Raw genomic sequence first — 72,089 nt, 5'->3', positions numbered from 1 at the left:
CTTGTATTTTGAGGTGCTAAAAAAATCTGAAATCTTGAAATAATATATTAAGAAACTAAAATGCTTGAGTTGTACAAATACATTCATTTAAAATGCTCTTTTCGTAAAACCAGTTTAATAAAAGTTTCTTAAGGCTAAGCAGACAAAAAATTCAACATATATAATATAACACATTTTTTTTTGCCTTGAAAAGGTATTTTTGTTTCATTCAAAATCAGTGTTTTATCCTCAAACCTGCACGTTTAGAATTCCTAATAAAAAGAGCTACGTTATCACTCTAAACAAGTCAACATTTCTGAACTAAAATCTGAATTTACGAGTTCTAAAAAAGGTGATATTCCCCTCAAAATGTGCATTTTAATATTCAACTAGCTACACTTTAAGGCTCTCAAAAGGCGATATTTTCACATTAAAAATCTGCATTTTTTTAAAAACCATAAACCCTTATTTTTAGGTTGTTGAAAGCTGTGTTTTAAACACATAATTCATTGAGAACAAATTTGAAAATGGATACATTATACATTTTTAAAATTTTTTTAAAAAAGAAGTGGTTCTCTAGTTCTAATTTTTTTTTTGAAAAACAAAGTTATGCTTTCGTAAACTAAAAAAAAGCATGTTAAGTAATAAATAAAATGGAATTAGAAAGTATTGTTCTAAGCCAAATAACTATACTAAACATGATATCTAAAGAGATGGGGAGGTGAACGACTACGTCTTACTATCATTCTTAGTTGGTTTATACAAACCCAAATACAAATAAAAGCAAGCATAAATGTAAGTACGAAATACTAATATGTAAAACGTTAGTTAAAAGATAACAACATAAATGTATATAAAAAGAAATGTGAAGCTTAGAAGTAAGGAAGAAGTGTTGGACTGATCGCTCCTCCGATTTGGACAAAGATGGAGTCATATCATAACTCCAAACAAGCTCCCAAGTATACGTGTATAAAATAAAATAAAGAAAAGAGGAGTTAGAAGTATCCAAATATCTGATAAATAAATGAAGAAAATGACTCATTAATAAAGGTTGTAAACTTAAAAGTGATACATATGAGTAGGAATTGTTTTTCAGAAAAAGGAAAAAAAGAAGAAGGAAACTAGAATTTGATTATTCCATATAAGCCCAATTGACAAGAATTTGATTTCAATCTTACACATGGCTACTTGATTATCATAATAATGACCAAAAGCTTTAAATAACTTTCCATAGCATGACAAAAAATATTTTAAAAATAAAGTTACAGAAAAGAACTAAATGTAGAGTTGAATCTTGCATAAGTAAATGAGCCCGTAATGATTTCATGTCGACCAAAAGAAAGTGAGATATGAGTTGTACTCCAAATTGAGATGATGTATAGTGGCCTATTTTTAATGACTTGATGTCCATTTGAAGTCTCAAGATGAATGCAAAAGGCAGAGAATGTATTTAGAATATTTTATCTAATAGATACTCATTTGGTTTAACAAAAAGAAAGATTTTAAAAGGAGAGGAGATTTTTTTTTATGAACCCAAATAAGTAAACAAAATAAACTTCTAACCCTAAGATTAGTTTTTTTCCTTCAAAGTATATTTGTCGGTACTTCAAACTTATATTTACTTACGATTGTCCGTAACATGCAAAACAACATATTAAAATCTATGTATATATAATAGGAGAGGTTAAAATGCCTAAGTGTCAATACCATAAAAAAAATATTTACTTTTTACCTTTAAAAAAAATAAGTAAATTGAAAATTGATTGTCCAAAACGTATAAGATAATAAATGTAAAAAAGTGGATCCTTCGAGGGAAATGGGGGTAGTCTTTTTAGAATTTCTTCCTCTTTTTCTTATTAGTTGTTTTTACACATTTGTATGGAATATAGGATATGTTTTAAATTCATGTATAAATAGAAAATGCTTAAATCATCGTTTATTTGATTTAAGTTCATGTATTTGTAGGAATGTTTAAACTATTATTACAAATATTAGCAATTGCTTGAATTTATTATTATTTATATATAGATTTGATTAGTAATTATCTATTTTTTAAAATAAAAATATTATTTAAATTTTAATTAAGAGTGGTTAATTAGTTTTAAAAGATAAAGATTTAACATTTAAATTAATACTCAAGTTTTGGAGATGGTTATAACTTCCTCACTTTATCTCATTCTCATAAAATTTTGGATCCGCCACTGCTTCTATTGCATTCTTAGTTACTAATGAACTCTCACAGAGTAATTAGACAAGATGAAGGCACAATTCATGCTCTCACAAACCTTTAAAGACATCAAAGGATCCCAATAATTTTGACTTACTCAATAACTTTGGCAAATAAATGAAAACTCAAATTGCACCAAACTAAGCATTTTTCTTAATACAATCTATAATTTAAAATCATGGTTACTCACTTTATTTAATTAGTATTGCATCTTAATTGTGTAAAAAATAAAAAATAAAAATTAAAAAAATATGAATACAATTAGACTTGAGAGCATTCATCCTATTTTTTAATATAGTGAAGAAACAAACAGCTATGCTAGTTATTCTTTAAGAATGAGCCTTAGCCAATATTTGTCTCCTAAGAACATAAATAAAAGAAATACATGAAAAAACAAAAGCAATAACCCAAGAACATTAACCAAGCTTACATATTTCTTCTTATTACTATATTGATAGACAAAAAGAGGAAGAAAGTAAAATGAAAGGAAAGATTTTTAACTTGTGTTAAGCAACAAACTAGGGATTTGATGTCTAAAGATCCCAATAAAGAACTCAAAATTGAACTTGAACTCACAATTTGAAAATAAGAGAAACAAGAAAGGAAGGAGATTAAATCTAAAACTTGCTATCTGTTTTTTTTAATCAAGTTCCGGAATGAATTCTTGGATGTGGATCCCGGGGTCCTTTTGGAGGTGAAAAACTTTGTTATTTATAAGCAAATTCGGACTTGAAAATTTAAATTTGAACTGAAATCGAATTCATTTATGAGGCCAATAGGGAGAAGGTGAGAAAAGATTTCACAAATCTTACCTTTATCTTTGTCTTTGACCAATAGCTTGAGCTGAAATTTTGTGATGATGGTAGGCGAATTTTCTGAGAAGTGAAAGGAGAGGACAAAGGGGAAGGGGTATGAATTCTTCTGATCTTTACTAGAAAAATAGGAGAATAGCCATGGAAGATTAGGGGTATGGTTCTTTTGGGGAAGAGAGAGGAAGAGTGTGTGTTTTGGGAAAGAGGAAAAGTTTTCTGATTTATTTTGAGTTGTCCAATCATTTGATCGGACGATTAATATAAATCAAATGTTAAAATAAATAAATAAATTATAGTGTGTGTATATATATAAAGTTAAAAAGGCTGAATTATGAGGGTCATTAGATCAAATTGAAGGGATGAGATTAAACTAAAGAAACACACAATCCATGTGCATCCTATGTGGTATACACAAATTGGCTAATTTAAGGGAACTTGGATTGCCAAGTTTTTTTTTTTTTGCTCAAATTAGCCTATTTAAATTATAAACAACTTCTTTATTAAATAGCCATAATTATTTAAATTAAAAATAATTACTTTGCAAGACTAATTTCTATGATAAATTAGTCATGTTTTAATAATAAAATTGATTTGAATTAGTAACTAATTAATTAATTAAGCTTCCTAATTTCGAATAATATACGAAAAATATTTATTTTTAATAATAGAAAAATGTATTTGATCGAAAATGAGTTAACCCTTAAGAACGATATACTTGGTATGAATTTCTCAAATGATAAAACATGTAGCAAATATTTATATATTTATATTTTTTAGTAATATCTATGAAATAAATTTGCCGAAGGGAATGAGAAAGTTTATCCAAAAAAAAGATATTTTCATATTTTTATAAAAGTTTTATTATTATTATTATTATTACCATTATTATTATTATTATTATATTATTATTATTATTATTATTATTATTATTTATGGAAGCATAATTAAATATGGAAAGCCAAAATTGGGAGTCAACACTGAGAGTCACATGTACAGAGCTACTACAATAGAGTATAAGCCCCAAAAGTGTTCAAAATATAATATACTTCTCTCAAAATATAAAAGACTAGTCAAATCTACAATAGAAAGAGGCAGACTGATCTAGAATGCCAAAGCTCACCCTCGCCTCTGAAGACCACTGCAATTGGCTCGATTTTCAATGTTGGTGACTGGTGCTCGGACTTACATCACGAAAATAGATGTAGAGTATAGTATGAGTACCAAAACAATATGTACCCAGTAGGTATCATAGGCTGACTGAGCTTGAAAAGTGAACATAATTTGAAAAGCGGAAATTGACACTACGAGGTCAAATGAATAGAATTCTAATAAGGAATGCACATGAATCTAGGAAAGAATGGAAATGAAAGCTAATAACTAAGTATAATCTCACTATACCCCATAAGTTCAGAAGGTACACTCATGCGCAATTTTAAGTAAATAACTCAAATAGACCCTCATAAACCCGACAAGACTACTGAGAATGAAATACGCTGAGATCCTGAACCAAAGATTGCATAGCCTAGACCTTTAACCGCAGATAGGACTCCTAAAAGAACTAATAGAACCATGCCAATAAATATCATCTTCGTAGAGGATAAAGTGCCCAAATATCGAACTGCGGCTAAAGATCAAGTGTCCATACCTTGACACTACCACTATAATAATGATAGGTCCAGACCTTAAATCTGCAATGAGAATAATAGGTCCAGACCTTGAATTTGTGATCAGAATAATGATAGGTCTATCCCTTGAATCTATGACGAGAATAATGATAGGTCTAGACCTTGAATTTGCGACGAGAATAATGATAGGTCCATACCTTGAATCTGCGATGATAGAAGTAGCCGGGGAAGAATTCCATATCGAATGCAATTAATTAATCACTCCAAGCTTGAAACTCATTCAATTCAGATAAGTCAAACGATGCCCAAATTTACAATCGAACAATCAACGGCTGAAAGCATTGAGGGAATTATGGATAATAGGTCATGAGAGTTGTGTTACCACCTAGATAAGGCTCAACTATCTGGCCCTAGTTTGCCATATCAGTCAATCAGGAGCTAAGTCGTCCGAAGCAACTCAGATCAAACCTAAGGACTATCAAATCCAAAACGTGAGTCTAAGGCAATCACTAGCCTACACCTAGGCTAAGACCAATAACAAGCTTCCAACAATCATAAAAAGTATAAGGAAGACCACAAGGTAAGTATGATCACAATAAGGTAATTAAATCTACTAACCCTTCCAAAAACCCAAAGATACAACCTAAAACATAAAGTAACATGAATCAACGACTAAACCAACCAATATTTCAACTAATCAAACATGAATTCAAAATTTCAAGCTCAATCTAAAGATCGAAAAGGCAAAGTCTACCTCAATACAGAACACGCGCTCTCCAAAATAACAATTCTAGAGCTTTACCCTTTCAAACGACCTCCAAACACTATCACTCTATTAGAAAAAGAATCACAACGTTAAAATGAAAGTTTTGACACCAAAACACAATGATTGGAGATGGAACCAAGATTGAGTCAAAAAAATATGGGACCTATATCAAAAATCCTAAAATTGACTCGGTCAAAAGATCCTAAATGATATATTGAGCTTATTTCTAAAAATAGAAAATAATTCAAGGCTAGGAAGGCAGCAAACAAAAACATGCATCCAAAACACATGAATTTAATGACAACAATAGCCCATTCAGAACAAAATTTACCTCAAATATATGCTCCCCACCCTTTCGCAAACACTCTTGTCATAATCCAACCCCGTAGGCCATGACTGGTATCCAAAATGGACACTCACGTATATCCCTATTAACTATCAGTAAACCACGCATAGTTTATAACTTAAGAAAGCAGAATGTTCTTTCCAACGGTCACATGTACACATATTAACACAACCCGTCTCATGAGAAGTCACAACTTATCAATAGGGAACAGAGTACATAAGCCGATGAGGTTGTCATAGAATGTGGGGTTATCCCCTTATATACATATACGCGAGCCGACAAGGCTTCCATCATCAAAAGGAACGTCCCCAAATATAAGTCATATGGAAACAACTAGACACATATACACACAACCCACACATATGTCTACAGACCTCTAAAAGTGTTAATGGTATCATATGGCAAAACAAGGCCCCCACCGTACCCCTGAATAAATGAATATATACATCAAAATATCAGAACCAAAAATCTAGGCTCCGACACAATAGAGCACTTTTGAATTCGTTGAGTAGAAATCCTAAGCTGGCGGATCCCCAAAATGTGTGTCTGTACCTGCGGACATGAAATGCAGCCCTTCGAACAAAGGGGGTCAGTACGATATATGTACTGAGTATATAAAGCATAACATATCATAAATGAGATCACATCAGAAGTAGAGATTCAGGAGACAAGTAAGATACTCAAGAAATCACTGTACCTTTGCCTTATGAAATAAAATCATGCATGACCATATCATATATCGTATCCGGCCCATTATGGACTCAGTGAATCACATGTATCATATTTGGCCCATCATGGGGCCCGACGCCATCATCATGTCATTATATATATATATATGCCATACTTGGCCCTCTAGTAAGGGACTCGGTGAACAATACAGTGAAACTGAGCACGATAACATACCCGGCCCGGGACTCGGTGAAAGATGTGTCACAGTATGCACGAGCAGAGTAGTGCGTAACCATATGCAAATTAAATCATCATCTGAGACTCAATAGAATAGTCAAGTGAACCATCACTTGAAGATCAGGGTAGTAATCATCTCAAGTACCCTCTATATGTCTTTAGGGATCATATCAAATGGAGCCTCAGGATTCATAGACATGTATCAAGACAATGCTAAAATGCTTATGGAATCAGAGACATTTATCATTGTAGAGTCCTTAGGAATAAGAGCTTATACATTCAATTACTATTCAACATATAGAAGGCTCGAGGGCAATAGCTCAACTACTTTAAGAGTTTTAACATCTAGAAGTGAATAAGAATCATGAGTCATACTCGGAACTTATGAATGAAATTATCCCTAAAGCTCATATCACACATCACTTATATCTAAGACATACCAAAACAAAAGAAGGTATAGGCTTTATATACCATTTATGGATCAACCGTAACCAAGCTTTCTTCGTACCCGTTGAACCTATTTAACACGAAAATAATACTATTATTAATAAACTATAACTTTCTAACTTATAAATCGACAACCAACTACCCATAGGAATCATTTTCTCATTCATATTTCTCGATTAGTATTTTGGTTAGTTAAGAACTTAACGGAAATCGGGCAGCATGTTCCCTATATAACTCGCCTATCTGAACTTCCAATCAACCTCCCATTTAGCACATTCATATCAACAACAACAACCACCATCCATATACAACAAAACTACTTCAAAATTATTCAAAAGAAATTCCAAACAACCCACCCAAAACTACGATATCAAAATACGATTTTCGATCTTTATTTCATAAAATCACAACCACACGAATAGAGGCATAACATGGCCGCAAATAGAAGCACCTACACTCATCCATAGATATATTTTCATCCCTTCCATACATGAATTACCTTCAAATACAATACCATTAACTCCAATTCAAAAAGAAGAAACCCTACCATAGCAACTTAGCTTCTTAACGCGACTCAAAGTTGACGGCTTCACGTTGGACCTTCTTGCTGCCCCAATAAGTAATTTACGTTGTTAATAACCTTCACTTAATCGAGGAATACCTTAGATAATTAATTTATGGAGCAAAATTCGAGGCCTTACCTTGTTCTTTCTCCAGCCGTAGCTCTCTTCTTCTCTTTCTCTTAATTTCTCTCAATTTTTTCTAAGTATAAGAGATGAAATAAAGGCTTAATCATAAGATAAGGTATATATACCCTTCCTTAGAGAGTGACATGTGTCAGCCCCTAAGGGTGACACGTGTCCAGACCTTATACATCCACCTCATCTATGCACCCACCCCATAGTTGCCACGTGTCTTGGTGGGGTCCACCTTAGTAGGTGTGTCACCTACTTAGTCCAAGTAGGTGCATCACCTACTTATTTCTCTTTCGTGGGTTCATAATCTCATCTCACTTTAAAAACCTATGTAATCCTTACTACTTAAGCTCAACATGTACTCAAGTAGGTTAATTATGTAAGACATCTAAGTCGTTAGCTGACGCAAGTAGGTCGATTACCATGACTCATTATTTGGCCTCCAACTCCTTTCACATTCCTCTAAACCTATTTCCAACCATCACTACTCATACAAAACTTTAGGGATAACATGGATAACATGGAAACCTTTTAGAGAAAAAAAAGTTCCAATGTACAAAAGTGCGGGGTATAACATCCTTCCCCCCTTTAGGACATACGTCCTCGAATATTAACTAGCCTTATAAGGTATTACAAGAATCTCGGGAAATCTCTACAATAGTTGCCATATATAAGTCTCTTATTAATCAACACAATCAATTTAGGAGTTTAGATTACCTATAGACATAGGGAACAAGTACGTATATTTATTCTTCATTTCTTTCTTGACTTCCCAAGTCATCTCTTCTTTATTCTTATTTCACCACAATACTTTGATGGAGGCCACATCCTTGGTACGTAACCTTCTGACTTGGCAATCAAGTATGGCTATAGGGTGTTCCTTATACGAGAGTTTCTCTGTCACTAGTACATCATCCACGGGGAATACTCTAGAAGGATCACCAATATATTTGCGAAGCATCGACACATGAAAGACTGGGTGTACTGCTTTCAAATCCAACGGTAGGTCTAATTCATAGGCAACTTTACCTATTCTACGGATGATTTTATAAGGACCAATGTATCTTGGGCTAAGATTCCCTTTCTTGCCAAATCTCATTACCCTCTTCATGGGTGATACCTTCAAGAACACCCAATCGTCAACTTGAAACTCTAAAGGTCGACGTCGATTATCTGCTTTCTGTCAACTCTAGGCTGCTAATAACCTTTTTTGAATGAGCTTCACTTTATCCACAGCTTGTTGAACCAGGTCTGGGCCTATTAGTTTTGTTTCACCAATATCAAACCAACCAATAGGTGACCTACACTTCCTGCCATACAAAGCCTCATACAGTGCCATTTGGATACTAGAATGTTAGTTATTATTATAGGCAAACTCAATAAGTGGAAAATGATTATCCCAGCTACCTCTGAAGTCAATTATACAAGCCCGCAACATATTTTCTAGCATTTGAATAGTACACTCGGCCTGTCCGTCAGTCTGAGGGTGAAATATTGTGCTAAGATTTATCTGTGTCCCCAATCCTTCTTGGAATGATCTCCAGAAATTAGCGGTAAACTGAGCTCCTCTGTCTGATATAATAGATGTGGGGACCCCATGAAGTCATACTATTTCCTTGATATACAACTTCGCATAGTCCTCAGCTGAATATGTAATCCTAACTGGAAAGAAATGGGCTGATTTTGTCAATCTATCCACAATAACCCATGTGGAATCATACTTCCGTAGAGTGCGAGGTAAGCCTGTAATGAAGTACATATTAATTGATTCCTATTTCCAAGTTGGGATTTCTATTTCCTATAGTAGTAGTCTACTAGGCTTCTAATGCTCAACCTTGACCTATTGGCAATTCGGGCACTGGGCTACGAATTCTGCTACATCCTTCTTCATGCCATCCTACCAATATAAACATCTGAGGTTATGATACATCTTGGTTGACCCTGGATGAACAGAGTAATAGGCATAGTATGCCTCTCCCATTACCTATTGTCGTAGCCCTGCAATCTCAAGTACGTATATTTTTCCCCTATATCTTAGCACCCCGTCAAGTGTGATTTCGAATAGAGTCTTTTTCTTTTGAAGAGCTGCATCCTTGTACTGTGCCCGGACATGGTCCTCGTATTGGCATTGCTTTACTTCTTCCATAATAGAGGATTCAGCAACTCCTCGAATAGAAACTCCACCATCATCCAAATCAGCCAAATGGACTCCAAGGTTAGCTAACTGGCCAATCTCACGGACTACCTCTTTCCGTTCTGGTTGTACATCTTCCAAGCTACCCATGGACTTACAGCTGAGTGCATCGGCTACAACATTTGCTTTCCCTGGGTGGTATAGAATATCAATATCATAATCTTTCAGCAACTCTAAGCCACCTTCTTTGCCGTAAATTCAGCTCTTTCTGCTTAAAAATGTATTGGAGACTTTTGTGATTCGTATAGATATCAACATGTACGCCATATAGATAGTGCCTCTATATTTTCAAAGCATGAATTATTGCTGCTAACTTCAGATCATGAGTTGGATAATTCTTTTCATGCTTCCTCAGCTGCCGAGAGGCATAGGCTACGACTCTACCATGTTGCATCAATACACAACCTAGCCCAACACCAGAAGCATCATAATAAATAACATAGCCATTTGGTCCTTTCGGGAGATTTAGAACTGGGGTCGTAGTCAACTTATCTTTCAGCAATTGAAAGCTTTGTTCACAAGCATCGGTCCACTGAAACTTAGCTGCCTTCGGAGTTAGCCTTGTTAAAGGTGCGGAAACTAAAGGAAAGTTCTCCACGAACCTTCTGTAATATCCTGCTAGCCCTAGAAAACTACATACCTCTATAGGTGTCATAGGCCTAGGACAAATCTTTACGGCCTTAACTTTTTTGTATTTACTCGAATACCATCAGTTCCAACAATATGCCCCAAGAATGCTACTGAAGTCAACCATAATTCACATTTAGAGAACTTAGCATACATTTTTTGGTGCTGAAGCACCCCAAGTACCATCCACAAATGATTTGTATGTTCCTCTCCCGATCGTGAATAGACCAGAATACCATCAATAAATACAATCATGAACAAGTCTAGGAATGGCTTGAACACCCGATTCATCAAGTCTATAAACATTGTTGGAGCATTGGTCAGCCCAAAAGACATTACTCTAAACTCATAATGCTCGTATTGGGTCCTAAATGCAATCTTTGGAATATCTGCTTCCCTAACCCGTACCTGGTGATAGCCTGACCGCAGGTCTATCTTCAATAAACACTTAGCACCTTGCAACTGGTCAAATAAATCATCAATCCTGGGGAGGGGATATCTATTCTTTATTGTTACCTTATTCAGCTGCCTATAATCAATACACATTCGCAGTGATCCATCTTTCTTTTTTACGAATAATACCAGTGCTCCCCAAGGTGACGTGCTGGGCCTAATGAAGTCCTTTTCCAACAAGTCTCTTAGTTTGTCTTTCAACTCCTTCAGCTCTATGAGTGCCATTGTATAGGGATGGATAGATATGGGCTGAGTATCTGGTAACACATCTACCGTGAACTCTATCTCCCGTTTAGGAGGAAGACTTGGGAGTTCATCTGGGAATACATCTGGATATTCATTGACTATTGGCACTGCCTGAAGGGTCGAGACAACTGCTACCAGGTTATGCACACGAACCAGATAATAAATATACCCCTTTCTAACCATCTTCCTTGCCTTGAGGTATGAAATAAATTTACCCCTCGGCGATGCTGTATTCCCCAACCATTCGATAATTGGCTCATCTAGGAATTGGAATCGAACTATTTTGTTTCTACAATCAACGTTAGCATAACAAGAAACTAACTAGTCCATACCCATAATAACATCAAACTCTGTCATACTTAACTCTATTAAATCAGCCACGGTATAACAATTACATACACCCACCGAGCAATTTCTATATATTTGCTTTGCTATAACAGAGTCTCCTACTGGTGGCTACCTCAAATGGTTCTATTAATCCGAGTTTTATTCCGGTTCTACTGGCAACAAAGGGAGATATATATGATAAGGTGAAGCCTAGATCTATCAATGCATATATATCCTGGGAAAAGATTGATAATATACCTGTAACCACATTTAGTGACGCCTCTTGATCCTGTCTACTAGCTAGGGTATAGATGCGGTTCGAAGGGCTGCTAGAACTAGAAGTTCCACCATGGCCTCTATCACAACCTGCTGATGTACAAACACCCTACCCCATAGGGTGCATAGCCACCAAAGAAGAAGAACAAGCGACTGAACTAGTAGGCTGAGCTGCACCACTTGGATTATCGTTGAGTGGACTCTCTCTCATGAGAAGGCCTTGACATCCGCAAGTAAAACAAGCACCTGTAACAAAATGACATTCCCCAAAATGAGTTCTGCCGCAATGAGGACACTGAGGCAAAGGTGGCCTCGACTGATGTGAACCCCTGTTTATCTGTGAACCTGAAACCCTGGAGCTTTGACCAGCTCCTGAATACCCTATGCTATCAAATATCCTATTTATGAACTGTGGGGGTGCATTCCGAGCTGGCTGGGAAGGATATCTACTATACTGCTGAGGCTGCATGCCTCGAAACTCCCTCAAAAAACCAGCCGACCTAGCTCTCTTATTCTGGCCTCTATCATAATCTCTATCGGGTTGATGCCCTCTGTGCTGATCCTCTACCCCTTGTGCGTACACCTGTACCCAAATAATATCCATACCGGGTTGAGAAGCCATGGGCATACAGTTATCAACCAAAAATAATCCAACCCCATCACATAATGATGTACTCTATCATCCATGTCCGCTACAATAGTGGGCGCATGTCTCACCAACGAGTCAAACTCAAGGATATAATATCTAATACTCCTGCCATTCTGCCTCAACTGTAAGAATCTATCAACTCTGGTTCATCTCATCTCCGGAGGTAGAAAGTTGCTAAGGAAGTCTTCCACAAACTCATTCCATACTACTAGAGGAGCTCCCTCGACTCTTGACAATTCATAGGACTCATACCAGTTAACGGCTACGTCATGCAGCCGATATAAAACCAACTCAATAGACTCAGTCTCAGAGGCCCTAATTATTCTCAACGTACACCATATATGTCGAATGAACTCTTATGGGTCATTCGCAGGTCTTGACCCATGAAACTGTAGGGGGTTACAAGTCAGGAAGTCACGAACCCTCAAACTATCATGTCTATTTACATTATCTACTCCTAGCCTATGCCTTCGAGCCTGCCCTGCCATTAATCTAGTCAGCAACTGAACTGCATGTCTCATAGCCCTATCCTCGGCCCTTGGTTGTGGGGCTGGAGGCTCAGGTATTAGAGTCTCAGGATCTGCAGCTGCTGCTGCTCTAAGATCCTCTGGAGGTGGCGGCATAGTAGAGTTTACCAACTGAAGCATAACCTCAGGCACGGACTGGGCACGGGCCCTAGTAACTCTCGAGGTCTGGCTAGTCTCTCCTGCAACTGAATTTCCCTTTTGGGTAGCTGTTTCTTTCCTTGGAGGCATCGATGTACACATAATAGACCATCAGGGAGGAATTGTCCTGATAAGACAGCTCTATTGCATGATTTAAAGTAGAAAGGAAAGATAGCATCCTAAATGTCCTGTAGCCTCCTATTTATAGAAGTGATGAACAATACACTGATAAACAAGACTCTACTAGACACAGTCAGTAGACACTCCGAGGATGAACTGCTCAGATACCACTTTTGTCATGACCCAACCCAGTAGGCCATGAATGGTGTCCAAACTGGACACTCGCGTATACCCCTATTAAATATAAGTAAACCACGCATAGTTTATAACTTAAGAAAGCAGAATGTCCTATCCAACGGTCACGTGTACACATATTAGCATAATCCGTCTCCTGAGGAGTCATAGTTTATCAATAGGGAATAGAGTACATAAGCCGACGAGGCTGTCATAGCATGTGGGGTTGTCCCTTTATATACATATACGCGAGCCGACAAGGCTTCCATCATGAAAGGAAACATCCCCAAATATAAGTCATATGGACAAAACTGAACACATATACACACAACCCACACGTATGTCTACAGACCTCTAAGAGTGTCAACGATATCATATAGTGGGACAGGGCCCCCGCCATACCCCTAAATAAATGAATATATACATCAAAAGATCAGTACCAAAAATCTAAGCTCTGGCATTATGGAGCACTTACGAACTCGTTGAGTAGAAATCCTAAGCTGGTGGATTCCTAAAATGTGTGTCTGTACATGCGAGCATAAAATGTGGCCCCCCAAAGAAAGAGAATCAGTACGATATATATACTGAGTATATAAAGCATAACATATCATAAATGAGATCACATTAGAAGTATAGATTCAGGAGACAAGTATGATACTCAAGAAATCATTGAACCTGTGGCTTAGGAAATAAAATCATGCATGACCATATCATATATCATATCCGGCCCATTATGGACTCGGTGAATCACATGTATTATATTTGGCAATCATGGTACCCGACGCCATTATCACATCATCATGTTATCATATATATATACATATATATATATATATATATATACAGTACTCGGCCCTCTAGTGAGGGAATAGGTGAACAATGTAGTAAAACTGAGCATGATCACATACCTGGCCTGAGACTCGGTGAAAGATGTATTACAGTATGCACGAGCAGAGTAGTGCATAACTATATGGAAATTAAATCATCATCTGAGACTCAATAGAATAGTCAAGTGAACCATCACTTGAAGATCAGGGTAGTAATCATCTCAAGTACCCTCTACATGTCTTTAGGGATCATATCAAATGGAGCCTCAAGAATCATAGACATGTATCAAGACAATGCTAAATATCGTATGGAATAAGAGACATTTGTTATCGTAGAGTCCTTAGGAATAAGAGCTTATACATCCAATTACCATTCAACATATAGAAGGCTCGAGGGCAATAACTCAACTACTTTAAGAGTTTTAACATCCAAAAGTGAATAAGAATCATGAGTCATACTAGGAGCTTATGAATGAAATTATCCCAAAGCTCATATCACACATCACTTATATCTAAGACATGCCAAAAGAAAAAAGGGATAAGTTTTACATACCTTTTATGGATCAACCGTAACCAAGCTTGCTTCGTTACCCATTGAACCTATTTAACATGAAAGTAATACTATTATTAATAAACTACAACTTTCTAGCTTATAAATCTACAACCAAATACCTATAAGAATCATTTCCTCATTCACATTTCTTGATTAGTATTTTGGTTAGTTAAGAACTTAATGAAAATCGGGCAGCATGTCCCCTATATAACTCACCTATCCAAACTTCCAATCAACCTCCCATTTAACACAGCCATATCAACAACAACAACCACCATCCATATACAATAAAACTACTTCAACCTTATTCAAAAGAAGTTCCAAACAGCCCACCCAAAACTACGACATCAAAATATGGTTTTCGATCTTTATTTCGTAAAATCACAACCACACGGACAGGGGCATAACATGGCTGCAAATAGAAGCACCTACACTCATCCATAGATATATTTTCATCCCTTCCATACACGAATTACCTTCAAATACAATACCATTAACTCCAATTCAAAAAGAAGAAACCCTACCTTAGCAACTTAGCTTCTTAACGCGACTCAAAGTTGATGGCTTCACGTTGGACCTTCTTGCTGCCCCAATAAGTAATTTACATTGTTAATAACCTTCAATTAGTCGAGGAATACCTTAGATAATTAATTTATGGAGCAAAATTTGAGACCTTACCTTGTTCTTTCTCCAGCCGTAGCTCTCTTCTTCTCTTTCTCTTAATTTCTCTCAATTTTTTCTAAGTATAAGAGATGAAATGAAGGCTTAATCCTAAGATGAGGTATATATACCCTTCCTTAGAGAGTGACATATGTCAGCCCCTAAGGGTGACACGTGTCCAGACCTTATACGTCCATCTCATCCATGCACCCACCCCATGGTTGCCACGTGTCATGGTGGGGTCCACCTTAGTAGGTGCGTCACCTACTTAGTCCAAGTAGGTGTGTCACCTACTTATTCCAAGTAGGTGCGTCACCTACTTATTTCAAGTAGGTGCATCACCTCCTTATTTCTCTTTCGTGGGTTCATAATCTCGTCTCACTTTAAGAGCCTATGTAATCCTTACTACTTAAGCTTGACATGTACTCAAGTAGCTTAATTATGTAAGACATCCAAGTCGGTAGCTTATGCAAGTAGGTCAATTACCACGACTCATTATTTGGCCTCCAACTTCTTTCACATTTCTCTAAACCTATTTCCATCCATCACTACTCACACAGAACTTTAGGGATAACATGGATCACATGGAAACCTTTCAGAGAAAAAAAAATTCCAATGTACAAAAGTGCGGAGTATAACAACTCTAACACGTAGCCATGAACGTTTTGGACAAATATTAACTTGAATTACTAAAACAAAGATCTAAAGCTTGAGTTATCTCCTTTAAAAGTTTGTAAATGATGATGGTTAGTGTCTGGTATATTTATCAAATGACAGACAACTACTCTTCATAAATACGAGGATTAGGGTCATGATCGTGACATTCAGAGAAAATTGTCTACGCGATTAAGAAGTTCGAACCTTGTGACTGTGATGACCAAAAGTGATTAACCCCAATAAAATCGTCATTATGATCATGATAGGGAGCCACGCGACTGTAATGTTCAAGTGAAGTGATCCTCCGATATTGTGGAGGATTCATTACAACCGTGATGAAGAAGGTCACATGCTGATGTGTCACCTATTGACGACACTTTCCACACTTAAAATGGTAGATTAGTATGCGTTGCAAGCATGTTTTTGTGGATTTGATGTTTGTTTTGTCCATTTTATAGGGAAAATAAGTTGCATATGAGTTTGGATATTTTTGAGGAGTTGAGGCATTTTTACGGGGGACCAGAGACTACGAGTGCCACCATGACCATGGTGCCTTGTACAGGCTATGGTGGCTGGTGTGATACTGATATAAGTGAAGCCTGAAGTGATAAAATTTTGGCTAAATAGAACTCCACGAGACCTTTCACGGGCCGTGGAGTCCACCACGGGAGTGATCAAGTCTCTTGAAGGATTGTTGATTGAAGATTAAAATTGGCCAATGAAAATACTACGGACCCCAGTATAAGGTAAAGTCAATACTATGAGACGTGGTACTTTCCCATGAAGAAGCAAAGTCCCACACAGTAGTGGAGCCAAGTCAAACAACATGGGGCGTGAAAGCAAGTACAGACTGTGAAGCATTGGCATGAACTCTTGCGGCTTAAGTTTTCCTAGTTGATTTAGAAGTAGGTTTTGTACTTCTATAAATATCCAAATTTGTTTTATTTTTGGGGTTAGGCATTTTTATTCTTAGTTTTGGCATATTGTGAACATTGTGAGAGCATAATTTGGTGACTTTTCAAGATTCAAAGGAAATTCAATCCTTTGTTCGTTCTTGATTCGTTATTCATCTTATGATTTACGGTTTACTTTTCTATAAACATAAGTATTATTTTATGAATTCAACATTAATTCTTGATTCATTCCTTATGATTATAAGTAGCTAAACCCCATAACTAGGGTTGTGAAAACTATTACACAATAATGAAGTAGGCAAATATATAGATAATTGTTGTTAAGTGTTTAGCGTTGCATTATAGCTTTCTTCATTTTATTTTCCTTTTAACGAGGGCCCGTGTTAACTCGGCTGTATTCACTACTTACACACGAGAGGGGTAGGGATTCGGAAAAGAAAACTACAGTAGAGATTCAAAGCATAACCTTCGTCTAAGAACTTGAGCTCGGGAGGGGATAGTTTTCTGAGATCAAAAGCAAGGGTTAGTTGGTAATACACTCTAATATCAGAAGAATATGAGTGAAATACATTTAATAGGTCTAGAAGTAATTTAAATGACATAACTTGCTAGATTTTGCATACGACGCACTGAGACGATATAACCAATACCTAACGACTACTGAGTTACATGTCATAGGGAACACAGTCCTAGTTACCATCTCATATTGTTAACAACCTTAAGTCTATTTTATTCTATTACTGAGAACTTTTACTTATTGAAAAAAAAATCCCCCATTTACTTTATGCATGTTTATTATTTGAAAATATTGACTACGACTGAGTTTAAGTGCTAGTAAACTTATCTCCTCTACATTCTCTGAGGGTTCAACCCCAACCTAGCTGGGTTCTATATTTGACAATGACCATTTTATTCTCCTTAATTGAAGTGTAAGTTTGGGCGTATCACCTGCACCAGATGTTGGGCTATCAGCTAAAACCTAAGTGTTCAAATATCTCAATAGGGTACTCAAAATTCATTTAAAACCCCGTGCATTCAAATGAACTATGCTACTAATACACTCAAATTACACCTCTCTAAAGAACTATAAAATATAAAACCTAATGAAGATTATGTTCGATCCCACGAGAAATATGATTTAGACTTAGTGTAATAGCCCGTACTATCCTAGCCTAGATAAATTCCAAGAAAACTATGAAAAGTAAATTGACCAGTGGACCATGCAAGGGACGTACGACCTGTAAGAGTTCCTACAAGCCATAGGTAGGACTCATAGAGTCCCTCAACACTTGGCCAAATTTAGAATTTTAGGGATCAGTCCTACGAACCAAGACTATGACCCGTCACTTATCCTACGACTCATAGGAATCAATCATAGGCCTAAGTGTCACATTTAATTTGATACTAGAGAGTGCACAAGTTTCAACGAGTGGGTCTTACAACCCGTAGGAAGTTGCATGAATAGTAGAAAAGGGTCTATAGACCAAGATCCCTTTCCCAATCAAGTTCCACGAGCAGTTTTCGATGACTCATCTTAGGGTCTACGATCCGTAAAAGTTGGTCGTGGACACCTTTTTGCAATTTCAAGAAATTCCATTAATTGGACCCCAAGCCCTATGAGACGGACCCTACAATTCGTAAGAAGGGGCCCGTAGAGAGCCTAGCTCATTTTAATGAAGGACATTCCAGTCTTTTCCTCACCTTTTCCAAACTTAACCCAAGCCATTTTAGGACTAAAATTAGTCCCTTATCAATACCCAATGTGCCTTTTATCTCATAAGTTAATTTAGTAAATACACTCACTTAAGAGATGAGCAAAGTAAATATATTTTTGGGAGTAGTATCGAGCACCGATTTAGGTATGAGTTAAGATAACTCCAACCCCATAACATATGCCGCCAGCGTAGATAGGATCATATTGTTCATTTAGGCAACTCCTCATAGTTCCAAGAAAGGAATTTTTGGATGGATCCATGGTTTAGTTATTATCGTATGCCCTGGCAAGGCATAGGATGGATCTAATAATGTAGGCAGAACTTTGTATCATAATGAGACTCATAGTGATGATTGTCGGTTAGAGAAACTCCCCAAGAGAAAAATATTATATTTTTATATACACAGAGTTGCATTTATTTATTTATATCTTTTAAAACATTCTCTAACATATGTTGTATGTATTATTAAATTGAGCTATTTTTAGAGTTGAGTTCTTAAGTTGAGTATCCTTGAGTAAGTTTCCTTTCAGCTATTTTACATTATGTATATTCCATGTACTAATTTTATTTGGTGATACATCATTTTATGATGCAGACACAAGTGATAGAGATTCTTGACAGGCACATTGTTGAAGATCGAGTTTCCATTCAGCTTTTGGTGATACCTCTTTACATTCAAAGATGCTCTTGAATATTATTTTAGTGTTTCATTTCAGTATTAGTATTACATTTTGAGGTGTCCATGGGCCTATCCCGGTATCCATTAAGAGTCAGTACTTAGAGACTTCATGGACTAGTTAGACAGAATTTGAGTTTATTCAGTTATTTCATTTAAGTTATGTTTTAAAAACATGGAGTTATATACATCATATATATTTGAGTTTTAAATGAATATTATTAATTTTGCATATATTTATTGTGCCCATCTGAGTGCTTTTTATGAGTTAAAGTCTTCTGCTTAGTGAATCAGCCAAGCTACTTAGGAACCAGCAATGGTTTTTAAGTGCAGACCATGCCTAGGGTTAGACTCGGGGCGTGACAAACATGGTTTCAAAGTATAGAGTTCAAGCGTTTTAGGGTATCAACGAAGCCGAGTCTAGTAGAGTCCTTCTTATTGGTGTAAAGTGTTCCATATCTATAATAGAGAGGCTATAGGACTTTTAGGAAATTGTATCACTTCTTTCATACTCTAGCTCGTGCTATAAAGTTTAACTCTATGAAATATCCTTCTAATTCATGTGTATCACAATTTCAGATCATGCCTTCTAAAAGAACCTTAAGCCAGAGGAATAATACTGAGAACGAGATTCCATAAACATTCTGAATGCAGACCCAAAACCGAGCTTGAGCGGCTAAGAATGAGAATGAGGATGGGACTCAATAGGTTCCATAAACTGCTTAGCCTGTTATGACTTCATAGGCAGAATTTAGAGGAGCTACCTCTATGTTCACTAGTTGATAGATGCATAGTCTGGTCATCAGAATACTCTAGGACCCATCTCTAGTTCTCAAGATCCATATGCTTCCAATAAAATTAGAGACTTCTTGAAGATGAATCACACAATCTTCATAGGGTCCATATTTGAGGAGGATCCTTAAAACTTTATTGATGATATGTGGAAGATCCTAGAGGCAATGCGTGAGAATAAGATAGAGGGAGTTGAACTTGTCTCCTACAAGCTAAAAGATGTTTCCAATGTCTGGTACAACTAGTGGGAGAAAAGTAGAGGTGAGGATGTTGAGCCTGCAGTCTGTGATGAGTTCAAAAATGCATTCCTAGACCACTTCTTTCCGCAGCAAGAGATGAGAGAGACAAAGGTAAAAGAGTTTGTGAATTTGAAGTAGGAGGGGATGACTGTCAAGGAGTATAGACTCAAGTTCATTAAGTTGTCCCATTATGCTCCAGAGATGGTTCTCGATGCGAGACCTAAGATGAGGAAGTTTTTTTCTAGTTTCGACAGATATGTGAAGAAGGAATGTTAGGTAGCTTTGTTGATTTTAGATATGTACACCTCGAGATTCATGGTGTATGCTTATCAAGTTGAAGAGAATAAAAATAAGGATGGGCAAAAGCACCAGAGCAATAAAGCAAAGTCCTCAAGTAATGAGTCAAACAATCAGAAGGGTGGAAACGATAACTGCTCTTTCTTTCAAAAAAGGTCTTCTGGTTATACACCATCTTTAGTGAGTGCACCTGCAACCAATAATAGGAATGACTAGAGTTCTCAAGGTAACCAGAATTTCAGAGCTCAAGGCTCTCAGTCCTAGGGAAGTATAGTCCAAAGTTCTTTACGCAAGTTGTCTTGTAATAAGTATAAGAGGCCTCATTCGGGAGAGTATCTTATTAGCACCAATAGGTGTTACAAATGTGGACAGTTGGGTCACTTTATAAAAGATTGTCCAATATGGAATCAAGGTAATGAGGGAAACATAGCCCAATCTTCTCCTGCAACACCGCCAAAAAGAATTAATCAGAGAGGTCCTAATTTGGGGGCAGGCAGAATTTCAAATAGTCTGTATGTTATAGCTAATCCCCACGACCAAGAGAATTTTCCATATGTTGTCACTGGTATGCTTCAGGTCTCTACACATGATGTTTATGCAATACTTGACCCAGGTACTACTTTGTCTTTTATGACTCCTTATGTGGACATCAAGTTTAGGATTCTTCCTGCATGACTTTTAGAACCATTCAGTGTTTCTACTCTGATTAGTGAGTCCATTCTACCAAAATAAGTTTATCGAGATTGTACTATCTTTATCCATCATGAAGATACTTCTACAGACTTAGTTGAGTTAGATATGATTGACTTTGATGTCATTCTTGGCATAGACTTGCTTTATGCTTGTTATGCCTCAGTCAATTGTAGAACTTGAGCTGTCAAGTTTCAATTTTCTGATGAGCTAGTTTTGAGTGGAAGTGTAATCCAGTCTTCCCTAAGGGTCGATTCATTTCATACCGTAAGGCCAAAAAGTTAATCTCTAAGGGGTGTATCTACCACATTGTTTGAGTTAGAGATGATAGTATGGAGACACCACTCCTTCAGTCATTTTTAGTTGTAAATGAGTTTTCTGAAGTCTTTCTCATGGATTTACCTAGAGTCCCTCCTTAAAGGGAGATAGACTTCAGAATAGATGTTCTCCTCGATATGTAGTCTATTTCTATACCGCCATATAGAATGGCACCCATGAAGTTAAAAGAGTTAAAAGAATATTTAAGAGATCTTTTATATAAGGGATTCATCAAGCTGAATGTCTCAACTTAGGGCGCTCGTGTCCTATTCATGTGAAATAAAGATGGTTCTTTGAGAATGTGCATTGACTATTGTCAGTTGAATAAAGTTACTACAAAGAATAAGTACCATCTTACGAGAATTGATAACTTATTCGACCAACTTCAGGGTGCCACTTATTTCTCTAAGATAGACCTTAGATTAGGATATCATTAGTTGAAAGTGAGATAAAGTAATATTCCAAAGACAGCCTTTAGAACCAGATATAGTCACTATGCATTCCTAATTATGTCCTTCGATTTGACAAATGCTCCTGCAATATTTATGGACCTCATGAATAGAGTGTTCAAGCAGTACTGACATATTTGTTATCATATTTTATCGATGACATTCTTATCTATTCAAGAAATAAGGAGAAGCATGCTAACCATCTCAAAATTGTTCTCCAAACTCGTAAGGACCAAGAGTTATATGCTAATTTTTCGCGATGTGAGTTTTAGCTTGCATTTGTCTCCATTTTAGGCCACATTATTTCTGATGATGGTATTTGAGTAGATTCGCAGAAAATTGAAGATGTTAAGAACTAGCCCAGATCTACCTCTTCGAAGACATAAGAAGTTTCTTGGGTTTGGCTAGCTATTATAGGCGATTTATTGAGGAATTTTCATCCATATCATCTCCATTGACTAAGTTAACTCAGAAGAAGGCTAAGTTTCAATTGTATGATGCTTGTGAGAAGAGTTTTCAGGAATTGAAAATGAGTTTGACTACTTCTCCGATTTTATCCATACCCAAGGGAACATATGGTTTCATAATCTATTGTGATGCATCCAGAGTTAGACTGGAATGTTTCTTGATGTAAAAAGGTAAGGTGATAACATATGCTACTAGAAAGCTTAAGATTCATAAGAGGAATTAACCAACTCACGATCTAGAGTTAGCAGTAATAGTATTTTCTCTCAAGATTATTATTTCTATGGCATGCATATAAATATGTGCACTGATCACAAGATATTTCAATACGTATTTAGTTAGAAAGAGATTAACCTAAGGCAGAGGTGATGGCTTGAGCTGCTCAATGATTATGATATGAGTATTCTCTACCATCTAGTTAAAGTAACATTGTTGCTTATACTCTTAGTAGGTTATCCATGGGAGGCACTGCTCATGTTGAGGAAGAAAAGAAAGAGTTGTCCTAAGAAGTGCATAGACTCACATGTTTGGGAGGTTTTTTTATAGACTCTAATGAGGGAGGTGTTCATCATTAGTTTTTGAGGTAAAGGAAAAGCAAGACCAATACCCTATTCTACTTGAGCTGAAGGAAAATGTACATAAATATAAAGTGATGGCTTTTGCCAAATAGGAGATAGAGTATTAAGATATCAAGGTAGATTGTGTGTTTTGAGTGTTAATGGTATTCAAGATAAAATTATGGCAGAGGCCCATAGCTCCAGATATTCAATTCATTTGGTCTCTACAAAGATGTACCACGGCTTGAGAGAAGTCTAATGGTGGAATGGTTTGAAGATAAATATTGCAGAGTTTGTTTCCAAGTGTCTAAATTGCCAAAATGTCAAAGTTGAGCATCAAAAACCTTGTGGTGTAGCCCAGAAATATAGAGATTCCAGAGTGGAAGGGGGAACTAATAAAATATGGATTTCATTATAGGCTTACTGCAATCTTAGAGGCAACATGATTTAATTTAGGTGATTGTGGATAGTATGACCAAATTAACCTACTTCTTACCTATTAAGACTACAGATTCAGTCGAAGATTATGCAAGGTTGTACATTCGAGAGATAGTCAGGCTGGATGGAGTTCCCTTGTCTACCATCTTAGACAAAGGTACCCAATCCACTGCACAATCTTAGACAAAGTTTAGCATCAAAAATCTTATGGTGTAGGCCAGAAATATAGAGTTGCCAGAGTGGAAATGGGAACTAATAAATATGGATTTCATTATAGGCTTACTGCGATCTCATATGCAACATGATTCAATTTCGGTGATTATGGATAGGATGAGCAAATTAACCTACTTCTTGCCTGTTAAGACTATGGATTCAGTCAAAGATTATGCAAGGTTATGCATTCAAGAGATAGTCAGGTTGGATAGAGTTCCCTTGTCTATCATCTTAGACAAAGGTACCCAATACACTGCACAATTTTGGAAGTTGTTTCAGAAAGGTTTGGGTTCAAAGAGGTGAATCTTAGTACCAATTTCCATACTCAAATATATGATCAAGTAGAGTGCATAATTCAAACTTTTGAGGATATGTTGAGATCGTATGTTATTGACTTCAAAGGTAATTGGGATGACCACTTGCTGCTTATTGAGTTTGCATATAATAAAAGCTTTCATTTGAATAATCAAATGGCTCCATATGAGGCTCTTTATGAGAGGAGATGTAGATCACCAATTAGTTGGTTTGAAGTTTGTAAAGATGAGTTGATAGGTACAAACTTAGTCTATCAATCTATGGAGAAAGTGAAGATTATCTAAGAAAGGGTGAAGACAATGCAAAGTCGTCAAAAATCCTACACTGATGTTAGGAGAAAAGACTTGGAGTTTGAGGTAAATGATTAGGTGTATTTTAAAGTTTTGCCTATTAAAGAAGTTATGAGATTTGGGAAGAAAGAAAAGTTGAGTACCTATACATTGGTCCTTACCGGATTATAAAGAGAGCTGACAATGTCACCTATAGGTTAGAACTCCCACTTGAGTTAGATGTCGTTCATCCAGTATTCCATATTTCCATACTTAAGAAGTGTTTAAAAGATCCTTCACTCATTTTTCCTACAAAAATCATTGGAGTAAAGGATAGCTTGTCTTAGGAGAAGATTCCAATACAGACTCTTAATCACCAAGTTCGTAAATTGAGGACCAAAGAGATTGCTTCACTTAAACTTTTATGGTGAAATTAATTTGTTAAGGAGGCCACATGGGAAGTCGGGGAGGAAATGAAAGCCAAGTACCCGCATTTATTTGTTCCTTCTAGTGTCAAAGTTGATGGTAATATTCCTATTACTATCTCTTAGTTAGTACCTTCTTGAGTTTGAGTCTTTGAATTCTCGCATTGTATTCTTTCCTTGAGAAAATTCTTATCTTGGCCATCATTCGAGGATGAATTATCCTAAGAGGGAGATATTTTAATACCCCATACTATCATATCCTAGATAAATTCCGAGAACCCAAGAAAATTAAGAAGAGTAGACTGCTAGTTGCCCACACATGGGACCTATGACCCGTAGAAGTTCCTATGAGCCTTAGGTGGGACTCATAGAGTCCCCGAACACTTAGACAAATTTGGAATATTGAGGATCAGTCCTACGAACCAAGCCTATGACCTATCACTTGTCCTACAACCTATAGGAATTGATCGTAAACCTAAGTGTCACATTCTAGTAGCTGTTGGAATGTGCAAAAGTTTCCACGAGTGGGTCTTATGACCTATAAGAAGTTGTACAAACCGTAAAAAGGGGTCTGTAGACCCCAAGCCTTTCCTAATCAAGTTCCACAAGCATATTTTGATGACTAGTCTTAGGGTCTACGACCCATAGGAAGTTGGTCTTAAACCTCCTTTTGCAATTTCCAGAAAGTCCATTAATTGGACCCCAAGCCCTATGAGGGACCCTATGATCTGTAGGGGTTCCTATTATCTATAGGAAGGGGACCGTAGACGGCCTAACCTATTTTAATGAAGGACATTCCATTCCCACCTTTCCCAAACTTAACCGAAACTCATTTTGGGATTAAAATTAGTTCCTTATCAGTACCCAACATGCCTTTTTCTATCATTATTACTAAGAATATTTTAATAGCAAGGATTGGGAGAAGTGGAGACGCTAGGCTTCGAGTGTTTCAAGAAATTCCTTCAAGTTTCAACTAGATAATCATCGTTCTAGGTATTTAAGGCTATCATTTAGTTGGACTAAGTTCGTCTACATGCCCTACATCTTTATTCAGTCAAGTTGAGTTTGAGTTTAAGTTTCGAATTCCGATAATTAAATTTCTAAGTTATCTATATAAATTCTATAGAGTTATTGTATATACTTAAATATATGTTGATGATTTGCATAAGTTGAGTTCTTGATATTTACGTTCATGTCTACAATCACATGAACCCTAACTGAGTTTGTGCATTAAATATTTTTTACATTGTTTGAGCTTAAAGCATGATATATTTTCATCTATAAATGAGAAAGAGTTTGAGCACGAGTTAAGTTTGAGAAGTCTCTTAATTATTATTTTGAACATGAGTATAAATGAGTTGAGTATTATTACACTTAAACATCTATTTTGAGGTTGAGTTGAGAAGTTAGATTATGATTTTAAATGTATTATTGAGTTGAGATTATATTTATCTTAAAGAGAAGAGACGAGTTGAGAAAAGTTGAGTTTTAAGCCAAGTCCAAAAGAGACTAAATAACTTAATTAAGAGACTAAATAACTTAATTGAGTAAATACACTCACTTAAGAGATGAGTAGAGTAAAGATATTTTTGGGAGTAATATCGAGCATTGATTTAGGTACGAGTTAAGGTAACTCCAACCCCATAACCTATGCTGATGGCATAGATAGGATCGTACCATTTATTCAGGTGACTTCTCATAGACCCAAAAGAGGAATTTTTAGATGGATCCATAGTTAAGTTATTGTCCTATGCTCTGGCAAGGAATAAGATGGCTTTGGCAATGTGGACAAAACATTTTATCATCACGAGCCTCATAGTGATGGTTTTCAGTTAGAGAAACTACCAAGAGAAAAGTATTATATTTTTATATACATAGAGTTGCATTTATTTATTTACATATTTTAAAGCATTCTCTTATATATGCTACATGCATTATTAAGTTGAACTATTTTCAGAGTTGAATATCCTTGAGTAAGTTTTTCTTCAGCTATTTTACATATTGTGCATTCCATGTACTGACACCATTTGGCGTTGCATCATTTTATGATGCAGATACAGGTAATAGAGATCATCGACAGGCATATCATTGAAGATAGAGTTTCCATCCATCTTTTGGTGAGACATCTTTACATTCAAAGGCACTCTTGAGTTTTATTTTAGTCTTTCATTTCAATATTAGTATTATATTTTGAGGTAGCCGTGGGCCTGTCCCGGTATCTATTCAGAGTCAGTACTTAAAGGCTTCATGAACTAGTCAAATAAAGTTTGAGTTTATTCAGTTATTTCATTTGAGTTATGTTTTGAAAACATTGAGTTATATACATCATATATATTTGAGTTTTCAGTCCTAAACTGATATTGTTAAGTTTGCACATATTTACTGTGCCCATCTGAGTACCTTTTATGAGTTAAAAGTCTTCCGCTTAGTAAGTCAGTCAGGCAAGGATTCTCTTCGGAACCAATAATGGTTTCTGAATGTCGGTCATGCCTAGGGTTTAGATTCGGGGTGTGACACTTAGGTTAATCATTTTTATTTTCGTAATCAGATTATTTTCTTAAAGGGGGGAAGGTTGTATAAAAATAATTAATTGGTTCGATTGCAAGTATCAAGTATCAAAGTAATAATTTGATATGATTTATTCAATAAAAGATGAAACTAGAGTATATGTGTTCACCACGAATTCTTAATTAAGTAGAGCCTTATATTAATAATCCATGTTTAGTATGTTACATGCAAGATCGGTAAGTTATTTTCACCTAGGTACTTGGTCCATAAAATAAGTGATTATCACCATGCAACTTGATCCATGTACAGATGTATGCTTTACTAATCCTTACCAGTGATCCTAGATTAGCTATCCCTTGGTCCGTTCAAGCTATTAGAAGAGGGTTGGTATCCTCAAATCTCCATTGTATAATTCTTTTTTCCATCCATTATCTCCTTGGTCCAACAAGTAAAGATAAGACGAGTTCTAATGCATGCACTCATTAAAAAGCGATCAAAGCGAAGGAAAAAATAATAATGCATGCACACTATTCAAGAATTATATTTTATTAGGTCTACATCGTTAATTCTTCATGGTTTCCACAACCCTAGTTATGGAATTGGCTATTCATAATTGGGAAATTGGGTGATCACAAATTATATTAATTTGGTTAAAATACACCATGCACTTACAATAAAGAGTATGAAAATCCAAAAGCTTCAATTGAATCGGAAAGTAAATGTCGATGATAAAAATCCAAGAATTCAAGAATTAAAGGCAAAAGTAGTTTATGCTTCAACCTCAAACTCCAAAATATGCGTAACATAATAAAACCCCCCAAAAATGTATTTATAGACAACTAATCCTAAATAAAATGAACCTAGGAAAAATAAGAAAAAATAGGTCGGTTTGAGTACTACGACTCATTCCTACTGATCGTAGGTGACTAGACAAGTTGTCGACCCTCTCATGGTTACAACTTCAGTTTAGGCTCATATCTCTTTTCTATGAACAACTTTCTACGGCTCATAGGAAATCCTACGGGTCATAGCTTCCATTCAAGGCCAATTCCTATAATTCATTGCTCTGGTCATCCTCTATGTTCGCTCCTACGACTCATAGAAACTCTTAAGGCACGTAGACAACCTTCGTAATTGTAAGCCCTCAAAAGTTGGAAAGTCAGAAAGTTTAAGTTGAAAGAGGAAACTTAGGAAGAATGGAAGTTGAGGCTCGCCGAGTCACTCAGCGACTCGCCAAGAGCATTTGACGTATAGCCGAAGTGGACGGCTACTAGCCAAATAGTCCTGAAAAGTTTGGCTTAGAAGAAGAGAAGTTTAGCGAGGAAGAGTTGGGTTAGGCGACTCAACGAATTGGTTTGGCGAGGAGGGTTATCTCGCCAAAAGAATCAAACATTTCTGATCAGACTCAAGGCTAAGTTTGGCGAGAATGGGTGAAAAAGGTGACTTGTCAACTGGGTCAGTGAGTTGAAGGTAACTCAACAAAATTGTCAGAGAAAATCCTCAGAAAACTCGAACAACATGGTGAGGTGAGCTAGATATCGGCGACTTGCAAATCAGTATGGCGAGCTCGACTGACCTTGCTAAAGGGTCCCCGACAGTCTCTTTAATTGTGTTATTTCCATATTTTTCGACTCTTTTAATATCTAAGCTATGCCATTTGACACCTAAAACTACCCAAACCCTTCAAATTCCCCTCATCCCTTCTTCAATACCCTATGGAATAATTCTCTCTCAAGAACACTCTCCCAAGAACTTTCTTCTCTTACAAGATAAGGACTCTCAAGGTCAAGTTCAAGTCTCATCTTTTAGATTTCAAGCTCAATTTTAACTCCTCTTTTAGATTTCAAGCTCGATTCTAATCAAGGCATGTGAGAATTCATCCATTGATTCTTTCCATCCATGGAGTCCCAAAGATTTCTCCCTATTTCTATTAATTTCAATTCAATGAATCTAGGGTTTTGATCAATTTTCATTGGATCAATTCAATTATGCTTTTACTTAATTCCAATAGTATATTCATGCATGATTTAAGTTTAATTACATGATTTTAATAAGTTTTGCAGGGACTCATGCATTATGTTATCAATTTCAAGTTTATACTATGAATTTATAATTAAGGATTTAAGAATATTTATGAATGATTCATGTAAAGTTATGAACTATGTTTTCAAGTATGTTTCAAGCAAGGAACCATGAATTGTGAAAGACTTTCTCACAATATGCAAGAAATTATCATTTGGATGCTTATAAAGGTAAGTGTCCACATGTTATGTTATGATCATGATTTTTACGGAGCTATTCTTATGATGTATTTTCATGATATTGGATTGGTTGATTTACCTTTCTTAATGACTATATTTTATGTATTCCGTTGGGATTAACTTAGCACCGATTGAACTTTGTGGTGGGGATCCACGAGAGAACCCTAGTAGCAACCCTTAGTTTCAAAACTACGAGCCACTGTAGGTGCCTTTATGTCTTAGCTAGTAGATCCACATATAACTCATGTTATTTATAATACAAAGTCTACCTTGACAAGTAGCAGCCTCTCTTCTCCATGTGGGAGTTACATCGGATTCCATGGTATAGCTCACATGGATTTAAATATTGGTTAAGGTTAATATTCCACATATGTGTATGCTATGTCTACAAGCTTATGATGATGTTTTATGATGCATTGACCCTTTTCAAATGTCTTCAAGTTTTACTCATGTTTTTAAGATTTTGGTCATGCATCACATATTCTTGTTCATGCATGTTTCTCACATACTTAGTACATTTCATATACTAACACATACTTTTTCCTACATTGTATCATAATGTAGAATCCGATCATCATCACTTGCACTCCGCTCGTGACTAGATATCAGAGTTAGTTTTTCTATCCTCATGTGACATTTATGATTTCTTATGTCCCTTATGGCAGCCCAGGTTTAACCGATACACATGGCAAGCAGTACACTAAACTGGTATAATAATAAAGTTGAAATACAATATTATGGAAATCAGTTTAATTGAACTCTAGGTCGAGGTCGGACAAAATAAGCAGAGTACAGACAATGCAATTTGAAGAAGTAACTGACATTTTTAATCAAAAGGGCCAACCGATTTCTCATCTTCTTCCTTCAAGAATTTGCAGCTATGGCAACTTTCTGCAAGCTGAGATCACTTCTGGGTCTCCAGAATTTGGTTTGTTCAGTTTCGCCCTTTTATCCGATTCGCAGTTACTCTTCATCTCCTTTTGGTGTAAGCAAGCTTTCTTCTCTTTTGAGCTACACTTCTGCTATTATTTTCCACTTTTGAGATAGTTCAGTAGGGTACTTTTTGTTCCCCTTCAATTTTAGTTGCTGAGGGAGTTGATTTGGCTTTGATTTTTTTAACCATATTCGTTTAATCTGATTGTTTGAAGATTTTGGACTCCACTTCTATTTCTGTTGTTTTCTATCAAATGATCATAAAATTGGTTGATGATTTCTATTTCCCCTAACTACGTTCTTCTGTTAAACTTAACTGAAAGCGATCAAATTGCCTTCGGATCCCTCATACGTCACAGTAAATTTTCATGTCCTTCGCTTGCAATTTTTCCCGTGTCGCTCCCTTTCAGGTTTGCTGATTATATCATTTTCTGCATCTTCTACAGAGAATTGGATTCATAGGACTCGGAAACATGGGATCAAGAATGGCGGATAGCTTGATTAAAGATGGATATGAGGTTGCAGTACATGACATGTAATGCTTGCAACTTTATTCACTTATTTATGGTCGCTTCCTCTGTAGAATCAATCACACGTCAATTTCTTTTTTCTATTACATAAGCAGGATTGGAAAGGGAGAGGGAAAGCGAATGTGGATAGGGAGTGACAACAGTGAGAATTAGACCCACATCTGTTGCGTGGGAAACTTTCACTGGTACCACTAGGGTATAAACCTAGGTGGTGTCACAACTTAGCTTAGTTCCATATGTAATTGGATCTAAAGTAGTATCTTCAGGTAACTATGTTGTGTTATGAAACAGACAAGCATAGTTGGACAAGAAGGAAAAATTACATTGTTGGACCCTCTTATATGTTAGATTTTGGTGTAGCACGATGTGGAATAGGTTGGTTGAGAATAGGAATCCTTCTATATGTTGATGCTTTATTTGATTTAAAGGATTTGTCAGGTTCCAAGTCAATTCGTGTGAAGTTTCCTTTGACCTTGAGTTCATCAATTTGTATTTTTCCCAGAAATCATAATGTTATGAAGATGTTCTCGGACAAAGGCATTCTTACAGAAGATTCTCCTTTAAAAGTTGCTGAGACAAGTGATGTAGTTATTACAATGTTACCATCATCAAACCATGTGAGATTTGCATACCATTTTGTATAGCTCTTATTACATTATGCACTTTCTCATTTTTCTGAGGCTGATTAATTATCCTCAATCCTCCTTAACTGATGTGAATTTATCCCACTATCCCTTAGACTTATTATTGTTTGTTGATGAGTTAGAATATTTGTCAAATGAATCAATATATCTTTAATCATACAGGTTCTGGATGTTTATACTGGAAAAAAAGGTTTTCTTTGTGGTGGCAATCTACTCAGACCATGGCTATTTATTGATTCTTCTACAATTGATCCTCAGACATCAAGAAAGGTCTCTGCAGCTGTGTCTAATTGTTCTTTGATAGACAGGAGAGGTATATTAAGTAACAAAAATGCATTAACTTCAGAACTTCTGCGTAGTGTTGATAGAGCATGTGATATGTTTTACATACCTAATATCTGGTCATAAGGTACTAATTTCATTGTATGTTATAGGCATATCAGTCACTGCTTCAAAACATACATACCCCTTTCCCGTGCAATATCTATGACAATGTCACTGCTTGTACCCTCTTATCTTCTTTTATGAGTTTTTCTTCCTAGAATAACTTATTCAATCAAATGGCCCAAATAGCATGACGTTCAAAGTTAGTTAGGTACGAAAATGGGGCAACAAATGTGCATGACACCCCATTTTCTTATTTGGTTGGTATATTTGGAAATTTTCCCCTGGTAGTTTCTCCCTCATCCTCATATCATCCTGGTTATCTATCCACTTACTGTGCAATAAAATTCTAATAACTTGGTTCAATTTGATGAAAACAAATTCATAGTCATTCATTGGGAAGAGCCCCATAGAGGAAGGAGAAGGGTCTAATACTAGCTACCTCAACAAGAAAATCACTGGCGTTGAGGCTGGTTTGATGGCCTTGAATTGACGTATCATTGTTGTTGAGAACAACATCAAATCTCTTGAGTTCATCGACCTTGAAGGACTTGATGAAGTCAAAGGGAACCTTACTAAGCAAGGTGAATAGCACAACGAAGGGCTGACCAACCTTGAGCTCAAGCTCTTGGAAGCTCTGTCCGCGTCACAAGGAGAGCTTGAAGCCTTGAGGCAGCAAGTGGAAGAGACCACACTCGCAGGTGGGCGTGGTCCAATTAATATTCGAGAAACACGTATTGAGGCTCCTAAACACAAGGAGTTTCGGGGTGAAAGGAGAGCTCAAGACGTTGAGAACTTCTTGTGGCAAATGGATGCTTATTTCGAGCATGCGAACATCACTAGTGAGGCTGCCAAGATCCGTATGACAGCAATGTATTTGAGTGACACCGCTATGCTGTGGTGGCAGAGGAAGGAAGCGGGTATGGAGAAGGGAACATGTTCCATTGATGATTGGGGGCAGTTCAAGGAGGAACTAAAATGGTAGTTTTACCTTCAAAATGTTGTGCACAAAGCTTGTCAACAGTTGAGAGAGCTTAAGCAAACGTCTTCTATTTGTGATTATGTGAAGGAATTCACCAAGCTCACTCTTCAAATCCCGAATTTGACCAGTGAGGATCTGTTATTCTACTTTTTGGATGACCTTCTTAATTGGACCAAACAAGATGTACAACGACGTCAAGTCAACAATGTGGACGAAGCTATTGTAGTTAACTACTTTCATGCCGATGCTGCCAAAGGAAGACAATAGGAGCAAGCCTGTTGCTCCCAAGGTGGATTCTAATCAGATCAAAGGCAGGTTTGTTCCTAACCGGAGCAATGAATATAGAGGTAACCGTGACCAAACTTCAAATTTCTGCAAGATTTATGAAGAACGAAAGAAAGGTGTTCCCAATCGTGAAGGTTGTTACCTTTGTGGTGAGACATCTCACGCTGCTCAATTTTGTCCCTCATTGAGCAAACATAGGGCGATGGTTGCTGTCCACAAGTAGCAAGAACAAGCTACTATGCAAGCTGGCAAAAAACTCGGGGAGCGAGAGCGAGATGTACAGGTCGACAGGCGGAACAAGGGAAGAACAAGGCTCTATTGGCTAGTTCAATCATGAAGAACAAGGCTGTTGGCTAGTTTAATCACATGGCCTTGTTCAGTCATATGACGCTTACAGCTATTCCTGCCCAGCCGCCTTGTGTGAGGCCGCTTAAATCACTTTGTTGATGCCAAGTTGTATGGAAAAAAAGTTTGTATCATGGTGGACATGGGGCAACCCATAATTTTGTGATGGAAGAATGAGCTAAGGATCTTGGACTTGTCTTTGTGTCCAGCGACACACTCTTGAAGACCGTCAATGCCCTTCCCTCTAACGTCCATGGTTTTGCTCCTAAAGTGCACCTTGCTTTAGGAGGTTGGCAGGGATTGATAGACTTCACCGTCGCTCCTATGGATGTACTTGATGTTGTATTTGTCACTGGCCTATATTTCAAAGGCGCGTGAGACAGCCTTGCAAGCCAAATTTCTCCTCAAAGGCTTCAGTCCTCACAAACACAACAACACCAACGTGCTAGAACAATGACAGTTACACAAACAAGCAAGAACAAAGAAAGAGAGACTAAGAGTTTTGGGAGGCAAGTGCCCTTTCCTGATTTGTATTCCAAGAGTAATAATTACAAGACAAGCTGTCCAAGAGGACTTATACAAGTATAACTAAAACATCCTTCCAAAGAACAAGGTGGAATCCCTAGTCAGGAAGGGGAAAAAGTTGGTGGGCTGCCTAGTCAAAAGTTTGTGGGTTGCTTAGTAAAAACGTTGGTGGGGTTGTTGGGAAAGAAAGTCTACTTATTTCCCCAAATGTCAAAGTTGTCCCTTTCTTGGGAGGCCAACTGTCTCTTGGGCGAAATGATGATGAAAGTGACCTTCATGTTGGTTCAAATATTCATCCAAGGCTGGCAACATTTAGCTCTAAGACTTGAGCTTGTGGAAGCTCGATTTGAATCTACCTTGTTGTTGGAATTATGAAAAATCGATGCAGACGCTTGCGGCGTCACATGCTCCCCAACCTGAAATGGCGACAACCACGGCTCCACACAGCTGCAAGTAATTGTGGACTTGTTAACTGGAACTACCACAAGTCTTCATACATCTCCCAAAGGCGCTTCCTTCAATGATCTTCCTTTCCAATGAACAAGGAACTGGGCACTCGAATTACTCCAGCCTTTCCCACAAACCAGCTAGCGATCTATAATTGCTTCAACTTGTTTGTCCAAGGCCGGTGATGTGATCAAAATTTGAGCACGACTAGGCTTTCCCCACTCTGTCTTCCACACTTTCAAAATACAGTTTCAATTGGCTAGTATGGAAGATTGGATATATTTTCAGATGGTGAGGCATGTCCAATCGATTGGAAATTTTGCCCACCTGGCATTATTCTCGAATGGACCCTCATAGCTTGGATCAAACTCTGATTAACGCTTCACACGACTTAAACTGCCGAAGATTCAGGTTAACCATGACTTTATATCCAATCCTAGAATTGACTAGATGTCGTTTTCCAATTGGTGAACTTTTTAATCTTATGGGCCACTTGATCAAGGTATGGCCTTACTAGATCGACCTATTCCTCCTAAGCTTTAGCCATATGATAAGCACCTGAATTTTTCAATCCGGCGTCAACGGGCAAGGACTATGGTGTGTTGGGCTGCAAACCAGTCGCTAGCTCGGGGGCTCCTTCCTGTCGCTTCGCTTCACAGCAAATTGTAAGAGAATTGAGCCGTGTCCACCAGCTTTTCCCAATCTTTTTGATTCTCACTAACATAGTGCATCAAATAGCATTCCAAGAGAGCGTTAATCCTCTTCGTTTGGCCATCTGTTTGAGGATGGAAACTGATCGAGAAGTCGAACCTCAACAAACTAAACAGTCCTCTCAAAAACTCTCTGGTGAATCGAGGATCACGATCACTGATAATGTGCTTTGTCACACCCTAATGTTTTACGGTGTCCCTCAAGAATAGACGTGCTGCCTCTTTGGCTGTGCAGCTGGCCATAGTGGTAGTAAACGTTGCGCGTTTGGAGAATCGATAAACAACAACCATAACAATGTCGAAACCATCAGAATTCGGCAAGCAAGTAATGAAATACATGGTGATGCTATCTCATGATTTCACTTGGTACTTGAGTGCTGTCTATGCTGTTTGTGAAAGAGTGAAAGAAGGGAGCTTTGGTGGGAATTGGCTGCTGCCAGGAGCCAATTTGAAGGACCCTGGGTGCTTTGCGGAGACTTCAACATTACTAGATATCCCTCTGAGAGAGCAAATTGTAGCAGAATCACAGGGGCAATGGCAGAATTCTCAGAATGAATCAATGACATGGAACTGATTGATCCTCCTTTATTTGGAGGATCCTTCACTTGGAGAAGGGGAGATAAACATAGGAGTGCATCCAGAATTGATAGATATCTTTTTTCACATCAGTGGGAAGAGTTTGTTTCTTCAGATTAAGCAATCTATCCTTTCCATGTTAGGGTCTGATCATAACCCAATTTCACTAACTTGTGGTGATTGGGACTACCAAAAATCCTACTTCAAATTCGAACAATGGTGGCTTGCTGTGGAGGGCTTCAAGGACACAGTCCAGATTGGTCGCAGTCTTTTACTATAGTTGGCACACCCTCTTTCATTCTGGCTTCAAAACTGAGGCTCCCGAAGGAGAATTAAAGGAATGGGGCAGGATAATAGGAATAACTGGAGGGAAAAGAGAGAAGACATTCTGAATCAGATCTCCAATCTTGATAACATTCAAGAGCAGAGGCTCCTTACTGAGGATAAATTACTTCAAAAAACTCATTTGGCTATGGAGTTTGAAGTAGTTAGGAATTAGGAGATAGCCTGGAGACAGAGGTCAAGAATCCAGTGGTTGAAAAGTGGAGACAAGAATACCTAATTCTTTCATGGGATGGCCACAGCTCACAAGAGGTTCAACTCTATTGACTCATTAGATATTGAAGGAAATTCAGTCACTGACCAGGAACAAATTAAAGGGGCCATTCAAAATTTCTATCAAAAGTTGTATAGTGAAACCAAAAGCTGGAGGCCAGGTTTTAACTTTCCTGAAAATGGGTCATTGACATTGTGGAGCAAGGGTGATTACAAAGAATGTTGAAGAGGAGGTTATCAGTTGCATCAAATTATGAACCAGTGATAAGGCTTCCGGACCTGATGGTTTCCCAATGAGCTTCTTCCAAACTTCCTGGGAAATGCTTAAAGAAGACATAATGAGAACTTTGCAGCATTTTCACCAACATCAGGTGTTTGAAAAGAGCCTTAATGCTACTCATGTGGCCCTTATACCAAAGAAGAATGGTGCAACTGAGCTAAGAGATTTTGGGCCAAAAGTCTTATAAGTGGTGTATATATAATTATTGCCAAGATATTAGCAGAAAGGTTGAAAAGGGTGGTGCACAAACTTATCAACAAACATCAGATGGCATTTATCAAAGGAGGGCAAATCATGGATGCTGCACTCATAGCTAGTGAATCTGTGGAATCTAGACTAAGAGGTGATGAACCTGGCATCATGTGTAAACTCGACATTGAAAAAACATATGACCATGTAAATTGGGAATATCTTCTGAGCATTTTTAAGCAGATGGGTTTCAGGGTTAGGTGGTTGCAGTGAATGAGTTTTTGTATCAAAACTGTTAGGTTTTCTGCCCTTGGAATGGAGAAGGTGACCCTCTATCACCTATCCTCTTCATCATAGCCATGGAAGGACTCAACTACATGGAAAGAACAGCATTGCTGAAGAAATAGCTCAAGGGATTCCAGCTAGGCAACATACAGGGGGTAAATGTGGAAATTTGTCATCTTCTTAAGAAGATGATACAATCATTTTCTGCGATCCAGATGTAGGAAAAATCAGCTTTGTAAGAATGATACTGCTAATTTTTGAGGCTATATCTGGATTGAGTGTCAACCAGAGGAAAAGCAGCATTTTTCATATTAAAGATGTGGCTCAAATGGTGGGGTTTGGGATTTTGGGGTGCAAGATTGAACAACTCCCAACAACCTATTTAGGCATGCCTCTGGGTTACAAGCACAAGGAATTGGCTATCTGTGATGGGATTATGGAGAAGACAGAAATGAAGCTTTCAAAGTGGAAGTCACAGTATTTATCACGGGGAGGTAGACTGACTCTGATTAATGCAGTGCTAGACTCTTTACCTACTTATGTGATGTCTATGTTTCCAATTCCAGCTGCGGTGGAGGATAAACTTGACAAGCTTAGAAGGGATTTTCTATGGAATGGAAACAAGGAGGACAAGGGTTTTCATTTGGTGAAATAAGATGATGTTCAACTAGAGAAGAAAGCAGGGGGTCTTGGTATCAGAAACTTGAAATTACATAATAATTGCCTTTTGATGAAGTGGTTATGGAGATATGCTAATGAAGACCAAGCTTTGTGGAAGGAGGTGATCAAGAGCAAATATGGACACTCAAGCCAATGGTGCACTGATGAAGTGGTCAATACTTAGTGTATCAGTTTGGAGGACCATTAGAAACTTATGGACAAGCTTTAACAATTATGTTGTCCATAAGGTGGGCGATGATTTAAAGACATTGTTTTGGAAGGAACCATGGAATGGGCATGAACCTTTGATGTCTGCTTTTTGGACTTATTTTCTATGTGCAGCAATCCCGAAGCAACTCTGGCAGACTCCTGGACACCTCAAGGGTGGAATATCTGTTTCAGAAGGAACTTATATGACTGGGAGATTGGTAGGGTGGTTGATCTTCTGAAGGAAGTTAACAAACTTCAAAGGTACCTCTGCCGTTCCAGATGTTATTAACTGAAATCACAGCAGCGATTGGACATTTTCTGTCAATAGAATATACAAAATGGAAGCTTTGGGGCAGCCAGGAAAAGCACAGGGCCATGGTTAAAGGTGTGGACAAGTTTGGTCCCATCGAAAATTAAATGTTTCACTTGGTTAGTGGCCAGAAGAGCTTGTCTCACTCATGAAGTCCTACAGAAGAAGGGCTTTCAATTAGTGTTCAGATGTTTCCTTTGCAATGAGATGACACAGACAAATAATCATTTGTTTCTGCATTGCAAGGTGACAGCCCAATTATGGTCACTTTTCTTCAGCCTCACAAATAACAGCTGGACTATGCCAGAACATACATCAGATCTTCTAAGTTGTTGGATCAGGAGAGGGGTTAGCAAGTCCCAGAAGAGATGGTGGAGAGCAGTTCCTTCATGTATTTGGTGGACAATATGGAAGGAAAGAAATGAGAGGTGTTTTGAGGGCAGGTCTAATGCTATGCAGAAGATTAAAGGGAATGGTATTGTAAACTTCCATTTTTGGTGTAAGCTAGCAAATGTAGAGGATGAAGTTCAATTGTTAGATTTTTTTAGGCTCTTTGTAATTAGCCTTGGTTATAACTCTTTGTTGATAACTTTTTGGATGTCTCCAGCATATCCTTAATGCTGAGGAATACAAATTACCAGTTTTCAAATAAATAAATAAATATATTGTGTGAAACTTGTTACATAACTAATGTTGATTTGAAATGCGAAGACGTTTGAGCGTTGTTAATCTTATATGGGTATAACGTTTTTTCAGCATGTGTAGTTTCTTCTATGGCGATAATTTAATGCAATCTTATGAATACGAAGTCTATTGATCAAGTTGCTAACTTGTCAACCAAAAGATTGGGGTTTTCACAGTGACATGCATTTTCAGCTTTGCATGGAACATAAGATCTATACAATCTAACTTTCAGAGAATTACAGTCTATGTTATGCTGTACCCATTTTCGCATAAAAACAAGGCTTTCATGCATCATGTAAAATGATTATTGTTTTTCCTGTCTTGAGTAAAGAATATGTTATGCTGTAACCATTTTCGCATAAAAACAAGGCTTTCTTGCATCATGTGAAATGATTATTGTTTTTCCTGTCTTAGTTAAAAGATTATAGCCAAATAATGTTTTGGTCTTTTAGCAAATTCACCGTTGTCTTTGCAGATGGCTGGAAGGCTCCTGCTATGTTGGACTCTCCTGTATCTGGCGGTGTTCTTGCTGCAGAGAATGGGACTCTTACTTTCATGGTATTTCTATAATCTAAGTGGTTCTTAAGTGACTGCTTTCCTTATAATTTCACACCCACATGCTCCTTAGGTGACTGGCTGTAAGAAAATCATTCTCTACTTGAAAAGTTCTGCTGTTTCCTGTTAAGTCTCAATGTCTTCAACAGATTTTGAAGCTCACAAGCAATGTTCTCTTAACATTCACGCATTAGTAGTAATTGTAGTAGTAGTTGTTGTTAGTTATGGCCATGTGGGGAAGGTGTAAAACATTAAATGTAAGACCTTACTTTTTTTCTAAGCTATCCTCTTCTTAAATATTTGTCCAACTCCAATGCATTGGAGTACAAGATGAATTAACTCCTAAACTTGTTTTTAATTTCGACTGCTGGGATATTTTACAACTTTTATGGTAATTTAACATTTCATGACATACAATTGAGAATATATGAACTTTTTTCATTTCTGACACTAATATGTAGTTTGGACATTGAATTATTCATTGATTTTTGATGTGGAAAACTTAAATTACCGTAAACATCGTCTGTGGTTACATACATATGTCATTACAATGAAAAGCTGGATTGATGAAATACATGATTTCTTTTTGTTTTTGTTGGTGGGATTGGGGTAGGGGGGGGGGGGGATCTGTTTATCCTTATCAGAATTACCTGATGGGATGGCACACGTGTTTGTGGATATAAAAAGTAAGGAGATTATAATCCACTTCCAGAGAGAAAATTCTCTATTGTACTTTCTGGCTTCTAAAGTTAGATTCCTGTTGGTTTGAGCTAATAAGCAACATCTGCATGTAGGTTGGTGGTCCAGAGGAGGCTTACATGGCTGCTAAACCCTTGTTTCTCTCGATGGGCAAAAACACTATCTACTGTGGTGGATCGGGGAATGGTGCAGTATGTCCAGGACCTATTTTTCAAACTTCTGCACTTTGAGTTTTACATGTCTGTTGAGTGCTGATAAAGACTTTGAAAGACAAATCCATTCTGTGGCCCTTCTGTCATATTTTGTTTTCCCAGCTTTGACTTGATTAAACACTGAGGTAAGTGGTGATAGGTACTGTGTTCAACAAGAATTACAGAAGAACAAAGAAGCAGAAATAGTAAATGTACTAAACAAATATTCGAGACCACAGAATTCACTGTGTGTCCTTAAGGAATTTAATCCCTTCACTGTATCCGAGGTTGTGGATTATCCCCTAACAGGATAAAACGGATATACTAGATATTGATGTAGCGGCACCTCAAACATCAATATCTTCAGTGAATTCAAAGAGTGAGTCTTCAAACCACACTTAGACTTGAATTTTAGTTTGTAAGAAAAAATGTAGAAGATGCTGAAATTTCGATGCAGAAAAATGAGGTAATCGTCGATAATTCTAGGTTGAAATGGTGCGAAAAACACTTGTTCAGAGGAAAAAAGTGTTCGGAACTGGTTTGGTGTCCTTTGGAAGGATATGTTAGTTTGGAAGGAACGTGTCCTTTCTGAATATTTTCCACGAGTTTTAAATTAATTCCGCTAATTTAATTTACTAATAAATGATTTTCAAATTAATTAATTAATAAATAATTTTGAGAATTAATTAATCAGTAAACAATTCTGCAAATTAATATCAGGAAAAAAGAAATTAATTAACGAGAATGATAAATAAATTTTATCCAAAAAATTATCAATCAATTACATCATTTGTCAAAGCTAAAGTTGAGCCGAGCGAGCGACTGCAACGACGTGAGGAGGCATTCTCATCTTAACCCTTTCAGAGCTAAAGGGAGTCTTTTTTTTTTTAATATAAGAACAAAACTTTTCCTCAATTCTATCAATGAGGGAGTCCCCTACATTTCCCAATTCACATTACACCCACATTTTTCAATTCACACCTTATCTTTAAAGAACACAAACCCAACAATCCCCCACATGAATGGGGAATGACTATGAGCCCGTTTGGATGGGCTTAAAAAAAGTAACTTTTATGTATGAAGTGCTTTTAGAACTTTAAAGTGCTGAAAGTTATTTTTATAAATAAGCAGTTGAGTGTTTGGATAAAAGTGCTTAAATGAGGAAAATTATGTGAATTTTAGGATTAAAAGAATAAAAATGGTAGTTTGGAATTTAGTTAAAATATAAGGGATATAAAAGTAATTTTCATGGTCAAAGAAAATGACTTTAAGCACTTAGAAAAAAAAAGTTAGAAATCCTAACTTTTCATTTTTGACTGACTTTAAGAACTTTCTGGCTTAAAGTTAGCATTAGGCAAACACGTCCAAAAGCTGAAAAGGGGCTTTAAGTTGGTTTTGACCAACTTAAAGCCAATCCAAACGGGCTCTATATCTTGAAAACATAGACATGAAAAAATGGTGTGATTCGAAAGCAAGGATTAGCTGTATCTAGATAAGTAGGTTTCTCTTTGAACTTTCCGTAATGAACATATATCGGTCAATCGATAGATTTGATATCTTTGAACCATCGAGCTTTGGTATATACCTGGATAACATAAGTCACACAATCAACCTCTTAACCATCTTAGGTTCTCATTTGTTTCAGCCATAAACACTTCTTGGTTCATAAGTGCGTAGTGAACTAGCCTTACCGAATTCTCCTTGAAACGGCTTACACTTTACACTTACCTGAGTGATTCCTAAATGTGTTATCCCGTAGATACACCGAACCGAAGAACCAAACTTTTGAAAGAAAACACCGACAACGAACCGCAATATCGAAGAATCAAATTAGTTCGGTTTGGTCCGGCTTTTTGATTTTTCGGTATTTATGCCCACCCCTATCGCAACGTATACATATAGGAGCCATTGGCTTGGGCCAAAATGGAATGTCTTCTAAGAAATTTTGGAGTCGCTTCTTCACTGACCTTGTCTAAATCTATGAACTCAGACAACATTGTAGAGCGGGTGATACATGTTTGTTTGGATGATTTCCAAGATGCTCCTCCTCCACCAATGGTGAAAACATATCCACTTGTGGACTTAGTTTCAATTGACCTAGTGATCCAATTTGCATCACTATATCCTTCAACAACTGGTGGATACTTGTTGTAATGTAAAACAAAGTTTTAAGTATGTTCTAAATACCCCAAAACCCGCTTCATTGCCATCCAATGATTTTGGTTGGGATTACTTGTGTATCGACTCAATTTACTTATAGCATAAGTTATGCCTGGTTGTGTACAGTTCATGATGTGCATCAAACTTTCCAACACTCTGGCATAATCCAATTGAGACTTACTTTCGCCTTTATTCTTAGCAAGATCTAGGTTCAAATCAATTGGTGTTTTTGCACTTTTGAAGTTTAAGTACTTTAATTTTTCAAATACCATTCGGATATAATGAGATTGAGACAATGCTAGAAGTTCACGAGTTTTGTGAATCGTAATTCCCAATATCAAATCGGCAACTCCTAAGCCTTTCATATCAAATTTACTAGCAAGCATACGCTTAGTAGAATTTTTGTTAGTTATGTTGTTACTTATTATTAACATATGACTTCGATTCAGTAGCGTTTGGAAGATTTTGTGCAAGTAGCATCGACATATTATCAGAATTCAGCTTCTAAGTGTTTTTTTTTTTTTTTTTTTTTTTTTTTTTTTTTTACGGGAACAGACCCTACACGAGGCTCCCACCTCTCGTGCACAGTCAGGGGTTAAGCAACACCCCCAAGCCTTAACATAAATAATCAAATTAAAAATACAAGGAGGGGGACATAAACCTTACCTCCGATCCTATGGTGGTTCATAAGTCGGCTAACCTATTAAGGTCGGCTAACTCATCCCCGATACAAAAAGGATACTAACTATAACTAGAAAGCAGTAAACCTGTGAGAGGACTCCTCCCGGTACAATTCAACTATGAAAGCATAAATGAGGGAGACTCTCCCCTTCCATGAGAAAAAAGAAAAGTAACCTACACTAGTCCTATTCCAACTATGCTACGTACCAGACATAGCTACATTGAAGAAGAACAAGTATACGAAACTTCTATCTCGCATGGGATGGGAAAATTCTTTTCATCTTTGCTCTTTTTAGTCTTGTCGTACCAAGTCGGTCCAAGGAAGTTTGCAGCAACAACAATCACAACTAGGGGGGATGAAATGATAGGAAGCAAATGTAGCCATAGCAGTCATCTTGCTTGGGATTGTAGTTAAGGAAGCTGAGGGACAGAATATTTGTAAAATGCATTTTGTATGTGGTGCAACCCTGACTTGAGTTGCTGGTTGGAAGTCTATCAGTGTGTGCCTTACACTTTGCATGATTCCAGTTCTGTCGAGGCTGATCAGGGATGTACCTGCACATCCACAAATAAACCAAAAAGGAGTTCCAAGAGTCTTGGATGTAAGGTAGCTGTTGCAGCTGTTGATGGAATGCATCTGGTATGCATGAAGGGGGATGTGTTGCTGTTTTCTCCCTTTTTCTGAGACATTGTGTACCTGCCCAAACAACTAACCAAAGAGCCAAACAAGTATAAGATCTGTGAGGGCTGTTACAATCCTGTAGGCAGCTTCTTGTTGCCTCCAAAGGTGATTTGATCAGCTCCTTTGAAGGTACCTTATATGCCAACCAGGGTTTGGGACTTTGGTAGTTTAAGACTTCACATCCTAGCCCAAATTAATATTTCTATGCAAAAAGAATACTAATATTAACTTGTATCATTTTCAAGCAGTGTCATGTCGGTGTATATCTATTTATACATGAAATGAAAGTTTTTTGCAAGTGGTGTCGCATGACACCTTTGCCACTACTTACACTCATGCATGTTTATATCCAGATAGCACATGCCAGATTGAAGTGTATGATCATCATTCACCAGCAGGGGGTTTCCTCATGCCAGATAGAATTATTGTCTGCACAACCTAGCTTCAATTTGCAGGCTTCTACAGGGAAATAGTTTGTACTTTCTGTAGTTTAAGAACTAAATACAAAATTGTCTCTTGTGATGATGTCCCTAAAGCCCGAACTCAGGAAATTTAAGGTTGGTGAGATATAGGGTGTGTTTGGTGTGAAGGAAATTGTTTTCTAGAAAAATAAGTGGGTTTCCTACTTATTTTCTTGTGTTCAGTACGTAAGCAAAAAATAATATCCTCGACAAATATTTGTATATAATCTAGACAAATACTATGGAAGGTTGAGATGGGGGCTATGGAGGTGGGGTAAAGATGAGGTGTGTTAGAGGGTGTGGATGACACTATCAATATGGAATGACACTAGTGAAACTTGTACTCCCTACTCCCACTAGGAAAGTCATTTGTCTCATTTTTTATGGAACTTATTTTCCTAAAGAAAATGTGTTTTTTTTTCCAAAATTTTTGTAATAATTTGACCCAAAAAATAGAAGGGGAAAAAAGAAAGGAAAGATTCAAAAATAATAATTTGCCAAATGATTTTCTATGGAAGGTTTTTGAAAATCTTTTTTAAAAGAACTGTCTTAATGCGAACTAACAAAATTCGGAGAAACTTCTGTTATGACAAAAACGAGATAATATTCCTTAAATCCATTTCTGCCAAGAAAAAACGGCGTAAAAATGTTAATGTTGCGTTAACTCTTTTTCTTTCGCAGACTGCAAAGATCTGCAACAATTTGGCAATGGCTATTAGTATGCTGGGGGTGTCTGAAGCCTTTGCTCTTGGTCAGTCTTTGGGAATTAAAGCAAGCACTCTAACAAAAATATTCAATTCTTCAAGTGCTCGCTGTTGGAGTAGGTACTCACTGCAACCTGGTAATAAAGAACTATTATAATCCATAATAAGACAAAAGTCTTAATGAAAAAGCCTATTTGCATGAAAAATAGTCTGCTTTCGTAAATATTTGTCTTCTGCACTATATTTTTTTTTTGGTAATCAATGTGAATGATTACCATTAACAAACAACTGCAAATCACAACCTAAAGGGCAGCTAGTTCCACAACCACTTTCTAGGAAGGGTGAAGTAAAAATGTAGGTCTCAGGCAAACAAAAAACAACAACTAATTACATTTTCAATCTGTGTATAAAGTCTCTACATCTAAGGGCTTTCTTGGAGCCACTATGTAAATCTATCCTGCCTATAATGTCTTTCTTTTATCTCTGCAATTACTTCATCCGGCTGTACAAGCTTTCCTTGGAGCATCTTCCAATTCCTAGCACTCCATGTATGGTAGATCATTCCCCGCACAGCTGCAAGTATCTCCTTTTCAAACTGCTTCCATTGCTTATTTTTGTTGAATTTGCTTTAGTTACTGCAGTAGTTTTTAGCAAAATAAGTTGTTTAGTTTAAGATAAATTTGAATTTTGAATTTTAGTTAAGTTGTTTGAGTTGTTGAGATATTTTAGGTTGTTTTAAATTTCAAATTATGCAGATAATATGTTTTATGTTATCTATTTAAAGCCCTTTAATGCTTAATAAAATTATTGAAAAGCAATTGAAAGCCTTTTCAATTCATTGAGAGACATTTTTAATTCATTTTTGCTGCCCCATCTTTTAAGAAAACCAACAGTGGTATCAAGAGCTTTATTTTGATCGTACGGGATTTGTGAGTTCTTTCAAAGAACTACCATACCTTTTTTAACCCATAATGGCTACCTTTTTAACCCGTAAGGGCTACCCATTTTAACCCATTAGGGATATTTTCAAGCGATGCTTTTTTCAACGCACAAGCTATTTTCAATCAATTTTTAACCTAAAAAATGGCAGGCAACAGTCTCTCCTTTAATGCCCCACAAATTTTCACTGGCAAAAGCTATCAGATTTGGTTAGTGAAATTAAATCATATTTTATAGCGTATGCCATATGTGTTGTTATGGAAGAAAAGTACTTACAACAATACTTTGCAAATCGTATAATTATCCAAATAAAAGCACTTTCAAAAGAACTTCTACACAAGATAATGTCATGGAAGATGTTTTCGAAGCACAAAATCAAAAGAAGAAAAAAGAAAGAAAAAGAGGAAGATCAATATCCAAAAAATATGCAAGTTCAAAAGTAACCAAGAAAATTCAGCATCAACTGCTAGAGCAAAAATTGATGAGGAGCAGTTTTTAAAATTGCAGTAACTAAAGCAAAGGAGGAGTGTTGAATTGCTTTAGTTACTGCAGTAGTTTTTAGCAAAATAAGTTGTTTTGTTTAAGATAAGTTTGAATTTTGAATTTTAGTTAAGTTGTTTGAGTTGTTGAGACAGTTTAGGTTGTTTTAAATTTCAAATTATGCAGATTATGTGTTTTATGTTGGCTATTTAAAGCCCCTCAATGCTTAATAAAATTATCGAAAAGCAATTTAAAGCCATTTCAATCCATTGAGAGAAATTTTCAATTCATTTTTGCTGCCCCATCTTTTAAAAAACCAACAAGTTTTCAGACTGACCAAGCCTTTCCGTAGTTCTCTGTTATAAAGTGCAACTCTAGTCCACTGTACCATCCCAGTCCTAACTGAATTGATCCAGTTACACTCCAGAAACAAGTGCTTTGGTTTCTCAGGAACCTGATGAGCACTTACGCAACACTCAGAGGGTGTTTGGCTAGCTTGACCAACTTTTAAGTAGTTTTCAGCCCTCAAGAGTGTTTGAATATTTTAAAAATGACTTAAAAAAAGTTAAAAGTATGTACCCCTACTTTTCATTTTTTAACATAAAAGTTATTGAAGTTTGACTTTTTAATAACTACTTTTAAAAAGCTACTTTTTTTAATCCAAGCCAAACGGGCCCTCATTCTCCTCCACTGGTATTTTCAACTTCAACAACCTGTATTTTGTAAGCAATCTGTTTTGAGCTGCTAACCACATAATAACTCTCTGCTTTGGTTGGGCCACTGCAATCCATATAATCTCAACAGTAGCAAGTCGAGGTTGGTCTCCTATTAACCACATAATAACTCTCTGCTTTGGTTGGGCCACTGCAATCCATATAATCTCAACAGTAGCAAGTCGAGGTTGGTCTCCTATTAAATCCAAATTGCTAGAAGTAATAGAATACTCACCTGTAGGAGTCAGAACATACTTCCCCTGCACATGCCAACTTTTCATTCTTTCTTTCAAAGAGTTTATCTTCATCCAATGCCAACTACTATGAGGAGGAGCCTTGTATTCCCATATGCTTTCCGTTGCTTTCATGTATACCTCATGAACCCTGTTGATCCCTAGTGAGTCTTTTTTCTCAATAAGTTGCCACAACAATTTACCAATAGAAGCAATATTCCATACTCTACATCCCTTAATGTGTAGCCCTCCTAACTTCTTTGGTAAACAAGCTTTGTCCCATGAAACCAATGAGATCTTCCTTTTATTTTCAGAGCTTCCCAACAAGTACTCCCTACACCTCTTATCCACTTCTTTCAAAATGCTTTGAGGCAAAATAAACACTGCTCCCCAAAAACTATGAATTGAGAAAAAACATTTATAACCTGAAGTCTGCCTGCATAGGATAGCTGCTTTGAGTATGTCCGTTTGATTCTGTTGGTAACTTTGTCTACTAATTCCTTGCATTACATTTTTCTCCACTTCTTCGACGAGAGAGGCAATCCAAGATGTCTGATAGGGAAAGACCCAATAGACAATCCTGTCTCTGCAATGATTTGTCTCTTAACTTCATCAGTAACTCCAGCCATAAAAATGCTTGATTTGTCTATGTTGGCCACCAACCCAGTAACATCCCTGAAATGTCCTAGTGCTTCCATAAGCCTATGTACTGAACCAACTGCCCCTTTACAGAATGGCATAAGGTCATCAACAAAAATAAGATGAGTCAATTGCACATCCTTGCACATTGGGTGAAACTTAAAGTCAGGTAGCATGCTCAATGTTTTCAGAAACCTGGTAAGGTACTCCATTACCAAGAAAAACAGCGGTAGTGAAGGAGGATCACCTTGCCTGAGTCCTCTCCTCCCTTCTAATTACCCATGGCTTTCTCATTTACTCTAAGAGAGAATTTTGTGGTGGTCACACAAATCATCACTAGCTTAATGAATTTCCCAGGAAACCCAAAGCCTTTCATTGCTTCCTCCAGAAATTCCTAACTAACCATTTCATTTGCCTTCTTTAGGTCAATCTTCAGTAGGCACCTAGGTTAAGGTGAAGTCTTCCTGTTGTAGTGTCTAAGCAAATCATGACGGATCAGTACATTGTGGATCATTGATCTCCCTTGCACAAATGCTGCTTGGTTTTCAGCCACATGAGTTACAACAGTTTTTTATCTTGTACAAATCATTTTAGTGATGCATTTATACAAGACATTACATCAGGAAATTGGTCTATATTGGCTAGCATACTCTGGATTATCCGCTTTAGGGATAAGTGCAATGATGGTGGAATTCAACTGCTTTAACAGATTTCTATTCTGAAAGTAATCCATGACTGCCTCAGTGATGTCCTCACCAACAATATCCCATGTTGCTTTGGAAAAACCACTGTCCATCAAGCCCAGGGCTCCTATTACTATCAATTCTAAAGATGGCAGATTTCACCTCCTGACTTGTAAATGGCTTAACTAAATCAACCTGCTGATCAATAGTTAACAGAGTTCCATTCTAAATAAAATTTGGGAAGACTTTAACCCTTGTTTGAGCTGTTTTCCGTAGCAAATCAGTGTAGTAATCCACAAACACTAGTGCAATTGGATCAGGATCATTCTTCCAGTCAACTCTATTATCCCTAAGTTGTGTTGTGGAAATATGGAGTCTCCTATGTTTAATCACAGAATGAAAGTACTTGGAATTATCATCTCCTAACCTGAACCAAGTTACTTTACTCTTTTGCTGTAAGTATACTTCAGCTAAATAAGAAGACTTTCTGGAGGCTTAGTATTTCAAATGCTCCTCTTGTTGTAACTCCATGTTCCCAGTATCATCTTTCAACTTCAATTGAGCCTCTTTAAGACCATTCCTATCCTCATCAGCCTCAGTAACAATGTTTCTTAAGTGTTGAGCATTCAATTTCCTCAAGCTCTTCTTCAAGATCTTGAGCTTCTTCACAATCTGGAGCATTTTACAACCAATTACTTGAGCCCACGAACCAGCTCTGACCAAGTTTTGGAACTCCTGACACATTGCAAAACTGGAATTGCTTCCTAGATCTAGGCCTCCCTTCCTACAGTGTCATCCTTGCGGACAGTGGTCACTAATACCTTTAGGTAAGTATATAGCTTTACAAGAAGGCATAGTATCCATCCATTCATTATTGATAAAAATCTAGTCAATTTTTGAGAAGGTCGTCTGCTCCCCATTCTTGTCGTTGTGTACTTAGTGCCTATGTGTTGTAGCTCAATAAGTTGACACTCCTCAACACAATTATGAAAATCAACAACCTCTGACCATGAGCCTCAGGTGTGAGTAGAGAGTTGAAGTCTCCCAGAATCATCCATGGTTTCTGACATGTTATATGGTTCCCCTCCAGACTTTCCCACAAGTCTGTCCTTTCCTCCTTTGTATTGAAACCATACACAAATAATAGATCAAATGATAGTTGTAAGGGTATGTACAATACCTCACAAGTAATAACTTGAGCAGTCATTGTGATAGGTACAGCATGATAATAATCCTGTCTCCATGTAATCGATATCCTCCCATTATAATGCTAAGCCAAATTAGCGATATACTACCATCCTCCAAACAATTTTTCAACTAGTTGTTCAATCTTATTACTCTTTATTTTAGTTTCTAATAGGCCAATCAACTCAACCTGCTCTTCATTGCTAAGGAGCTTCACCTCCTTTTGCTTATTGGAACCATTACGCCCCCTGACATTCCACCCTAGGATATTAACCATCCCTGTGAGAGGAATGGCCTAAGATCCCACATTTCCAACTGTTCATTCATTCAACCCTGCCTCATTTATTAACTGGAAAGAGTTTGGTGTAACAGTCTGCTTTGTCTGCTGCACTATTGTCCTCCCAGTCTTTGTTGGTGTTCCCAACCTGGCTGAGTCTGAGCTTGATTTCCCTTTGGTGGGGTACCCTGACGCTTATTCTTTTGAGTCTGGAGATTCTTTGCTATCTGATGGTATCTCTGTTGTTGGTTTGCCTGCAATCGAGTGCTTGAAGTTGCAACACTTTGTTGCTGGCCGACAGATTTGCCTCCAATCTGCTGAGGGACATGAATCTCAACCTGTGTTTGTCTAATAGGTTCTACTGCCTCCAGAATTGGATTCCTCACTGCTGGAACCGCCTTCTTTCTGCATGTCTCCTCTGAGTGCCCATACTTATGACAATGATTGCGTAAGGTTGGCCTCGAATCATATATGACTTTCTGCTCAACCAGATCACCTCTTTCATTAACAAAAGTGATTTCCTCTGGCAATTTAGCATTCATATCAACTTCCACCAATATCATAGTTGAGTCCCACCTTCTTCTCAGTGTTATGGTCCACCATCATAGGTTTTCCAATAAGACTCCCAATTTTACTCAACCCTTTAGGGCTCCAATACTTGAGTTCAAGTCCCGGTAGCTTAATCCAAATAGGGACTGTGTATAACTCATCCCTAGTGAATTCCATATCCGGGGTCCAAGCCTTCACAATGAAGGGCTTATTATCAAGATGATAAATGACCCCTGTATGACTTTAATTTTGCCAAGTGCAGTGTCAAATCTCACCCAACCCATTCTTCGACATCATAATTTTCTTTATCCCATGCTTGGACCACAACCTCTGAATGTACCATTGAATTACTGTAAATGGAGGCAATGCACCGAATACATAGCACACAATGGCATTCTTCCAATATTCAAGTTCAGTAGTAATATCTTTGAATTCAATATCCACTATAGCAGATTCACTACCATTTTAGGAGCTACATATTCAGGTTTAAAGCCAGCATTTTATACTTAGCAATGTCGAAATTGTCCCACACTGAGCTACTCCCCTTGGAGAATCCCGTCTCCTCCTCCGCTTGTTCTGCCCACGATTTTTTCCCACGACTGCCTGGATATGCTTTCTCCTTACTCTCTGTGGCCTGCAGAGCCTCATTCCATACCTGTTGTGCCTATTGCTGCTGTATTTTTGTGAGTTTCGTACCGTACAGTACTTTCCATTGCTTTTAGCTGCAATTGGAACTGAGGCGGACTTCCCTGCAGATGCAATCTGTATTTTATTTAACTTGCGAAGCTGACTGTTGTCGGGAATTTGCAATTCCTGTCGTTCGAGTCACTGTTTCAGCAGTGATTTCCCTCACCGGTGTCGGGGTTTTAGCTAGCCCCTGAACTAGGTTTCCTTTTTTACCTTTCTGCTTGCCGACAACATTGCCTGAGTTTCCTTTGCCATTATCACCTTCTGCAATGGAATGCGTGCCCTCTTCTGCAAGGAAGGTGCAAGTTAGCTAACGTGCGCCCAAAGCGAAGCAGCCATCCAGAATGTCTTTTTTTTGACATGTTATTTGTCAGTCCTTCTGCACAATGTTCTAGTAATGTTTATTAGGACATTCATTTATGGTAGACGGTATCTTCGTGTATATCTATGTTTGCTGAGTGACTGCATTTTGTTGCCATAGTATGATACCATGCATCTCGGAAAAAGTGACTAGTGTCTATGCTCATTTTATATTGAAATTTGTTTAACTGAATAGTGAAGACTAAGAAAGTGTCTCAAAGATTTCAGCACTCAAGCAAAAAAAAAAAAAGAATCAGTGCAATGACAAAGTGACTTGTTTCAAATGCAAAAAAACTTAGCATACTTCCTATCCAGCAATCTCAAGAGTACAAACTTTAACAAGATTTTCTATTTTCAATGTTGATCGCAACATTTGACTTTCCGTGTTTCCAAAGTATAATAAGCTCGCAGAGTGCTTACATTTAGATGAAGCAGAGTATCTCCTTCCTTCAAGCCTAACAGAAATTTGATTCAAAGAATGTATTTTAGGGGATTAGGATTAGACTTCTTGCCTTCTATCATTGATATTTAGATCATTGAACTTGAACAGCATTGGTGAAACATACCCAATTAATACCGATGAGATCTTGGCCTTTTATCATTGAGATGATGGTCACGAGCCCTAAAAGTTTTAGCCTTACAACATGTTTCTGTAGGTTAGAATAGGATTAATTTTGAACTTACCCCAGGCTATCAGGTCATTGATTGCTTCCCGATCACTGCCATTTGGTTAATGGTCCAATTTGTAGACTCCATATCTTACTCTATCACTTGCAGGAAACCTAACTTACTTGATGCAGCCTATGAGGTAATATCCAGCGACTTCATAGGTCATCCTATTCATGGAATAAACTAATCCACACCCGGTGTCTACACCAAACTAATAAATAAATGATATATGTCTTTAAATATATTACATTGTAAATGGTTAATCATTATGTATTCTCATCTCAAATTGTCACTTAACCATATTTAACCGTGATAAACCAATGCTATTTGCTGTAAGCACCAGTGTGTGGGTAAGTATTTTCCTCCTATTTGATCTCCTCTAAGAATTTTTCTTTCGTTGAAAATACTTGTGTTTCTGAAACGATATTTCAGTTACTTGCATTGTATGCTCTCAAGACCTTCACCTTATCCTACTTCAAGGTTCACAACTAACTAAGTTAATTTCTAAACATAACAAAAAGGACAACATAGCATACAATAAATCTTGTCTGTAGCATCTAAATCTGTCTGCTGCTAACATATACAAAATCAAAGTGTAGCTTATTACTAACTTTATGCTTATGTATAACTAATGACAGTGACACATATAATCCAGTGCCTGGGGTGATGGATGGAGTGCCTTCTTCAAGGAATTATATTGGAGGTTTTGCATCTAAGTTGATGGTATGCGTTCAATCCTATCTTGATATAGTACAACTTATGTACCTGCTAAGATTTCGGAGAACATGAAGGTTCAGTACTACATTTATAAATGCATGTTAAGGTTTACTTTGAGGCTCACCAATAATATTCATTTCTTTTAACTGTGTTCTCTGGTGGGTTTTACTCCTGTTCAATTGCCGGCAATATTTTTGTTCAGTCATTGTGGTAATTATGAGTATGCAAATGATCTGCTCTTCTTTTCGTGTCTGTGTTTGATGCATCTGAACACTTATGTGTTCACTAAGAGAGAGATCTGAGTTCATTAGGTGTATAGGGTAACATCAGTTAAACAAAGATCCGTTTCAATTTGTTATGAACTATTTTCCTTTTTCTTTTATACTCATTTTCATTTTCTCTCTTTGCTGCATAATCACTGAAATCACAATTTGTAGGAAGTCAACAATAGTTTAGTTTGTATTATAGTTTTTGGGGTTTACGCCGTCAGTTATTGATTTTCCTGTCCTCCTCTGTGTTCAGGCCAAAGATCTGAACCTTGCTGCAGCATCAGCAAAAGATATTGGATTCAAGTTCCCATTGACATCACAAGCAGAAAAGATGTAAGTCCTACCTACTTCAGCATCGAGTACATAAGATGATTAATGTGGCGTAGACTGCATAAATTGTTGTGCATGTGAAGTTAGAAATAGAAACTATGCAGTGACTTCAATTATAGCACCTACTTGTCATACTAATACTTAAAAGAATAAAGATATGCTGTCCGTACTTTATTATCTGTCCACTCAATGCATTAATCTGGGGTTTAGGAATTTTGCCATCTGTAATGTTCTCAGCTGCATCTCCTTTCATATACATGAAATTGGAGATATACTATTCAATTACAGTTGCAACATTCTTTGCTAATTTACTAGGCATTGACAACATTTTCTTGTAATATTTGCTATTTGAACTCATTAAATAATGCACGTGGTAAATGACAGTACATGAATTTACAGTTATAGCAGAGTAGACTTTCTAATGTACTGTGTATCATGATAATGCATGTCAGAGAGATTCCGTAATTTATCTGAGCAAATACTTAATGCTGGAATAATATCAGAAAGTGCTAAAATCTGTTATTATTTGCTTTCAGTGTGCTGCATTCTCTGTAGTTTGAAAATTGTTTTCTGCAATAAGATCTGGTCAACAAACCTTGTAGAAGTGTGGTGCTTTTCTCCAGTTAGACATCTTGGTTGTGAACTCAGTCGATGTGATTATTCAATTTTAGTCCTTGATTATGTCCACAATTTTGTTGTGACTTGTTTAGCATTGTAAATTGTCTGTTGGCCATGAAGTTCTGAACACTTCACCACTATCTTCATTTCTTGAGCCTCAAAAGAATTTTGACCTGCATGGAGAAGGACTTGAATAAGTTTAAGGCACTTACAACTTGGTCCACCATCTACCATGTGGATGCCATATGACAAATATTAATTAGGACAAAATGGAGCAAAGTGGTAAATAACATAGAGTAGGGAAAAGGTTTGCTAACATTTAAACGGGTGGTGACACCGTTTTAAGGGACTAAAATTGCAGTACTCTCTCAAAACAGCATGTTATTATCACATGTCTTCTGGTTATTTGCATTATCTGTTGGACTAAATGTTAAGTATCTGAAATCCATATCTGAATCCAGCTTCACAGAGCTCTGCAATAACGGTCATGAGGCAAAGGATTTCTCTGGTGTATTCCGGTACTATTACTCTGGAAAGGATGAGCAGTAATCCCCTCAGCTAAGGTAGATGTGTTGGCTAGAGTTTCTTGTTCCTCAATTTAGAATCCGGAAAGCTTGATCCAAGATTACTTGCTTGGTGCCCTGCAGAAAAGATTAACGTTTATTTAGTAGGTGTTCTTAATCCTTTTCTTCTTGCATTCCAACAATTCACTTGGTTGGAATCGTTTATAAATGATGAACAGTGAAGTTAGTGGACTGATTTCTTATTTAACTCCAATTTGGGGTTCATCTGACGGATTTTGTGATGTTATATGAAGTTTCCTTGTTTCTCCTCCCTTGTTTCTTCTCTCTTAAGCCGAGGGTCTTTCGGAAACAGTCGCCCTACCTTTTAAGGTGGGGGTTAGGTCTGCGTACACTCTACCCTCCCCAGACCCCACATGGTGGGATCACACTGGGTTCGTTGTTGTATATGAAGTTTCCACTAATGGTGTTGGATATTTAATTTAAATTTCTGTTTAGATATTTTAGGCTGTCTAATATGTATTTGCTGGGAAGTGGGTTTACATTACTCTAGTTTCTCTAACAAACACTCAACACTTTGCATTGAGGAAGCAGCCGAATCAAATACGCAATCACATGAATTGTACCATTTGAAATCACAACCACTGTGTTCATTTGATTCAGTAAAAGTATGAATTCAAGAAGCAAGAATCTGCAGTTTTTTCATAAATTCTAAAATCAACATTCAATAAATGAAGACTACAAAGACTCTTCATTTTTTTTACAATGTTTTTTTTTGTTTTTTTACATGAGATAAGAATTTTAAAAAGAAAGCAGTGTTCTTCATTGAGCTCCAGAAATAGGGATTTGTGTCGATTAGAACCATCAATAGGGGTCACATAGTCTGAAAATATTCAAAAGAGATTATTCAAAATTGGGGTGAACAAAAATCAAATAAAAAATCACACTAAAATGTAAATAGAGTCAAATCGAGAAAAAAAACCCGACTATTGATTTGATTTGGTATTGAAAAAAAAATCGACAATATTTAGGTTGGTTTGATTTTAATTTAAAAAAGTCACCTCGAAACTAAATCAACCTGGCATTATATATATGATTTAAAATTTTATTTTATACATAAAAGAATTTACTTTGATATAATTTATAAATATTTCTTATACTTTTTTATAATTTTTATCTTTTAATATAGTATTTCAAGTTTGACTTAGAATTTTGAATGATCCAATAGAGGTTGTTGTCCATAGGTATTAGTAACTCTAATAAAGTTCAAATCAAAATCAAATCAATACTATGCTAACAAAAACAAAATCAATTCAACACTAAGAATGACAATAATATTGAATATTTATTCTTTAGCTTTACATTGGATTAGACAATTAAAATACATAATCTAATTTTAATTTTTCTTTAATATTCCTATTTTGTCATGTATCTAATACTTATTAGACTTATTTTAGCATGATTTAGTACTTTAAAATTATGGTCATTTTTATTAAGACTTATTTATTTAGAATATTTATTTTATGTGATGTCATTATTATTTTTTGTTGAATATTTTAGTATCATCACTCATCATATTTTGTGTTATTTACTTAAAAAAACACCTTAAATAGTTGCATTTTGGTAGGATTAAAGAAATACTTGAAACACAAGTTAATTATATGTTTGTATAAATATTTTACCGGAAAACTAAAAAAAAATTGAGAACCCAAGAAGTCCGAAAAAACCAAAAAAAATCTGAAGTTAAAAAAATTGAGTTTTATTAATTTGATTTGGTTAATATATTTAAAAATCTGACACGAAGAGTTTGGTTTGATATTTAAAAAATAGGAATCAATTCGGTCCATGCACACCCCTAATTTAAGATATTTAATTTACTATGATAGTTTCTATGCACATGTGTCATTTTTCTCTTAGTCAACTAGCATATATTTTACTGCATACTTCAGCTACACACACAAAAGGGGGAAGGAGAGACCTATGTAAGGCTTTGATAAAATCGGAATCATGATCGTCGACAAAATTTACTGAAATATGGAAAGAGAAAAAAGAGTATTAGAGTTAGCTGAATTTTGGGTCAAGTTAAACGTGAGAAAGGTTATATTTAGTAAATTTGGGTATTTTACATCAATTTGAGAGATTTCATATACATAAGGATATGATTGCATACGTCTCAAAAATGATAAGATATATTTGATCTTATAGTATAACTAGAAACAAACTTAACTAAAAGACGTAAGTAGAGAGACATTTTTGACCGTTTCCTTATATTTTGTGTATTTGAGTTGTATGGTAGTCCATAAATATGAACTCAATTATAGTGTGATATTTGGTATTGATCATGCACTTTATGTGATTGGTGAGTCTAGTGAATGTAACTTATCCTCTATAAGGCGTGTAATGGGAGACGACATTAAAGTTTCACTAATTATAATTAGACCCTCTTATTATTATTTTTAAAATTAAATGTGGGAATAGAGCCCATTTATTGAAAATGAAAATAATAAAGTTAGATACACATTGATCGGGTCTAATGGCCGAGCCCAAACAAAAATAAGAAAATCTAGACTTCAGACAACAATCTCGAGGATTCTCACTGAAGATTTCCCTCTTCACTTCCTAGCTTCTTCGTCTAGAATCTCTTCTTCTTTGATTTCAGAAATCGTTCCTTATCTTACAACTCACATTTCAATGATGATATCTCTGAGGGATTGATCTGGCCTCCAGTTTACCACCTAGGTTTCAACTGAGGACCGATGAAGGAGGCTCGATGGGATGAAATTCCAACAATACGAGTTGGTCTCTATTGTTCTCATTGTAGATCTACAGCTAGACCCCATTTCTTGAAGTTATCGACTAAGTCTATTAATTCTATATAATGCACACTTTTGTCTTCTCTCGTGTTCATGTCAAGAGAGTGACATATAATAGTGTGATAGTTGTCTTATTTATACCATCATCTTGAAGAAGGGCAGTAGAGAGGAAAACTTAGTCCATCTTATAGTTCATTATGACTAAGTATGCCATTCGATTCGATTTATCTTTGTCTATTTTATTTCCTATTATCACGTTTGATCTAAAAAATTATTATATTAAGAATTTAATATGTGGTATAAGCCTAGAAAACATCATTTAGTATCAAAATTTCATTAGAAGGAATTAGGGTTTTATAATTATGAAATTGATTGCTAAAATTTATGCAAAATCGGAAAGGACCTTAGGACTTTTGTTCTTCTCAAAAGCTTTAATTTGACAAGTCACTTATTTTCTAACACTTGAAATTGAAAGGATTATTGCATTTTCAGTATTGAGGGTTTATATGAATAAATTCACTTGGATTTCTTTTTAAATATTGAAGTCTCGATGGAATTTGATGAAATTTTGATGTAGTTTTTCTTTCAGGAGTTATTGTGTGAAACATTTAAAATTTTTGTTTTGATGTTTTAGATATTCGAATGTGTACTTTTGTAAAAATGAGTGTGCATTATTTATATTTTAACTATTTTAGTTATATGAAAGTCCATAAATATGAGCTTAATTATAGTGTAATAATTGGTATTAGGGCGTGCACTTTATGTGCTCAGTGAATCTTATGAGGTGGCGAGCCCATACTAGAATGACCCATTGGATTTCACCAATTACAGTTAGATTCTCTGTCGAATCATATATAATACACACTTTTATATTTTTCTGTGGTCATATCAAGAGAGTGACAAATAAATGTATGGTAATTGTCCCATTAACACTATCATCTTGAGGAAGGGTAATAAAAAGAAAAGTATAGCGTGTCCTATAATTCGTTATGGCTCAAATAATCATGTCATTCGATCCTACTAATATATATATTTTTTCTATCTAAAAATTTATCGTGTTAGTGTAATGACCTATCCCGTTGTTATGGGTGGTTAGGACCATACTATCCTCGTATACGCACTATGAATTAAGAGTTTGTGTAAAATCTGAAATGAGAGTTGAGTTTTAAAAATCCTGCCATGCTTTACCCATTGTACCTGTGTAGGAGATGTTAGAATTGAGGCAAAATTATTATTATTTTTGTTCAACGACATTAATGGGTACTCAGACTTCTCCTGTGTATCAAAAAAATATAATTACAAAAGTGAAGATTTCCCTCAAGAATGTCGTCACTTTGTCTATCATTGGGAATCGTCACTAGTCTAAAAATTTAAAATCCTTTTGTAATTTTCATGTACTGTTTGTACGATGGGATTCACCGACCATGAAAGCTTATACGGCCTGTGGAAGACCCCATGAATGTGAACCCTGAAATTTTTTGTTCAAGTGTTGGTTCACGGATAATCCTATAGTTTGTGATGAGTTTCATGCCTCGTAAAACATCCCGTGAACTTACACTTGCGCAAAATTTTCAACAACTGATGGGTCATAGGCATCCCCATGGTCCGTGAAAGATTTCACGACTCGTGAAGATGTCTGACTTCGTCAAATTTCATTCAAGGTCCAAGTTTATTTCCTTGATTCAACACAAATACACTAATTTTACAGATAACAGAAGCATAATTATGAATTTCAATCAAATCTATCCTTCCAAGTCATACCCTTTTACAGAATTATCTTACCCTAATCCCAAAATCACAAAATTTAAAAGTATTAAATAAATACTTTGAAAGTATTAAGTGAACCATACTTACTTTAATCAAGTGATTTGTAATTGAGGAAAAGGATGAAAAATGAGATAAACTTGAAATTTGAATGTGCACTCTATGCTTGCAACTGAAATGGGATAATTTGAAATGATTTGAGGATTCTGAGTATGGGTGTTGATTTCCCGTTAATCAAAGGGTTATGGTGAGATGGCAGTTTCAAAATAGGGAGAAAGAAAAATAGGAACTTTTATTTAATTCTGAAATCGGGTGAAAACCCTTAAATTTGAATAATTTTGGGCAAGTGGGACGAATCGAGTCGGGTCAATTAAATTGACCGACTCGTTTTCATGGCTCATACAATAGATCGTAAAGATCTGTACGGATTGTAAACCCTTTCATTAAAATGAGGCTTAACAATTCTTACCCGGGGTTCATGGTAGGCTAAACTGTCCGTAAAACTTTTCACGCATCGTAAAACCTTCCGTGAATCAGAGTTTTTGAAAATGACCTCTTGCTTTATGCCTAGCACCATGGGTTGTGAAAGCTTATACGGTCTGTATGAGGGCATGTGATGATTTGACTTGTCCTAATTCTTATTATTATTGCCTTGTTGATCCCTTCATCCATTGAACACACCATGGCACTATAAATTTAAAAATAAAATTTGAAGTTACGTAATAAAATTACAATTCTTGGGTTGCATCTCAAGTAACGCCTGATTTAATATCGCGGCGCGAGAAAGATTAATTGATTACTCAGATTTCATCAAGTTGGAGCTCTTCAACTAGTTTCACATCTCTCTTGAGCTCCCAAATACAACTTCACACATTGTCCGTTCACTTTAAACTTATTACCATCTTGAGCTTCAAGCTCAACTGTACCATGTGGAAATACTCGTGCCATAGTGAAAGGTCTGAACCATTTGGACTTCAAATTTACAGGAAACAATTGGAGCTTTGAGTTAAACAACAACACCAAGTCCCCAGGACTGAATTCTCTTTTCTTGATTCATCAGTCATGGTACATTTTCATCCTCTCTTTGTAGAGAATAGGCCTCTCTTATTCCCTTAACCAAAACTCATCCATTTTATTTATCTACTCCAGCATCATACTCACAGCTTCACTCCAACTCAAGTTTAACTTCTTGAGTGCCCATAGTACCTTATGCTCTAGCTCCACAAAAACATAACATGCCTTTATTAACACTAACTTGTATGGTGACATACTAATGAAGTGTCTTGAAAGCTGTCCGGTATGCCCATAGTGCATCATCGAGCTTCCTTTCCCAGTAAGTGCTATTGGCATTATAAAATTTGTCAATATCTCCTTAATCTCCCTATTGAGTGGCATGGGTTAGCCACCTTATGGTGATTCACTTCATATTAGATAGAAAGGTCTTGAAGACTTTGTTGGAAAAATGTGACCCCTATCATTAAAAATTTCTCTAGGTGTGCCAAACCTAGAGAAAATATTTTTCTTCAACAACCTGGCAACACTCTTGCCATCATTATCAGCCAACGCCATGTTTCTACCTATTTGAAGATGTAGTCAACCACCACCAAGATATACTTTTGCACAAGGAACTCACAAATGGCCCCATAAATTCAATGTCCCAAACGTCAAAGAGCTCCACCTCCAAGATTGGAGTCATAGGCAACTCATGGTGCCTTGATATTGCCCCTTGCCTCTGACATTTATCAAAACCTTTTACCAGATCAAATGCATCCAGATAAATGGTGGGCTAGTGATAATAATATTGGAGCACCTTCTGCACAGTATGAGCCCCATCATGGTGTCGTCCAACAGGAGATGAGTGACAAGTTTCCGGAATACTCAACATTTGGCTTCAACCACACAACTTCTAATCAAATAATCAACACACAACCTGAACAAGTATGACTCATTCTAGAAGTATTTGCTAACATCAACCAAAAACTTCTTTCTTTGCTAGAATGTCAAGTCCTCAGGCATCATGTCAGTGACTATATAGTTATCAAAATCAACATTCCAACTAATGATACCAAGAGTGGTAGCTAATGCCTACTCATTTGGGAATGAGTCATCTATCTCAAGCTTAGAACCATCCTTTTTCTCTGCCCCTAACATGGATAGGTGATCTGCTGCCTAGTTTTCACAACCCTTTCTATCCTGGACCTCAAAGTCAAATTTTTGCAACAATAGAAACCATATGATAAACCTTGGATTTTCATCTTTCTTCTCCATCAAATACCTTAATGCGGTATGATCTGTGTGCACTATCACTTTTGTACCCAACAGGTAACTTCTCAAAGCATAACACAACAGTCAAGAATTCTTGCTCTGTGAAAGTATAGATTTTCTGAGCCCCATATGCCTTGCTTGCATAATATATGGGGTGAAAGGTTTTATCTTGGTTCTGTCCTAGTACAACACCCCAAACAACACCAATGGCATCACACATCACCTCAAATGGTTTAGACCAATCTAGAGCAATGATAACTGGATCCGTGATCAACTTCTTCTTCAGACACTCAAAAGCTCCTAAGAAAGCCTCATCAAAAGTGAACTTCTCCTCCTTCTCCAACAGTTTGCACAAAGGATATGCACTTGGAAAAATCCTTAATAAATCTTCAATAAAAGCCTGCATGCCCTAGAAAAGCTACGAATACCTTTTACAAAGATAAGCGGCGACAACTTCTCTATGACCTCAATTTTGGCTTTATCTATCTCCAATCCTTTTTTCAGAGATATTGTGGTCCATTAATATCCCTTCTTTAACCATGGAGTGGAACTATTCCCAGTTAAGAACTAGGTTAGTCTCTTTACATCTCTATAATGCCCTACTAAGATTCAACAAGCACTCATCAAAGTAATCACCCAGTACAGAAAAAACATTCATAAATATCTCGAATATCTTCTACCATGTCAGAAAAGATGGACATCATCCACCTCTAAAAAGTGGAGGGAGTATTACACAATCCGAATAAGATATACGTGAACGCAAAGGTACCATAAGGACATGTAAAAGTGGTCTTCTTTTGATCCTCTAGAGCAATAGTGATATGGTTATAGTTGGAGTAACCATCCAAGAAATAGTACCAGCCTCTACCTGCCAACCTGTCCAACATCTGATCCATAAAAAGCATTGGAAAATGGTCCTTATGGGTCCACTTATTCATCTTTTGGTAGTCAATGCATACTCGCCAACATGGACTGTCCTGAGAGGTATCAACTCATTCTTGGCATTCACCACCACTGTTATTCCTCCTTTCTTAGGGACACACTACACTAGATTTCCCTAAGTGCTATCAGAGGTTGGATATACCACATTTGCATCTAGCAAGCTTATGATTTACTTATTCATAACCTCTTGTATAGGTGGGTTCAACCTCCTCTGGTGTTCTATGCTGGAGCCACAGTTTCCTTTATTTATTGATGACATTCTGATCTACTCTAAAAATGAGAAGGAGCATGCAAACTATCTTAGAATTGTTCTCTAAACTCTTAAGGATAGAGAGTTATATGCTAAGTTTTCTAAGTGTGAGTTCTGGATTACATATGTGGAATTTCTAGTCCACATTATTTCTGGTGACGGTATCCTAATAGATTCGCAAAAAATCGAGGCAGCTAAAAAACTTGCCCAAACCTACATCCCCAACAGACATAAGAAGTTTTTTGGATTTGGCTAGTTACTATAAGAGGTTTTTTGAGGTATTTTCATCCATATCATCTCCATTGACTAAGGTGACTCAAAATAAGACTCAGTTTTAATGGTCAGATGCTTATGAGAAAAGTTTTCAAGAGTTGAAAACTAGACTGACTACTGCTCCAATTTTGTCCTTACTTGTGGGAACAAATGGGTTTGTAATTTATTATGATATATCTAGAGTTGGATTGGGTTGTATTTTCATGTATAGGGGTAAATTTATAGCTTATGCTTCCAGACAACTTAAGATCTATGAGAAGAAATATCTGACTCATAATCTAGAATTAGCAGCAATAGTATTTGCTCTCAAGATTTAGCATCATTTTATCTATGTTGCATGTAGATGTTTTTAATGATCACAAGAGCCTACAATTTGTGTTTAGTTAGAAAGTGCTAAACCTATGGCATAAGAGATGGCTTGATTTGCTCAAGGATTGTGAATGAGCATTCTGTACCACCCTGGTAAAGCTAATGTGGTTGTTGATGCTCTTAATAGGTTGTCTATGGAGAGTACTGCTCATGTTGAGGAAGAAAAGAAAGATTTGGCTAAGGAAGTACATAGACTTGCACATTTGGGAGTTCTTCCCATGGGCTTAAATGAAGGTAGTGTCATAGTTCAGAATGGGGTTGAGTCTTTACTAGTTATTGAGGTGAAAGAGAATCAAGACCAGGTCCTATTTTAATTCAGTTGAAGGATGATGTTTACAAGTAAAAAGTGATCGATTTTTCCAAAAAAGGAGATGGTGTGTTGAGGTGGAAAGGCATATTATGTGCTTCAGGTTCTGATGGTCTTCAAAACAGAATTGTGGGAGAATCCTATATCTCCAAATATTCAATTTATACAGATTTTACCAAGATGTACTATGACTTGAGGGAAGTCTATTGGTGGAATAGTATGAAGAGAGATATTGCAGACTTTGTTTCTAAGTGCCTAAATTGCCAACAAGTTAAGGTTGAACATCAAAGGCCTTGTGATGTAGCTCAAAATATAGCTGCCAGAGTGGAAGTGGAAGATGATCAATATGAACTTCATGAAAGCTTACCGCGATATTGTAGACAACATGACTCAATTTGGGTGATTGTGGATAGGATGACCAAATCAACTCATTTCTTGCCCATTAAGACTAAAGATTCAGCATCGGATAATGCTAGACCGTATATTCGAGATATAGTCCGACTTTATGGAGTGCCTTTGTCTATAAACTCAGATAGATGTTCTCAATTCACTGCCCAATTTTAGAAGTTGTTATAGAGAGGTTTGGGTTAATAGGTAAATCTTAGTACTGCTTTCCATCCTCAAATAAATGGTCAAGTAGAGTGCATGATTTAGACTCTTGAGGACATGTTAAGAGCTTGTGTCATTGATTTCAAGGGTAATTGGGATGACCATTTGCCTCTTATTGAGTTTGCGTACAATAACAATTTCCTTTCGAGTAATCAAATGGACATTTATGAGGCTCTTTATGAGAGGATATGTAGATCACTAATTGGCTGGTTCAAAGTTGGTGAAGCTGAGTTGATGGGACAAACTTGGTTCATAAAGCTATGGATAAGGAAATATCATTCAATAGAAGTTGAAAACTGCACAAAATCGTAAAAAATCCTATATTGATGTTAGGAGAAAAGACTTAGATTTTGAAGTAAATGATTGAGTGTATTTGAAATTTTTGCTCATGAAGGGTGTTATGAGATTTGGGAAGAAAGGGAATCTTAGTCCCTAATACAGTGGTCCTTACCAGATTATTAGGAGAGTTGGCAATTTAGCTTATAAGTTAGAACTACCATCAGAGTTAGCTATCATTCATCTTGTGTCACATTTCGATGCTTAAGAAGTGTTTGAGAGATCCTTCACTCATTGTTCCTACAGAAAATATTGGTTTGAAAGATAGTTTTTCCTATGAGAAGATTCCTGTCCAAATTCTTGATCATCACATTTATATTTTCTATGAGGTAAGTCTTCCGCTTAGTAGTTAGCTAGGCCAAGGGTTTGCTTGAGAACCAATAATGATTTTTGAGTGTCGGTTATGCCTAGGGTGTAGGTTCGGTCTGTGACCTTACCTTTTTAGTAGCGCCCGATAACAAATGCTTTGTCAGTAAATCTATTTGTGTTTTCATATAGACCAAATCCTGATCATACTCCTTTTCACGATGATGTTGCTCAGTCGACATACCAATTGCATTGCTGTTACCTACAACCTTGAATCTCTGGTGTGCTAGGCCCTTATAGTTTTTGAAACTTTATCCAGCATAGCTACAACATTTATGAAGGTGTGAACCATAAATGATCCACCAGCTAATACATCAACAACAGGTTTGGTCACTGAATTCAACAATCTGTAGATTCTCTCAACTCTCTCTAAGTGTTGATTGAATCATGTGGCAAATTATTTAGCCATATTATTGCCTCCTAGATAGAGACAATGGAAACAATCTAAACTGAATTGTCATCTGGCTGACTCTATGGATCTCAATAGATTTGCAAGTACCAATAAAGTTCATTAGATGTTGATTTGGATCATCTCCAGTTACTCCTTTGAACAAGCCTTTCAATTTCAACAATTGAATCATAGTACTTGTAATGGTGAACTTCACTCCTTGTGGTAATAGTGTGTTACGATCCAAGCTAGACCCTAGATGTGATACGACAAATAGGATCCCAAGATACCCTAAACAAGTCTCTTAGCATAACATAGCATGACTTAGAATAACATAAAAATTAATATGAGAGAAATGCGAATGATAAGCCTCAAATAGAAATCTCAATATTACAGAATCTAAGCATAACATCCAATAATGCGAGAAATACATGCTAAGTATGACATAGCCTCTACTAACATTAACTGGGGTATAGGATAAGCTCTACCTCACCCAACAACTGTAAGTGAAAAGAGTCTAAAGTAAAGACATAAAGAACTCATAATGGTTGTGTCCTAGAAGCATGAGGAGTCACCAATTAATGCAATTTCTACAAGAAATCGGTACTAGCCACAAGCATGTGGAGGAACTCAGAACCTATGTTATGAAACCAATATAAGCACAAGAAGTATGTGTCAGTACTATTGAATGTACTGAGTATGGAGAATGTGCAATGCATGGCATAAAATGTGATAATGCATTGACCAAGCTAAAACATAATAAAATCTTTTAGAAGAATCATTAGAAACGTAAAAAATGGTCACTGCAATAGTCATAAGAGATTCATAATCAAAACATAGAATAGTAAGAATCATAAGTCATAGTGAGAGATACCATTAACCGACATAAATCATTTGAGCTATAACATGGAGCCTAATGTCTTCCCCACACTGAGAAGAGATTTTCTGTAATGACCCGTTAGGTCTTTTCAAGAAAGAATTCTCCTCCTTTTATAAAAGACACTTCCTGTAAAAAATAATTAAAAAAATTTAATGGTTTATTTGGACTATTCGATAATTATAGTTATCTAGTTGAGGGGTAACTTTTGATAACTAATTTAATTGGTGGGCTAAAATGATAATGTAGTTAATATATTATACCACTTTTCCCATATTTATTAAAATAAGTAGTAGGGTTTTTTTCACTTATAGTACATAATTAATTAGAAGAGAAAAGTTAAAGAGATTAGGCGAGAACTTACCTGCGCGGCTCGAACGACGGAAGAGAAACGCTGCAAAGAAAGAGAGAACAATCAGGTAAGATTATATATAGTTAGATTCATATTAGCATTCTATTATTATAATATTGAAATTTTGAATGATGCCATCGTCGAACAATTGGTTTCTTCCACTAGTTTTGACTAGTGGCTTTAATCTTAGCTATTTTTATTTTGTTATCAAAAAATAAATTAAGTTTTTATATATTGAGATAGATAATTAAATATTAGGTGTGTTGTATTATCTGAACATCATTAGATTTATGTTATTTAGAGGAGTTGATACCTAACCCTAGACTTGATATTTAGGATTTGATTATAGATTTGGATAAGTTTTTGGGTCTAGGATAGACATATAGTGATATGAATGTTGTTAATTTCAAAATCTTATGGTGATTATTCATTTGATTAGATTACATTGATTTGGAAACCCAGCGAAAGGGGAAGGCTCAGGTCTCGGAGTAATTGCTTGATTATTTGAGGCAAGTGAATTTCTAAACCTCAGTTTAAGCTTGTAGATGCTTGTATTTCCGTGTTATATGTACTAGGGAGTAATGAGAATTAGACTGGGTTATTGACTGTATGATTGACCTTTAAAATGAAGATAAGGGGTATAAAATAACGATCTAATAACATGTATTGGTGGAATTGATATGTTGTGATTATGGATTTATTTTGGACATGTGAACTGACTATATTACATCCATCTAGCGGACACCTCTTACTCTTTTATTATGTTTTAGTCATATTCTAGAGACAAAGACATTGTGATTATATTTTTTTCGTACTTCGGTAATGTATTAGTGTCTTGTATACGTGACAACCAATCTTGGGAGATTTTGATATTATTTATTTGTTTTTGACTAAGTTAAACCTTACTTTATCTCAATTACTTCTGCAATTACTTTCCGTTTGGTATTAGGCTGACTTATCTCCGTGAGTTGAGATGAGTGCTATCACACCCGGATTCGGGTCATGACAAAAATGGTATCAGAGCTCTAAGTTCATAGGTCTCACGTATATACAAGCCGAGTCTAAGTAGAGTCTTGAGGATCGGTACAGAGACATCTATACTTATCTTCGAGAGGTTATTTGGACTTTTAGGAAAATTTTCCCTTTGTTCTTTCACTTTGTATCATGCATGGTTACTTGCATTGGTAATGAATCTTCGTGTGTTCTTTCTAACAGATGGCTAGGACCAAAACTATGGCTAGAGATAGAGACCGAGCTAGAAGCCGTGGTCGAGGTGTGGCGGCAAGAAGAGGTCATGCTCGAGATGCAGCACCAACTAGAGGTAGTGCTAGAGCGATTCCTCTTGATCCACAGATAGATGCTAGAGAAGAATAGGTCCATCTAGAGCCTGCTACTGCACTGTTACTTTAGGCCACTTTGATGCGAGTATTGGATGCGCTCGAAGGATTTAATCAGAGTGTGAGGACGAATGGTACACCCGGGAGTTCTCAGACTAGAGTAGAGGCTCAAACCCCAGGGCAGCATCAGATTCCAGTTATTCAGGATCCCATGGCCAACCACATATGGGCCCTACAACTTATGAGGGTAGAGTACATGTAAGGGGAACTCAGGGTGCACCTGTATTCATGTTAACGAATGATGAGCAACGTCGATATAAGAGGTTCTAAAAAATAGACCCACCACAGTTTTAGGGTAGGAAGACTGAGGATGCACACGAGTTCTTGACCATGTGCCGAGAGTTGTTGGAGGCAGTAGGATTAGCTGAAACTCACGGAGTTCGTTATACTACACTCTAGTTATGTGGACCAGCCAGAGAGTGGTGGAGAGTGTATACGAGTTCCAGGCCAGTTGGATCACCCCAGATGACTTGGGATGAGTTTTCTAGTGCCTTTTATGACCGTTTCGTCCCTTGGAGTGTGAAGGAAAAAAGCCGATTATGGTTCAAGAATTTGAAGTAGGAGAGTCTTACAGTTGCTGAGTATGAGACTCATTTCTACCAGTTGTCCAGACATGCCATGGCTGTCCTTCCTGATGAGACATAGTGGATTCACAGATTTATGCAAGAACTAAACTATATCATTTGTACAATAGTTTTTTGACCTGCCCATAAGGGCGCTTTCTTCTAGTCCATTATGGGTGCTACCAAAGAGGCAGAGTTAATGGAGAGAGAGGAGTTTAGGGAACCCAAGAAGGCCCGTTCTTTTGGTCAGTTTTTTGGTACCTCATCTGGAGGTGGAGTGTCCTATTGAGGAGGTGGTTCCTTCTAGCGTAGAGGACCAATTCATGCATCTATGTCAGCTTCTGAGAAAGGTCAGACACCTCTTAGTTTCTACAGTACAAGTCAGAGTTACCATGGGTCACAGTAGAGGCCGGTTAGCCGGGGTGGTTATACAAGTTCTTCAGGTTCATCGCAGAGGTTTTCTCATGAGAGAGAATGTTATACTTGTGGTGATCCGAATCATCTTTCATAGTAGTGTACATATCAGGGTCGAAGAGAAACCCAACCTAGTTCTTCAGTTTCAGTTAAAAGACCAGTGACATCGGTTAGAGGTCGAGGTAGATCCCAAACTAGTAGAGGTGGTCGCACTCCTAGTAGGGGTGATGGTGGTGCTATAGTACCTTAGGAGGGAGGTAGAGGTGTTGAGCAGGTCAGAGGCGGTAGGGGAGCTCAGTGTTATGCTTTTCTAGGGAGACCCGAGGTTGAGGCTTCCGACGCAGTTATCACAGGTATTGTCCCAGTCTGCCATCGGCCTGCATCTGTATTATTTGATCTAAGGTCTACATTTTCCTATGTGTTTGCCTATTTTGCATCTGACTTTGATATGGCATATGATCGTATAGCCGTGCCCGTTCATATTTCTACACCCGTGGGTGAACCCTTAGTGGTGGATCAAGTATATCGATCTTGTCTTATTTCCTTGGCCGAGTATGATACTTGGGTAGATATGATTATTCTGGGGATGGTAGATTTTGATGTAATATTGGGTATGGATTGGCTCTCTCCCTATCGTTCTATTCTCGCTTGTTATGCTAAAATTGTTACCTTAGCGATACCTAGTGCCCCGAGGATTGAATGGAAAGGTACTAGTGGTTCCTATCCCAGTAAAGTTATCTCATATATTCGTGCTTAGAGGTTGATTGATAGAGGGTGTATGTCTTATTTGTCCTTTATTCGGGATACCAGTATTGAGTCACCTCCTATAGAGATAGTTCTAGTGGTTAAGGACTTTTTTGATGTATTCCCTACTAATCTTCCTGGTGTTTCTCTGGATAGGGACATTGATTTTGCTATTGACTTAGAGCCTGGCACTAAACTCATTTCTATTCCTCCATATCGCATAGCTCTAGTTGAGTTGAAGGAGTTGAAGGATCAGTTGCAAGACTTGTTGAGTAAGGGGTTTATTCGCCCTAGTGTGTCGCCTTGGGGTGCACCAGTTCTGTTTGTAAAGAAGAAAGATGGGATTATGAGGATGTGTATCAATTACAGGCAGTTGAACAAGGTAAATTTTAAAAATAAGTATTCTCTTCCCTGTATTGATGATTTATTTGATCAGCTACAAGGAGCAGCATTGTTTTCCAAAATAGACTTGAGGTCCGGTTATTATTAGTTGAAGATTAGGGCATCAGATATCCCTAAGACATCTTTTCGGACTCGTTATGGTCACTACGAGTTCTTGATGATGTCATTTGGGTTGACCAATGCCCCCACAGCATTCATGGAGTTGATGAATGGAGTGTTTCACCCGTACTTGGCTTCTTTTAATAATAGTATTCATTGATGACATCTTGGTGTATTCCAAGACTGAGGCAGATCATGTTCGCCATTTGAGGTTGGTACTTCAGAAGTTGAGGGAAGAAAAATTGTATGCATAGTTCTCCAAGTGTGAATTTTAGCTTAATTCTATGACATTCTTAGGACACGTAGTGTCCAAAGAAGGGATTAGAGTGGATCAAGCTAAGATTGAGGCAGTTAGAGATTGGACAAGGCCTACTTCTCCCAATGAGATTCGTAGTTTTATGGGGTTACCCGATTATTACAGATGGTTCGTGCAGGGCTTCTCCACTATTGCAGCTCCACTGACTAGATTGACTCAGAACGTCATGGATTTTCATTGGTCCCACTAGTGTGAGACGAGCTTCCAAAAGCTCAAGACTTTATTGACTTCGGCTCTAATTTTGATGCTACCCGAAGAGGGTGTGGGATTTACTGTATACTATGATGCTTCCGGTGTTGGTTTAGGTGGAGTGTTAATGCAAAAGGATAAAATGGTTGCCTATGCTTCAAGACAGTTAAAGGCCCATGATAAAAACTATCCTACTCATAATTTGGAGTTAGCAGCCGTGGTCTTTGTGCTTAAGTTGTGGAATCATTACCTATACAGTGTGCATTGTGAGGTCTTCACCGATCATAGGAGTCTTCAGTATATATTCAGTTAGAGAGATCTGAACTTAAGGCAACGTAGATGGCTTGAGTTGCTGAAGGACTACGATATGACTATCTTGTATCACCCAAGAAAAGCCAATGTGGTGGCGATACCTTGAGTAGGAAGCCCTCTAGCATGGGGATTCTTACGGCGATTCAAGTTGAGGAGCGACCATTGGCTAGAGATGTTCAGAGGCTGGCTAATAGCCTTGTCTGTTTACAGATTTCAGAGGATGATGGTGTTTTTGCCTTTGTGGAGGAACGTTCTTCCTTAGTTGGACAGATTCGGGAGAGACAGTTTGAGGATAAGAAGTTATGTATCATTCGAGACAAGATATTAAGAGGTGAAGCTAAGGAGGCGGTACTTGATTCAGAAGGTGTATTGAGGATTGGCGGCAGAATTTGTGTGCCTAAAGTGGGTGACCTGACTAGACTTATTTTGGAAGA

The 72,089-nt window shown here is 36.9% G+C and overlaps 1 protein-coding gene and 1 long non-coding RNA gene across 2 annotated transcripts; one reads left to right on the top strand and one right to left on the bottom strand.

Annotated features, from left to right (window-relative positions):
- Positions 1 to 30,361: 30,361 nt before the first annotated feature.
- Positions 30,362 to 55,617, top strand: LOC129873072 (probable 3-hydroxyisobutyrate dehydrogenase, mitochondrial). Its single transcript, XM_055948075.1, has 10 exons — positions 30,362 to 30,757; positions 31,152 to 31,240; positions 31,738 to 31,852; positions 32,042 to 32,192; positions 39,782 to 39,864; positions 40,656 to 40,751; positions 45,417 to 45,559; positions 53,492 to 53,576; positions 54,093 to 54,172; positions 55,249 to 55,617. Exons 1-10 carry the CDS (start codon positions 30,653 to 30,655, stop codon positions 55,334 to 55,336), a joined length of 1,035 nt encoding a protein of 344 aa, XP_055804050.1. The 5' UTR covers positions 30,362 to 30,652; the 3' UTR covers positions 55,337 to 55,617.
- LOC129873073 (uncharacterized) lies at positions 54,391 to 55,249 on the bottom strand. Its single transcript, XR_008762645.1, has 2 exons — positions 55,105 to 55,249; positions 54,391 to 54,960 (listed from the first exon to the last, which is right to left on the bottom strand). It is a non-coding gene; the product is annotated as an uncharacterized LOC129873073 (long non-coding RNA).
- Positions 55,618 to 72,089: the final 16,472 nt, after the last annotated feature.

Source organism: Solanum dulcamara, chromosome 11, assembly GCF_947179165.1.
Source record: "Solanum dulcamara chromosome 11, daSolDulc1.2, whole genome shotgun sequence".
In the NCBI taxonomy this organism is placed as follows: domain Eukaryota; kingdom Viridiplantae; phylum Streptophyta; class Magnoliopsida; order Solanales; family Solanaceae; genus Solanum; species Solanum dulcamara.
This window is presented reverse-complemented; position numbering and strand designations above follow the sequence as displayed.

Bases quoted from the DNA above. Each gene is read 5' to 3' on its own strand.
- LOC129873072 (XM_055948075.1), top strand. From the start codon at position 30,653: ATGGCAACTTTCTGCAAGCTGAGATCACTTCTGGGTCTCCAGAATTTG. The intron at 31,241-31,737 runs GTAATGCTTGCA...TATTTTTCCCAG, and splicing joins GAGGTTGCAGTACATGACAT to AAATCATAATGTTATGAAGA. The intron at 39,865-40,655 runs GTATTTCTATAA...ATCTGCATGTAG, and splicing joins ATGGGACTCTTACTTTCATG to GTTGGTGGTCCAGAGGAGGC.